The sequence below is a fragment of the Cheilinus undulatus genome, linkage group 14 (genome assembly GCF_018320785.1).
Source record: "Cheilinus undulatus linkage group 14, ASM1832078v1, whole genome shotgun sequence".
NCBI lineage: Eukaryota > Metazoa > Chordata > Actinopteri > Labriformes > Labridae > Cheilinus > Cheilinus undulatus.
In genome coordinates, this window is record NC_054878.1 from 9,933,183 (window position 1) to 9,994,954 (window position 61,772).

General features: G+C 38.8%; 3 protein-coding genes across 4 annotated transcripts; 1 reads left to right on the plus strand and 2 right to left on the minus strand.

Moving 5' to 3' along the window:
- Nucleotides 1-3,407: 3,407 nt before the first annotated feature.
- adgrf3b (adhesion G protein-coupled receptor F3b) lies at nt 3,408-34,472 on the plus strand. Of its 2 annotated transcripts, none has more exons than XM_041804640.1 (18): nt 3,408-3,533; nt 9,814-9,877; nt 12,558-12,570; nt 13,055-13,210; nt 16,341-16,493; nt 16,648-16,709; nt 16,805-16,863; nt 18,221-18,345; nt 20,438-20,668; nt 23,982-24,215; nt 24,391-24,528; nt 24,610-24,809; nt 27,202-27,399; nt 29,349-30,653; nt 31,941-31,982; nt 32,796-32,825; nt 32,911-32,987; nt 34,050-34,472. In XM_041804640.1, exons 1-17 carry the CDS (start codon nt 3,514-3,516, stop codon nt 32,977-32,979), a joined length of 3,099 nt encoding a protein of 1,032 aa, XP_041660574.1. In that variant the 5' UTR covers nt 3,408-3,513; the 3' UTR covers nt 32,980-32,987; nt 34,050-34,472. The 2 variants fall into 2 exon arrangements, with proteins under 2 accessions (XP_041660574.1, XP_041660575.1); XM_041804641.1 differs by lacking the exon at nt 34,050-34,472 and adding an exon at nt 33,846-33,902.
- A 132-nt stretch (nt 34,473-34,604) lies between these two features.
- mep1a.2 (meprin A, alpha (PABA peptide hydrolase), tandem duplicate 2) lies at nt 34,605-46,512 on the minus strand. The gene is made up of 14 exons (XM_041804643.1): nt 46,400-46,512; nt 46,291-46,315; nt 46,158-46,211; nt 46,033-46,070; nt 45,869-45,944; nt 45,673-45,790; nt 45,339-45,514; nt 43,988-44,209; nt 43,534-43,680; nt 42,116-42,331; nt 41,477-41,926; nt 37,932-38,105; nt 37,501-37,702; nt 34,605-35,728 (listed from the first exon to the last, which is right to left on the minus strand). The coding sequence occupies exons 1-14, from the start codon at nt 46,469-46,471 to the stop codon at nt 35,578-35,580; spliced, it is 2,121 nt and encodes a 706-aa protein (XP_041660577.1). The 5' UTR covers nt 46,472-46,512; the 3' UTR covers nt 34,605-35,577.
- Nucleotides 46,513-48,636: 2,124 nt separating this feature from the next.
- On the minus strand, nt 48,637-57,924 carry mep1a.1 (meprin A, alpha (PABA peptide hydrolase), tandem duplicate 1). The gene is made up of 14 exons (XM_041805823.1): nt 57,840-57,924; nt 57,725-57,749; nt 57,591-57,635; nt 57,409-57,449; nt 57,109-57,184; nt 56,081-56,198; nt 52,694-52,869; nt 52,350-52,571; nt 51,465-51,611; nt 51,141-51,356; nt 50,503-50,967; nt 49,084-49,257; nt 48,908-48,991; nt 48,637-48,823 (listed from the first exon to the last, which is right to left on the minus strand). The coding sequence occupies exons 1-13, from the start codon at nt 57,894-57,896 to the stop codon at nt 48,942-48,944; spliced, it is 1,812 nt and encodes a 603-aa protein (XP_041661757.1). The 5' UTR covers nt 57,897-57,924; the 3' UTR covers nt 48,637-48,823; nt 48,908-48,941.
- Between the last annotated feature and the right edge of the window lie 3,848 nt (nt 57,925-61,772).

Here is a 61,772-nt window from a genome sequence, read left to right on the forward strand (position 1 = left end):
AGAAACATTTCTATAAGGAATGAAAGAAAGTTCCGAAAGGACTAAATTAAACACTGTATTGAGAAAAAACAGCTCTATAATAAATAAACTATGGTCTGAATTACTCTGAATTTACTCTGGTAAATCTACTGTGTGGCAATAACAACCATGCCACATTCAAAGTCACTTAAATTCTGATGCTCGGTTTGAACTTCAGCAAGTTGTCATGACCACGTCTACATGCCTAAATGCATTGAGCTGCTGCCATGTGATTGGCTGATTAGCTGTTTGTGTTAACAAGTAATTGAACAGGTGTACCTAATAAAGAGCCCAGTGAATGTAATGTAATGTAATGGCACTATTCCATCCAGCAAAAAGGCGGAAGGATACGTGAGTCATGTCAAGTGATATAATGAGGAAAGACCTTGTTTATTTGTGCTCCAACATTAGTTATTCCGTCTGTCACGTGTTAAGTCTTGTTAATAAAATCATCTAAAGAAAGTCTCTGCCTCTTAATAAATCTATATAAAACTACAATAAGCACAGGATCTTATTCTAATAAGGAGGACTTACACAAGATCACCATTTCTGCTCTTTAATACAAAAGTGGTGATGGCAAAGTTGTGAAAATCAGTCAAAAACAGCCCCTCATGGAGAAATATGTCAAGAACAAAGCCACAGTAGGGAACATTTCCTCCTCCATATATATCCGTGTTCCTACATGCCTTTAAATGTAAGAACTATTAGGACCTGAAAGGAGACAATGCCTTTTTTGAATGGTGATCTGTTTACCAAATGTCAACTGATATAGAGCTTATGAGAATTTTTGGGTCATAAATGCCCAAATTTGATGATTTCTAGCACATTTAATGCCTCTGCTCTAACAGTATACAGTATACTGACATTTATCACAAAACATTTTTGTGCTGAGCTGTTTGTAAACAGTTTAGCTGTTAAAAAGCAGAATAATTCCTTTACAGGGAAGACCTGGTAAAATAAGAGTGGGCTGCAAGATTTTTTAAGTAGGCAACTTGACTAGTGTTTCACAACAGTACCAAGTTTATTTAATTACAGTGAGTCAGACAAAAGCAGAGAGGGGTCTGAGGTCCTCCTCCAGGAAATTTAGAAAACACAATATATTCCCTGAATTATGGAGAATTTTTATGCAACAATTTTTAGAGGTAGATGATTAAAATCGTGGAAGGTTGGCTAGAAAACAAAGATTGGATAAGGACATATCTCACTCACAGTGCCTGCTGAAATGTAAGACTTCTAACTGGTAAAAAAAAAAAAAAAAAAAAAAGACTTTGTAAGCCTTTTTATGGCCTTGAATTTCAAATGTGCAATTTAAAACACAAGCCTATTTATATCATCTTTGTTTTGTTTGCGGATGTTGTTGAAAATTTGAGCCTTGGTTGCTTGATAGGTAACAGCATCATGCAGGTATCTTGAGCTTCACTTGTTCTCTGGGGGTCTTAACCATACACTTTACTACAGTAGCTTTGTGTTAGCATGCTACCTTTGAAGGTGTTTGGAAAGATTTGATGCAAAGTCCATGACAGATAGAGAGTTATGTCTGACCTGAGCACAGTTTACTCTGCACTGTCACATTCTTGTGCAACAAATGCAAAGTAGTATTCATAGTCCCACACATCTATGTCCTTTTGTACTTTGCTGTTCCCTCCCCTTCCTCCATGGACCTATTCTTCATTCACCTGAATCAGTGAGTGTTGCATGAGTGCGCACCAAAAGGGGCGCTTTGTTTTCTCCATAACATGATGATTTGCACCACGTTCCACCCAACACTGTTGGCCATACTCCATGTCTGTCATCAGGCAGACCCATCTTGCAAAGTTTCAAGCTGAAACCTTTGTGCCCGATCAGAGAATAGACCAACCAATCAGCATAATTTAAGAACTTAGTTGTACTGAAAGCTGGTAAACACTGGCTGCTAGTGGAGCGATTAGCTTGGTTGCAACTATATGGGCTGTTTTATCAGAACTGGGCCACTTTTCTTATTAACAGCAGAGAAAAGAGCCACATAGTAGAGAATATGTCTTTGCTCTTCTCCCCACTCTGTTTAATTTACCAACTCTTAATTTATCCACTGGCTCCACTGATAGTTAACAATAATATTGGCTACCTGTCAGGTTCATGTTGAGATTTTCTCACCTCGACTAGAGTCCACCTGTGCTAAATTAAATTGATTAGACATGATTTGGGCCCTGTCCACACAGAGACAAAAACAATATATTGCTGTTTCGTTTGGAAAAAGTTTTCCGTAAAGATGGGATCATTTCAGGAAATATCCGCATAAGCATGGAACGACTAAAAACCACTGAAAACACTGTAGTGCATATGCCAAGCCTGTATGTGGCGCTGTATTGCTGCCATGGAAATACACCAAAAGAGAGAAGAAGATCACAGAAAACTGACACAAACTTTCTTCTAGTTGCCCTTCCAGTTGTTCTCTGCATTGGATTTAAGAACATATGGTGTGTGCGTTTCGTGTTGGTGGTAAAGGAGCATCAGATTTTGCTGTAAAAGCCATAAGAAGCTCAGAAGCTTCTGCAGCATGAACTCAACTGTGTAATCCGCCATGACTGTTTTGGCCAGACCTGCACAGGCGCTTTAAGGGAGCTACGCTGTGTGTGATGTAATCGTTTCAAGAGAGATGCAGATAGCCGTCCACACAGAGATGAAACGGTAGTCATTTATGGATTTATGCACTCTGGGACCTGTTTTCAAAAAGTTTTGTTTACAGTCACTCAAAATGCCGTTTCCATGTATACGACAAAAACTTCTGCGTATACGCCTGAATTTGTCTCTGTGTGGGCGGGGCCTTGGAAAGGCACACACACCTCTCTACAGAAGGCCTCACAGCTGACAATCATATCAGAGCAAAGACCAGCCATGAGGTCTGAGGCCTGGCCAGACTGGGCAATCAAGGGAGAAGGGCCTTAGTAAGAGAGGTGACCAAGAACTAAATAGTAAGCCGTCACTGCCGCCCTCAGTGTCTCCTCCGCTAACAGAGTAGATCTTCCTGATACTGATGTCAAACAGCTCCATCTGTGCACCTCTAATATAAACAGTGATTTAAATACATCAGGGTCAAAGCATTTTTCAATGACACTGAGTAAAGAACACAGAAAGGAGCACAGCAGGTTCTTCCCCAGCTCTATGACTCCTCTCTTGTATTCCTGAAGGAGAAAGCCTGATTTGGTAGACAAATGTCCATGGAAAGCTGGAAAGCTCTGTTTGTGTGCTGACAGTCCAGCTGGCTGGGAGACATGCCGTCCATGCAAATGGTCTTTCTGCACAAACTCAGAACAGTGGCACATCTCACAACCCCACCCCAGCCACGTACGCAGCAGCATAATCCTCAGTACTCCTACAGCGGCCAGCCTACTTCTGCTTCTTAATGATCTGCTCACCTGATCTAACAAATCCAGATATGACCTGACCGACGGTGGACTGTCAGGCTTCTGTGTGCAGACTGGAAGAAAGGTTATGGGTTAATAATCCGCCTTTCTAATGGCAAAAACAACCAAAAGGTAGGATTTATTAATTTGTTTTTATTTGTGAGAGAAGGAAAGCGACTTCTTCACAGCTTTAAACATCAAATGTCAGAATTATTATTTTGTGGTCGTAACTGTTTGTGACTGTTTGGGCCTAACGTTATTTTGGTTTTAGAGCATAAAGAAAAGAAAAATTATAAAAATCTTTAACTTGTATCATCTTCATCAGTGCTAATTGAGTATCAATGTTTGACTGTTTGCAATTACTAGATCACATTTAACATTGAAATTGTCATTTATTTTTTGGAATAAAGTTAAAATTTGTGGGGAAAAATTACCGTAATTTGTTGTCTGATGGTAAAATGTTTAAGCTCATGTAAGCAGTGATATCTCTGAAAATTTTTGTGGATGTGGGTAAGTAATGTATTGGGTAAGGGAGTACCCAGTGCATGACGATGTTTGTTTCTGAGGCTTGGTTTCCGTACGCCAGTGGTTGGGACCCAAACATAGGTCCCAGAGCAATTTTAACTCTTTAAAACATGTTTGGTTTGTCCTAAATCTGGGATTTGCCTCATGTTTTGTATTGTATAAAGTTGAAAATGTATGTTTTTGTTAAATAAATCTGATTGGTTGAAAATATCAGAAATTTGGGTTGCAATTTCTCATTCAGGAGCTAATGGTGGGTCCTGAGGCTCTGAAGTGGGTAAATCTGGCACAACTTCACCAACTTCCAAGGTGCATGGAGGATGAGGACAGTCTTGAAGAGAACAGTAGTTTAAGAGTCAACTTTATTTGACCTCAGAGTCCTGAGGCTCTCCCAGTTTAAAACCACTGCTGTGAGTGGTACCGTTGTTGAGGCTTTTGCACACTGAGTCAGTTTTTTGCATCTGAATTTTTCGTACGTGAATAAAGAAAATCAATTTAATGTTGTTCTAATCACGTTTGCACAGAAAATTTTGCATGTCGTTATTGTTTTTGAACATATTGAATCTTGTACAATTTTTTGCATCAGTCCAAGTAATTTCAGTTGGTTATTGATGATTCAGATCAGCGCTGCTGCTCCCTTCTTGCTCTGTTGCTCACCTCGGCGTGACCTGAACTCTCTTTCTCTCACGGAAACTAAAGTGGCAACCTCCGGTTCTGAAAACATTGAAGCCAATGCAGAATTGCAAAAAATTGCAATATGGCGAGTATCCACTTGAGGCTGGCTACAGAAGTCCCGTTTGAACACATGTTAAAAAGCCGTTTTTTTACACTAGAAATAAACTGGTTACAGCCTGGTTCAAAAAACCAAACGTGTCTCATTAGCTAATGTCTTAATGTCCTCTCACTGTACGGGAGGTGAATTTTTTTGTACCACAATTGTTTTGATTAATTGAGGAAAAACTTCACTGCCCACTGATTGGTGCGTCTCATTTGATTGGCAGATAGCTTGACAGGCAGATGCTACCTTTCTGTCAACCAGAAAGCTAGCTAGCTTAGCTGACAGGAAGTTGGTGGGTTCTTGTCTGCCGTTAGGTTGATCCAAAGTTCAGGTGAGACAGTGATTTCAACATGGGGGCTGCCATGGATTGGCTTCAAAAGCAGTCTATGCTGAAACCTCACTTTAAACACTGTGGTTTGCTGTTATGTGTGTTATGTGGATATGAACCAAGGAAATCTAACTGATAAAGGCACCTCCAAGGGAACCTAACAGACAGAATTAAAAGTTGCCCTCCATCTCCCCAACTTGGCACAGATGTGGCATATGAGCTGGTACCGTGGGAAGCTCTCTGTCAGGATGGATGGATGCAGAGATTTTCAGTGAGTGACAGATCCACAGGCTCATCCTTCCTGCTTATTTTCTTAGCTGTATGTAATATTTTGTCACTTTAAACAGGAACAAATAAAAGGCATCTACCTCGGTATGAAAGGTTCAAATGTGTTTGACCATTTATTTAATTACGGATAGAAAAAAAAAAAAAAACGCATCCAAAAATGTTGGACTCAGTGTGCAGAGTCCTTTAATGTCAGTATTGTCAGCTCCCTGCTCTTATTATTGTTGATCAGCTGTATTTCATGAATCAGTTCAGAATGATAAAAATGAATTAAAACTTGTTTAACTTTGAATATTCCCTCAGTTTGTGCCACTAGAGGGGCATTAATGGTGTTATATTGATTTTATATTACTGAACAACAGATTGGAGTGTGTGAAAACTCTTCAGTCATAATCACTTATTATTATAGGAACTAACTTATGTCTTGTTAGTTTTTATAGAAACCAAATTGGAAGTCACGTAATCGAACAGACATTTAAGGGGTTCCTTAAAAACTTTAGGGCTGTCAGCATTACTGCATTAATCCAGGTGTGATTAAGGCCCATCATTAGCATTTTTTTTTTTTTATCCCATTATTTGCATGCTTTCTTGCCTCTTCCAGCACATTTTGGTTAAGCCACGTCAGCCTCTCCCTGCAGTATTATGTAAAATAAGTCCACCACTGCTGTTTAAAGTACGATTTCTATTTAAAAAAGAAAAAGAAAACCTCACAGACAGCTCAGTGGGAAAGTCAAAGGTCATCTGACCCTATCTTATCAAACATCTACCCTTTTACTGGTCTCTTATCAGTGATGGGAATCGCAGCTCTTTTCAGCGATCCTGATCAATTGACTCGGCTCAGTAAGAAGAACCGGCTTGTTCAGATCCTAAAGGTCTTTTCATTTAGGTACCCTGCCAAATGTCAAGACATAGGATTGATATTTTTGCTGGAAATTTACTCCAACTATCCTAAATTTTCTCAAATTGATGAAAAAAAAATTAAATTATTTTTTTAAATATACTGTCTCCCCTAAACATCTTGCAAGTCAGATGAAATCTGCTGACTGGCTGGGCTGTATGACACACAATATTTATAAAAAATTAATGTTAATCCATCAAGCATGAGTCCTAATGCATGGTGTGCCCGTGGTTGAGTTGTGTTTAGAAAAGATCATCCCTACTAATCAATCTCAGAACATATAACATAAAACAATAATAGTGCTAGTAATTATGAAATTAAACTCTCAAACAGGATTCAGATCTTATTGTTGAGAGTCGTGACAGAGTCGGCTCTTTGAACCAGCTCGTTTATGAACGACCCATCACTATCCCTCATTTCCCTTTCAATCCACAGCATGTTCATTTACCCGCGTTGTTAGTGTCATAATCGTCCTTATTTTCTTTCAAAATAAAAGTCTGTATCTTACCAGAGAGACAGTTATCCTTTGGCTTATTACAGTACAAAAATTTCAAAATGGGCCAATGCTGATTAAAGATTTACCCAAAAGAGGTTGGTATGGGAATATTCATATAAAATAATTTTCAGAATGTTTTTGGAAGTGGGCTTTTTTTTTTGTCCTTAATTGTTTTTAAGGGTCGTCAATTTGTACACAGTTACACACCCATAAAAAATGAAAACAGATTTCAAAGTTTGGCAAGAAAAAAAGACAAAAGACAAAAATTCATCACATTTGCAGGAACAAAGGTTTTGGATTTGTTACAGTAGGTTCAGCAGATTCAGTGAATGAGGCTGATTTTGGCTGAAATGTACACAGCAAAAGTAAAAGCAAATATTAGCCTGTATTTGTGTAATTCAGTTCTTCCAAAATGTTGTAGCAGTGTGAGTTTGAACAACCATGTGTTCTTACTACAAATACACACTAGAAATACTATAAAAGATTCTTCTTGTACTGTTTTCTTCAAGTAAAATATAAAACCGGTTTGAACACCTCATAAGGTGAAGCATATGTTGAGATTGTGGGTCCCATGTTTAGCCCTTAATCCCTGGTCAGAGGTTAAATGTCCTCTAAGGTGCATCTTTTTATGAATCTGTGTGTCCTGCTGGTAGATTTGTTAGAAACAGTGCACCGTCACAGCTGGACCAGCATCATTTGGGCAAAGTATCCAGATGGGTTGAAGCTAATAGTAACTTTTGCATCAGTAGTTTCAGTGCAGATCATGCCCTGTGTGGACATAAGGATTCGCAAAGGACTGTGGGATATGTAGTTTCTACATCCTTTTAAAAAATATGCATACAATTTTGTGCTTTTCCTTTTTTCTCAGTTTTTGAACGCTAGGTTTGGTGGAATCAAATGTTTTACAGTCATGGGTGTTCGGGTGGCTGGCTGACTTGGTTAATGCATTTAAAATGTTGATCTAAGGGTTTTGAATAAAGTCAATCGAGGATTTGAATGGCAAATTCACTTACAGAACCAGAGCCGTCAAGAAAGTGGACGTACTTTGAAGCGCTATGGTTTTTGATGTGAAATGTGACAGTCTTCTCTTCCTAGAAATCTCTGACTTACTCCACAAATCTTTTAAAGGTCATGTTTCTTGACTCCTTCCACAAAAAGTTCTGAATTTATGAATATTTCTCTCAAAAATCTACACAGAATATGTCATAGAAATGGCCTAAAATTTAAGTGAAAAGTTTGTAAGTATATTTTCATTTCAAAGTCTAAGAATTCAAAAAAAGGACCCCAAAATTAATTCCAAATGTTTCTGTGAAATTTTGTCATAAAGCCTAAACATATTTATCAAAAATCCACAAAAGTATTCCAAACATCCAAACAGGCTTCTTTCCAGTACTTTATTTGTTTTCTTGGCACCCCTACCCAGTTTCCCCAAAAATAACAAATCATTTTCTCATGTTTCCATGAAAATATGTAAGAATTCCATAGCAAAACCCCCAAAGCTTCCTTATTAATTTGCATTCTCAGAAACACCATCAAAAATATCCAAACAGGTTTCCCGAAATTTCCATAATTATTTCAAAGGACATCCCTAGCCCAAATTTCCCCCAAATTTTCTCAAATTTCCATATAAATTCCTGAAAATTGTAAAGCAGATTCCCCCCAAATTTCTCATGGGATTACTCAAAATTTATTCAAATACTTTCTAAAAAAAAAAACACAAAACAAAACAAAAAGCAAATCCAAAAATGTACATGAAAACTTCCCAAACTTCCATGATAAAATCAGAACCCCCCCAAAATGTATTTATATAACACATTTTCCAAATTTCCATGAAACTGCCTGAAATTTTTAAACAGATTCCTTAAACATTCAAGTAAATTCCCAAATATTTCAAAGAAATATCCCAAAAATGTACTACATTCCCAAAATTCCATGACAATGACAAAAAGATCTTCCAATATCCGAAATTTCCTTGATGTTCAGTGGACATCCCCAAATTCCCCAAAATTCACAAAGAAGTTTTTCAAATCAAATGTTTTAACACAAATATTCCCCAAAAACTCAAATCCCCCGAAATTACACATTTTTCAAATATCCATGAAAATGCCTAAAAACATTGTCAGACAATTTACCCTTTTCAACAAGTTCCCAAAATTCCAGAAAAATGCCAGAAAATTCCTTCAAGCATGCCAGCTTTTAATTTAAACTTTCTCATTCAGCCCTAAAACCATTTCATCTTTGCATGTCTGTAAATAGACATCTAATATTTGCCCAGAATTTAGGTCTTTTTGTATTGTAGAGAGGGTTCTTGCTTGACTGAAAGTCCAGAGTCAAACAGCCACAATGTTATGATGGTGAAACAGCAGCGCTGCACTAACAGAACAGGGAAATTAGGTGGGCTTGATGTTCACCACATGATTCATCCTTAATGGGAGCTTGTTACCAAGAGATTTGGCTGGAAAAAACACGGCACTGTTACCAAAAGCAGAGAAAACCACAAACTTCATACTTGTCCACACAGACCAAATTCAAAGTTATGCAAATGAGTCAAACATGAGCTCTCAGATAATGACTGGAGCTAAAGCCACACAGTTAGCTGGAATCGGAAGTCTTCTCCAGTGTAAGTCTATTTATAGGAGATATTGTCCCCATGACAAATATAGATGTTATAGAAGGTTTGAAGGTATAATAACATTAGTTCTAATGTGTGGAGCAGTTTGATGTCATGGTTTCTATCTGTAAGGTCTGCTCTAAGAATCAGAAACATCTTACACTCTTGTTGAAGTCAGCGCACAGTGATGTTTCTGTTGCAGAAGTCAGCCTGGGCTGAAAGCAGACGTGTTCCTGAGAGTAGTTATGTTATTTGACAAGCTTGTCTGTGACTTTAGAAAGTCAAGGCTGAGAAAATGTTGGAGACCCGACAAACCTTAGACAATGGAAAATATATATATAACATTGCTGCCTCCATTCTGAGACAGTGCTGTCATTGTTTGACAGAAATTTAACGTGTAAAAAGTACAGAAAACTTTCTGCATTTGTGAGTTCATGCTTTTTTCTTCTGTGTCTGTTATTTCTTTAATATGTGTGTATTATTTTTCCCTACAGAGAAACAATGAATGCAAGAATGTATGTATTTTTTGTCATTGGAGCTTTGTGCATCTTCTATCAGGTAAACATGCTTAACTGTTAAAGGGACATTCCAGTATTTTTAAAACTGGGTTGTCAAAGGTATTTGGCAATAGAGGTGGCATTAGCCTCCAGTGATTTCAGTATGGTGCGGCTGGAGAAGCTAGTCCAGCAGGGTTAAATTGTTCTTTGGGATTTAGCAATTTGAGGGTTAAAAAATGGACCAAGTGTCTTATTTTTCACCCTGAAAGCTTCTGTGTTTGGTACTATTTTGCATTGCAACATTCGGCTATTTGTTCTTCAACCTCAGCAGTAAAACAGGTCTGTAAAACACCAGCAGTCAGTAAGGTAGGGGACTCTGGGTGGGGATTGATGCAGGCTGTAGACGTCTATGGGCCGCTGTCCTCTGATCAGAATTGTCTTGAAGAAGTGTTGATAAGTCCCACGCATGACAACAGTAGCTTTGTATGTCAGTGGACCCACAGTTTGCATACCTACATCACCAGGTAACCTGGGATCTCTCCTGCTAGCCAATCTCCTCTCAAGCTTCTCCCCTCTTTTTCTACCCACTTAGTCCCCATCTGCATGAGTCGTTCCTCTGTGTGATCACATAAAAGGATCCCTACATTTCCACATTAGTCGCTCATTGTAGTTTAGTTTGTTGTTGTCTCTTCTGAATCCCACAGACCCAAACGGCTGATCAGGAATTAGTAATATGCCACGGCGGAAGGACACATAGACAAATGTTGCATTGCAAAATAGTGCCAAACACAGAGGCTTTCTGGGTGAAAAATAAATGCTTCAGAAATTTTCAATAGAGCGTACCTTTGAGCCAACTTTTTTGCCTATTTTTACCTAAAATTCCATAGAGGAATGCAGAGAAATCAGTAGAATCAGTTACACTGCATAGCCTAATTTCCCTGGCAGTTTGACCTGCGAGTTATGTTTTTTAAAGGTGCAATGCTCACTAAAATCTCGAAGGGCAAATTCTACTCCTGTTTCCAGGTATCTTTAACAACCCAACTTCTAAAATAGCAAAATATGCCTTTACTTTTATTACATTGTATGTGTATATAGATTCTATTTCAGGACATGCAAATATTTTTTGAGCCTGTCCTTCTGTAGTTGATAAAAGAAGAAATGAGTTACAGTGGCGTAGAAAGTCTACACACCCTTGTTAAAATGGCAAATCTTTATGATGCTAAAAAAATGAGGCCAATGTGCATAACTTCAGAATTTTTCCACCTTTAATGTGACATAACATGCACAATTCAATACAAAACAACCAAAATACTCTAGGAGTAGTTTATAATAAATAAAAAACAAGAAAAACACAGCTGCATAAATATGCACAGCCATAAACACCTTTAAAAGTGTTTATAAATATATTTAAACTTCACTTTTAAGTGTTAAATATTCGACTCTGTGACAGAGCTGTTGTACCTCTTGAAAATCTGTGGTAAGGTGGTTCTCTTGTGCAAAGAACAGAGTGCCAATCTCAAAGCAAGGCAATGCATACTGATGAAGAATATCCACTATGTGGTCTTTAGGAGCACCTAGAGTTGCAGGTGTGAATTCTGACTCGGTGGATAACTTCACTCATGGTGACAATGTGTCTCACATCAAAAATAACAACTATCCACCAGAAACAATAGCAAAAGAACCCCCACAGTGATAATTGTACAACAGACAACACCCAAACACAACTAAACACTCTTAAACACTCTGCCCAAGGGCATGATGGAAAACTACCCCCACATTTCCCCTTAGATTTAAACCAACTGTCAAATAATTCCAACACTGAAGACCATTTCACTCCAAATGGAGTGAAAAATTACACTTTGGGAGAAAAATATCCCCTCTGAAATACTCAACCCTGAGATGTCAGCACTCCAGAGTTTGGTGTTTTGGATGTGCTATGGAATCGTTCTCTCACATATGTACAACTCTGTGGTCAACAGTGGTGGAAAAAGCACAAGAGTATTGGTTAAAACTTACTTTAGTAGACGTTAAAGTACAGATTTCAAAATGTACTCAACAAAGTACAAGTATCCAAAAATACTCAGTTACAGTAATTTGAGTAAATGTAATAAGTGACTTTTCACCCCTGGGGGTTCACATCTGTCTAAGCAACAGCCCATAGTTTATGTTTATCAAGCAGGAACAGCACACATTCCTGCTATTCATGGGCCTACAAGGAAAACCTGAGGCAGGGAGGGAAGCAGCAAAACCCCAGAGCAAAGCATCAATGAGAGCAGAATGGCATTTATTAAGTCAGATATAGCATAGAGGAGGAGCTGGGGTGGAGGAGGGTTACAAAAGCAGCTTACAAGGGGAGCAGCAAAGCATAGCCAGGCTAAAGCAGTTTAAATATAGCGTGCTTAGAGTGAATCAGCTGGCTGTCAGCTAATGAAGGCCTGTGTGCGATCAGCTGATCTGTAATATAACACAGCGCATGATTCCGTGGCCTGCCTGAAATAACGCTATACGCTTGATTTTAGGAATGTATATATTCATACACTTTTAAATCAACTCTCCTGAAAAGCTTTTGGTTGTTTATTAATTCAATATTATTCGTTATATTCAATTTAGGTGGAAAAAAACTGAAATGATGTGTCATAATGTCTCATTTCTTTACAACAGGGGTGTTTAGTGTTTTTATTGTAGCTCTGATGCTAGAGGGACTATTTCAATCATCTGATGTCTTTTTGCTCTTTTTGCAGGCTTCAGCGACAGGTGAGTTCACTACATACATGTCATATGAACAGACTGGCTCTGACTCAGGCACAGTCTTTTTGTTTTGTAGTTTAGGCACAGATAAATGCCTGTAGCAATTACAGGGAAACGGAATTCCAGCCCACAAAGAAGCCAGCCTTCATTGCTTGTGCAGATGTTTAAAGCTGATCTGGAATATAACAATCCTGTGCGAAGTGTTTTCAGTTTAGGTCACCATCGATGTTAGCTGGGGAAAAAGGATGGATTTGTTTGACACTTTAAAAGCTGCCTTCAAAAAGGGGCGGCCTATGATCGGACACTTTTACTTATTATTTTTCAGGAAAACCTAAAACAGCCTTGACTTTGACTTGCTGCAGCCCTCTCAGGCTTGAGGCTTGACTTGGACTTGTGACCTAATAAGCTGAGATGTCATTTGAGCTTTCAAAAACAGTTACATGTGCCTATTTCTAAAGTCTGTCCCTCACAGAGATGTCTTTTCTTACAGATAATATCTACATCGCTGAGCTGATGGTGGAGAGTAATGTCACACTGGAGGCTCAGGCTGTGGTGACGTCTTTGGGTAGTGTAGGTGGAATTGAAGTGAAAGATGAGGATGGAGCCCTCTACACAGTGACCCTGACACAAAATGAGCTGACAGCAGGTATTCTGTTCAAAGCCTTTCTAAACAGGCTGTCATTATAAAGTTTGGTTCAAACTCAGTGTGGTGATGTAGTTATAGTGGTGGGTGTCAAACCACCATAATGTTTATTGTTATTCAGCATGTCTCTCATGCCTAATTCTGTAAAGTTAATAGTGAAATTAAACATGCAGGTTTGGATATTTAAGTTAACCTGTAGAGCAGGGATGTCAGACTCAATCACAGCAGGGGCCGAATTCTGAATTTGGGTCTAACCCGAGGGCCTAGCGGGGTCAAAATTTCCCATAAACTGTCAACTTCATCTTCACCGTAACGAATTATAGTGAAAAACGTAACATTGATGATATATGATCTTGACTTAAAAAATAAAAAGTTAAAATCATGATTTTTAACAGTTACTAAATACAATTCAAAATCATGATTTTAAAATGTCAAAATATGACATAAAATTCGAAACCTTGGGTTTAAAAGGTAAAAATATGAGATAAAATTTTAAAATTTGAATTAAAAAGGTCAATATTTGGGATTAAAAGCTATATTAAGGAGTTGAAAATTTCAAGTTATGAGAAAAAAAATCTAAACCAAAGGATGAGAAATAAAAAACTTTGGGTTAAAGTTAAAAATAAAGGTTTTAAAGGTCAAAATATAAAATAAAAATCTAAATCATGAGTTTTTAATGTCAAAAAATAAGACAAAATTTAGAATATTGAATTTTATTATGTCCAAAGATGAGATCAAAATGTAAGATTTTAAATCAAAAAGATTAGAATTCAAAGTTAGGGGTTTCAGATTTCAAAAGGTAAGATTAAATTCAAATTAAAGTATTTAAAGTGTCAAAATATGACTTTTAAATGAAAAGGGTGAATTTAATGGTCAAAATTATGATTTTAAAAGGTTAAAATTTGATGTTAAATGTCAAAACCATAACTTTAGGTCATAATTGTGAGATGCAAATTAGAAAATATATATGAAAACAAAAATTTCTTTTACAACATTCCTCACTTTTTATCAAATTATTTTCACTCTTTACTCTTTTAATTCTTATAACTTAACAGGGATATTTTTAATCATCATGGTTAAGTTTACATTGTTATACTAGAGGAAATCTGCAGACCTCTTACTGGTGGGCCAGGTGTAATAAAAATATGATATGATCTTGTAGCGTGGGTATAACTGTGCCACAGGCTGGAATTGGCCCCCGGGCCTTGAGTTTGACACCCCTGCTGAAGAGGTTTTTGAGCTAGAGCTTACCAGGCCATAAAACCTCCAGCCTGACCCTGGGCAGCCAAATTCATCCTGTCCTGCTAACTGTATTTACAGTGCAAGGAAAAGCATTTTCTCCCTTCCTGATTTCATATTTTTTTGCATTTCTACGACACTTAGATATTTAAGATCATCAAAATAATTTTAATATTAGACCAAAATAACCTGAGGAAATTCAAAATGATGATTTCATTTATTAGGGGGAAAAAACATCCATACCTACCTGTCCCTGTGTGAAAAAGAACCTGTCTGACAAAGGGAAGTAGCCTCAAAGATCTCAAAAACCAACTCATCATGACGCCATCTAAAGAAGTTCAAGAACAGATGAGAAACAAAGTCATAGACATCTAAAGGGTTAAAAAGACATTTCTAAGGATGGCACTCTAGTGAGGCATAGTGAGAACCATTATCCACAAATGGGGAAAACTTGGAACAATGGTGAACCTTCCCAGGAGTGGTCTGGCTACAAAAGTGCATCAACAAATTATCCAGGAGGTCACAAAAGAACTCAGAAATGATTTAACAACAAGAAAGAGACTGGGCAAATATGGCATCCATGGGAGAGTTCCAAAGCCAAAACCACTGTTGACCAAAAAGAAAGAAGACTGTAGTCTCTGTTAATATACTCCAGACACCTCTGTGTGTTCAGTGTGCATGCACGTCTGCTCCTCATCCTCACTGCTCTGTTTATAATAAACAATAAATAGTCACCCTACAGTATGCTTCATGTTGTACTCGTTTAAATTTCATCCTTGAGCTGTAGTTTAACATGGCAGCTAATGTATTATACATATAAATCAGGTTAATCACCCCCTTGGATGTTTTACCCTTTAATTATTTCATAAATTAATAATAGTCAATAAAATTAGTTGTTTTGTTTTAAAGACAACAAACCTCTTTAATATCAAAACAGATTTCTACAAAGTAATGTCAAGTAAACAAAATTATGTCAGCTAACAGAGGTCCAGTGAATTGATGGTTCACACTGTTGAAAAAGCGTTTACAAAATCTTGACTAGAGTTCACAAAAAAGCATGTGGGAGACTCCATGGTCAGGTGCAAGAGAGTTCTTTGGTCTGATGAGACCAAAATGGTGATTTTTGCCTATCAGTCCAGACGCTGCACAGCACCACAAACACACCATCACCACAATGAAGCAGAGTGGTGGCAGCATCATGCTGTGGGGATGCTTCTCAGTAGCCGGCCCTGGAATTCTTGTAAAAGTAGATGGTAAAATGAATGCGCTAATTTTGGGAAAATCTTATTCAATTTGCAAGAGAACTACGCCTTGGGAAAAAAAAACATTCTCCAGCAAGACAATGACCTGAAGCATACAGTGAAAGACACACAGAAGTAGTTTAAAGAAAACAAGGTGAATGTTCTGGAGTGGCCGAGTCAAAGCCCAGACCTCAATCCAAAAGAGAATTTGTGGACAGAGCTTGAGCAGTTTTGCAAAGAAGAATGGAGTAAAACTAGAGTGTCCAGATGTGCAAGGCTGATTGAGATCTGGCCACACAGACTCAGTGCTGTGATTGCAACCAAATGTGACTCTACTAAATACTGACTTGAAGGGGGTGAATTTTTATGCAATCACTTATTTTATATATATTTATTCAATTGAAATTGCTTTTTCAATCTGAGTTCATTGTGACATCAAAGGGGTTCATTTGTAGTTTTTTAGTCAAAACAGCTAAATCATATTGACCATGTTAGATTTATACACATAAAAAAGGATACTTTTTATTGGCACCTTAATTGGACAGGCCAGGCCGGGTTCATGAGCGCATGCACACGCTCAGGTAGCGTTTGGCTGGATGCTTTTGTGATGTCTCATATCAGGACATGAACATGTTTTACCCTTCTACCTTCAGAATGCCTCATCTTTGGGGACGACTCATCCTGCAACTGCTCTACTGGTTACACTTGGAGCAATGAAATTTGCTACTCTCACGAATGCTGCCGTGACATGACTTGCAACAAAAACGTCTCTCACATCACCCCACTGTGTGTCACCAAACAGACAGGTAACTGTCCTGACATACTGTCATTCCTTTTTATGGTGAAGAAATTGTATTCATGTAATCATTGTTTCTGGTGTATTAGTTTCTGCTAAATTTTTATGTTTACAAACATACTTGTTGATAACTGAAATAAAGCAAAAATAATCAATCAACACAGTGCGCATCAATGGATCAGTTACACTGAGTGGTACCACCTGGGAAGCTGGTAAAACTACGCAGGTAAATCTTTGTCTTTCCGTTTTCTGTTTTCAAATCTTGCAGTTTGTTTCCCAAAGATATCTGCTGATGTTACCTCTCACACATTTCTTTTCAAGCTTACAATGGAATTTGAAAAGCTGAATGCCTTTGATTCTCTGAATATTACCGGTCAGAGGTAAGGTACTTTTTATTTCACATTTAATTTTATATTTCATGTCATGTTTTTATATATAATTAAAAATACTTGGTTTTGTTCTTCCAAAAAGTCTTGAGACACCCATCACTTTTGTTAATTTTGTTATGTTTCAGCCAGGTGCTACAGTCATTTAAATTCACTTTTCCTCTCATTAGTCTACACTCAAAACGAATTTTAGATATTTTTGCAAACTGATTTAAAAGAAAGGACTGGTTGTGTGCTTAGGTACAGGAACTGGTTTTCTTTCAGGCTATCTCCTTACTTTTCTCCATTCAGCTTTCCCTCAGTCCCTGCTTGCTGGAAAAACACCCCCACAGCATGATGCTGCTACCAGCATGCTTCACTCTTGTGATTGTCCTGGGCAGGTGATGAGCAGTGCTTGGTTTCATAACATTTATCACTGAGGCCAGACAGATTACTCTTTGGTTTCATGAGAGCAGAGAATCCTATCTCCTACAGTCTGGTAGTCCTTCAGGGGCTTTTTTCAGACTCCAAGTATTCTTTTATGTGCTTTGCACTGTGGGGAGGCTTCTGTCTAACCACTCTGCCATAAAGCCCAGATCAGTGGAGGTCTGCAGTGATGGTTGTCCTTCTGGGACTTTGTCCCATCTCCACACAGGATCTCTTGAGCTCAGATCAGTGTGACCATCGGGTTCTTGGTCACCTCTCTTACTAAGGCCCTGCTTCCCCGATTGCTCAGTTTTGCCAGGCGATTAGATCTTGGAAGAGTCCTTGTTGTGCCAAACTTCTTCCATTTGAGAATTATGGAAATCACTGTGCTTCAGTGCAGCAGAAATATTTTTGTAGCCTTCTCTAGATCTGTCCCTTGTAGCAATCCTGTTTCTGAGATCTGTAGGCAGTTTCTTGGACCTCATGGCTTGGTTTTCGCTCTGATATGCATTGTCAGACATAAGGCCTTCTATAGAGTGGTGAGTGCATTTCCAAAAATGTCCAATTAATTTAATTTACCACAGGTGGACTCCAGTCATCTCAGCAATGATCAAGAGAAATGGGAGGAGCCTGAGCTAAATTTCAGGTGTTTTTGTAAAGGGTCTAAGTATTTATGTCAATGTGACATTTCAGTGTTTTTTTTTTTTTTTTTTTAATTTCAACAGATTTGCAAAAAATTACAAAATAATGTTTTCACTTTGTTATGATGAGGTACTGAGTGTAGAGTAATGAGAATAAAAATGAATTTCAATAACTGTAGCACCAGAGAGCAAGCTTAAATACTGCAGTTATATCTTGATTACAAATATTTTAGTTCTTTCTAAAAACTCTAAAAACTACTGTCATCCGTCACACGTAACATGATATTCTCCATCTGGTCCTAAAGGCAAGACAACAGCATCGCTGATTTTGAGGCCGCTGTAAATGTCCAAGTCAACACCTCCAAACTTCAAGAAGTAGTGACTTCACTGGAAGGCACGCTTAATGCTGTTATTTTGGTCGACACTGAAGGTCAGTGAGAAAATATGTCGCTGTTTATTGTCATGAAATTCCATTAAAAGACATTCTTTGTCTTCATCCTTACAGTGCAAAAAAATATCAGACTGTATTCCAGATACAATAAAAACTGGTGCATAACAAAATGACTGAAAGAGAAGAATGTTTCAGTCATAAATATTGATCTTTTTTGCAAACCCTCACAGGGGTTAAATGTCAATCAATCTTTCTGTCTTTATTTGTATGATGTACATATACACATATATATACACAAATATAAACTTAAAAAGTAAGACAATTTGTGTTTGGTACATTATCTCTTTGTTGTAACAATGCTTCTTGGTAATAAATCTTATACTGTTGGAAAGCCTGTTTATTACCCTTTTAAATGATGCCACATTTATAAGGATCATGCATTTATGGGATGAGCAGCAGAGCTGAGTATGTGGGTTGCACCCATGAACAATGTGCCAAATCTTCTCTGCCAATGCTAAACAGCTTATTTTGCTGTTGCTATTGACTTTTGTTTTGAGCTTCTGGTACCCCCAGGTGAGCATGGGCCCTGCTAAAGTGGTCAGTTGATGTCTGCTTCAAGAATCGGCATGCCAGGTTTGACTGATCTGGATAGGGCCCGTCAGTTGGGCAACTTCAAGCTTGTGCTCCGCAAAACCAAGTTGCAGCATTATTTGGAGTTTATATACAAACATGTACAGATTATAGATATAAATATTAGTTATTGCACAATTACTTGGAGCAGTTTCTGTTATGGAGGGCCTCTCCATTTTGCTGTGATAACTTGCATTTTCTTTCTCTTTTGAGATCTTTACTTACTTATCTTCTTATTTTTTGGTAACAGAGTTGCTTTTGAAAGATAGTGTGATAATTTTCTTGTGAACAAGGAGCTAAGGGATATGGGGAGCAAGGGTAACCATGGATGAGACAGACGTTTATAAGAAGCATTTATGGTGGTGTTAATCTGTCAGAGTATCAACTAAAAAAAACATACATACATTTTTTTATACCACTTATTCCATTACAGGTTGCGGGGGGCTGGAGCCTATCCCAGCTGTCGTCGTGCAAGAGGCAGGGTACACCCTTGACTGGTCACCAGTCAATCGCAGGGTTGACATATAGAGAAAGACAACCAGGCACGCTCACATTCACACTTATGGGCAATTTAGAGTCACCAATTAACCTAATGAGCATGTTTCTAGTGGTGGGAGCAAGTGGAGTAGCTGGAGAGAACCCACACATGCACGGGGGGCACATGCAAACTCCACACAGAAAAGCCCTGGCCCTGACCGGGGAAGCGAACCAGTGACCTTCTTGCTGCGAGGCAACAGCGCTAACCCCTGCGCCGCCGTGCCACCCTAAAAATAACAGTTTATTAACTAGAAAAGCACTCAGAGAGCGCAGACCTCCGCCATTAGCCCTATCTCCCAATAGTGAAGAATCCTTTAAAAACATCCCTGGATCCAGATGGTGATCTGGATCACTCCCAAAATCTAATTTGTCGATTACTCCCTCCCCAGTGGAGTGGAGACACGGTGAGTCAAAGCATTGGCTTCGCTATGTGTGAAAGTCATGGCAGATGGTGAATATTCCTCTATTCCTCCCAGCATTGTGAGTATTCTCGCTACAATTTGCTGTCTTTCTCTCTGTTACGCTCCAACTCCTCTCCTCGATGGGGTCGGTGTCTTTCAAACTCTATACACTCCAAAACTTTGGATAAGTTACTCATGTCCGCCATCTCCTGGTGTACAGTGGTAACAGCGCAGACCGATCTCTCAATAGTACAGAATCCTTTAAAAAATTCCTGGATCCAGACAGTGATCCGGATCATTCCCAAAATCTAATCAGTTCTTCCTCATGCCATTTCTGACATTTACTGAAAATTTCACAAAAATCCGTCCTTGACTTTTTGAGTTATGTTGCTAGCAAACAAACAAACAAACGAACAAATAAACAAACTAACTAACAAACAAACCCACCCGATCACATAACCTCCTTGGCAGAGGTAATTATCAGCCTGTTTGTGACTGAAAGGTCGTAACTCTCTGACAAATCAAAATGAGAGTATTTACAGTGTATTGGCTTCTCCACACAGGAATGGTCACCATAGAGTCCCCATCATCCCCAGTGTGCTACAAGTCCTCACCAGTCCTTCAATGCGTGCTTGAGGAGGAGACGGAGAGTTCTGGCTGGAACATAACCAGGGAGCAGGAGCGCTTGGAGCTCTTTGAGGGCAGTGTGGTCAAACTGGACACCAGCTGTGTCACGGAGGATTACAAGTCTTGTACTCAAGTTACACTCGAGGAAATCACAAGCATCTGGGAAGGTAAGAAAAAACTTTTCACAGAGATTGAAGCTTCAATTTAAATCTGTTTTTCTAGACCCTGAAGGAATAAATGGTTGGGTAAGTTCTTAACAACCCAGGAAGCCTTTACTGTAAGTCAAGAGACAATGTTGGCTTGAGCTAGAATGAACAACAGCCCAAATAGTTTCAGGGGTTTCTTAACCAGTTTATCATTCCATGTTAATTCTCATTGCTGCAAATGCAAGTGTTTAAGTTTTTACAATAAATGAAGTATGTTTAGTGAGATTTGCTGTCAAGGTTCAATGATGCATGCAACATATTCCAAAAAAGTTGGGACAGGAGCATGTTTACATCTGTTACACCACCTTTTAATATCTTAGGCTGGCCTTACACCAGAGGACTATGCTAAAACTCTTAAAAGACTCTAAAAAGACTGACATCTAAGACCCTCTCACATGTCAAGAGAATTTGTTATCAACTCCCTGAGTTTTTAGTCTCAGAATAAGATTTTGCATCAACAATTTTTTGGCAGAAGGAGAAGATGAAGAAGACTTAGGATATTATCGTAACATCAAGACTGAAGAAATACTGCCTTAAAACGGCTCAAATCAAGTCTTATGACGAGACAACGGGAGCGAGCTGTGACTTTAGCAAGACTCCCATGATTTTACTCATGTCAGCGACTTTGAAATCGAAGAAAAAAATTGTTAGGTGTAAGGCCGCATTAAGCCTCTGTGGATTGAAGACATTAATTGTTTAAGTATTGAAAGAAAGAGAAATATGATCCTCTCAAATAAAAAACAAAAACCAATGCTTCCGATCAGAGCTCAGCTGCCTGGCTCTGTGACAGAGTAGAGAGACAGAAGTTGGGGATTATTTTGACTGTTTTCTGGCACAAATCTCCCTTTTATGATACTTCAAATGACCCGTAGTCCACTTTGGCTGATAGATTTGGGAAATTTACCTCAAAATGAATAAAAACACAGCATGTAGCTGGATGTTAACTTCAATGAAGGCAGAGACAGACTGTACTGAGATGATATATCATTGTAGCATTAAGGGGGTGGGGTAATTCTCCATGTCACAGGCATTTCTCCTGCTCAAATAAAACCAAGCCAGGAAAGATGTGAACAACTTTCTGACAGTCTAAATCAGAAATTCAGTCAAACATAGATCCCAGTGTTGTCACACGTTACATATGTTGGAATAAGTCCAACATATTTAGTGTGTTGAGAGACAAAAAGTTTGAATTTCACTTTAAAGGGACATCAGGTTGTTCAGTTGTTTATTCATCTTAAGGTGCAATGATGTACTGTGTTAACTGACAATGGTTTTCTGTAGTTTTCCTGAGCCCACGTTGTAATATTTGTCACAGAAAGATGATGATTTTTAATGTTGTGGCACCTGAGGGACCAAAGGTCACAGGCATTCAGTGTTTGTTTTCATTCTTCCTGCTTACATGTGGAGATTTCTCCAGGTTCCTTCAATCTTTGATGATATTATGGACTGCAGATGGTGAAATCTAAATCTAAATTTCTTGCAAATTTGTTGAGTAGCGTTGTTGTTGTTGTTGGATTGTAAGCAGAAACTCACTCTATCGTTGAATGTGAATTACTGAGCCTTTCAGTAGTGTTTCTTTTATACCCAGTCACGGTGTTATTGCCTTTGGAAATTAAACTTCTCACCTGTGGAATGTTCCAGGTGTTTATTTGGAGCATTCCACAACTTTCTCAGTCTTTTCTCTCTCCTGTCCCAGTTTTTTGGGACCACATCATCAGCATCAATTCTGGAAAGTGTGTTTAATTTTAAAGGGAACTAGAGAATGCAATTTCTGAAGAAACTGCTAAACAGCTGCGCCAAACTGCTAATGCTTGGTGGGAACAATCCAAGAAAGAGGCTACATTAGCTATGTTTGTTATGCAAGCTATGGAGATGATGTAGCTAAATATAATAATAACCAAGCTATGTTAGCTACGCTATTTATGTAAGCTATATAGGTAATGTAACTACATCTAAAACTGACCAACTCATGTTAGCAATTTTAGTTTTGTTAGCTATGTAGGTAATGTAACTACATCTAAAACTGACCAACTTATGTTAGCAATGTTAGTTTTGTTAGCTATATAGGTAATGTAACTACATCTAAAACTGACCAACTTATGTTAGCAATGTTAGTTTTGTTAGCTATATAGGTAATGTAACTACATCTAAAACTGACCAACTTATGTTAGCGATGTTAGTTTTGTTAGCTATGTAGGTAATGTAACTACATCTAAAACTGACCAACTTATGTTAGCGATGTTAGTTTTGTTAGCTATATAGGTAATGTAACTACATCTAAAACTGACCAACTAGTGTTAGCGATGTTAGTTTTGTTAGCTATATAGGTAATGTAACTACATCTAAAACTGACCAACTCATGTTAGCGATGTTAGTTTTGTCAGCTATATAGGTAATGTAACTACATCTAAAACTGACCAACTTATGTTAGCAATGTTAGTTTTGTTAGCTACATAGGTAATGTAACTACATCTAAAACTGACCAACTTATGTTAGCGATGTTAGTTTTGTTAGCTATATAGGTAATGTAACTACATCTAAAACTGACCAACTTATGTTAGCGATGTTAGTTTTGTCAGCTATGTAGGTAATGTAGCTAAAGCTAAAATTAACCAAAGCTATGTTAGCTACATAAGCCAAATAGGTGATGTAGCTTAGTAGCTTAATCTAAAGCTAATGGAGCTACATTGGCTAGGTCCAATATTTAGGTAGCATAGCTACATAACTAACGTAGCTAAAGCTAAAGCAAACAAAGCCACATTAGATAAATTAGATTATGCAATGTTTGCTAAAGCTAGAACCATTGTAGAAGTAGTTACATTAACGGTGGCCTACTTTAGCTTGGTTAGCATTAACTAAAGCTTATGAAGCTACATTGGCTTTTAAAGTAACAGTATCCATATCCATGGGAAGTATGTACTGTTAGCTAAAGCTTATGAAGCTAAAGCCAGCCACTGCTCATTAAATTTCTTCTAAAATGTGTCTATGCGTAATTCAATCCTGGATTAGAACTCAGACTTTTTTCTCAGTTTTATTTTTAATATTCTTCTTTGTCTGCAATGTTTGCGATGTGGTTGTTTCATGAATGTAACTTTATGAATAAAGTTGAATTTGTAAAACTTATAAAACACTGTACTGACAAATTACAGCCAGGTCATAATTGGCAGTGTTCATCCATTAAAGCCATTGTAAAAATCAAATGAGTGTTTTCAATTCTCAGACAATCGGTTGTATCTTTAAAGTGAGTAACCTGATGTTGAAATGTTTCCTGCAGGCATGTATGAGTGTGGATTCACCAGTGGGTCAATCAGGCACACAGCCAAGAGCAAACTTGATGTGGCGTCGCTTCCAGATGAAATCATTTTGTCAACAAACCCTCTCACTACAGACTGCTCAAAGAAACAGAAGGTTGAACCAGTGGTAATCATGGCCACTATTCCAAAGAGCACAGAAAACTTCAGAGTTGTGTGTAAATACACGTATGGGTGTACAATTCAGTCAAACACAAGTAAGACAAACTTACATCATCTTTCAAATATTAACTGTGCACTTTTGTGTTTTCTGTCACACATACTGTTTCTATAATATATAGTAATATATATAATACTATAATATGATAATACTATTACCATTTATCCTAGAGACATTTATATTCAGGTAACCTAACTTACCTATCTTTACAGCTGATGGAGACCACCAGATCTATAAATTTGAGGCTCAAATCAACTGTGAAAAACAGGAACCACATTTTGCCAATATCACCTTTAAAAACTCCAAAGATCAAGAAAAGAGCGCAAAAGTGGATATCCCAGTGATTTATGGTAACTGAAGATTAATATTCTTAAATTGTCCAAACGACTTTATATATTTCCTCTAACTTATGAATTCATTTTAATTTTCAGAGGGTTCACCATTTTGCGAAGAAGAAGTGCTTAACGGAGAGTTTTGGCCAAGGACCCCAAGTGGAGACACAGCCATTAACCGATCGTGTACCGAGGGCAGAACAGGCTACAAGTCACGGACGTGTAAAGACAGAACCTGGGAGCCCGTGTTTTTCTACTGCGTTAACCAGGAGTTAAACAATGTGGAGCGGGATGCAGATGTGAGTGGATCATTACAGTATTGGTGTTCTATCTACAATCACAATTCCAAAAAAGCTGGGGCGCTATGTAAAATGTAAATCAACAAAATGCAATTATTTGTAAACCTCATAATCACATTTGTTATTCATAATAGAACATTAACAACATATCAGATGCTGAAACAGACATTTTAGAACATCGTGAAAAATATTAGCCCATTTTGAATTTGATGGCAGCAGCACATCTCAAAAAAGTAGGGACAGGGCAACAAAAGGCTGGAAAAGCAAGTGGTACAGGAGGAGCATTTTGCTACTTATTAGGTAAATTAGCAACAGGTCAGTAACATGACAGGGTATAAAAGGGGCATTTTAGAGAGGCAGAGTCTACACTGTGAATATTGTGTACAAATTTCCTATTCTGAGGGACCATTAGCCCTTTGATGCCTGTTAACTCAAATAATAGCAAGAAAATTCAAATTTTTTGAGATTTATGTTTATTTAACCTTCTACCAAAATCCAAAAAATGAAAATTGCCATAAAATTTAGCATATATTTTTTTGTATCACATTTGATGCATTAGGCATACTGGCAACTGATAATTCACTGGAGGGCTTTTTTTCATTTATCAGATTGTACTTAAAATGTTTTTAAGTAATTAATAGATCATGTTAATCAGATAGAAGTCTCATGAAAGTGTGTATCGAATATGATACAGTAGGCATTAAGGGGTTAAGGAGAAAATGACAATTTACCAAAAAATGCTCAGAAATATAAAACATGATGATCTATCAATTTTTAGGGTAATATATTTTAATTAACTCAAGTCCTAATCAAATAATGCAGGTGTTTTAACCCTTTACATGCCAGTTTTATTACAGTGCGTTAAAAAGTACTTACTCCTTGGATGTTTTAGCTTTATTTGATTTTGTAAATCAGTCATGGTCAATATATTTTGGCTTTTTTGACAAAAAATAAAATAAAATACAAAAAACCCTCTTTAATGTCAAAGTGGAAAAAAAGATTTCTACAGGGTAATATCAATTTTAAAAAACATGTAAGGTAAAATAAGTGAATACAGAAATATTTTTCCCCTTAAAGTGACTGACCTGATTCAGCAGAGGTCCAGCCAGCTGGTGCTAGTAGTCTCAGAATTAGTGAAATGGGGATCACCTTTGACTGCTTGATGCATGGGGATAGGCTTGCACGTTTGTACACTGCATTTTTATTCCATTATTCTTTGCAGAACTTCTCACGCTCTGTCAGGTTGAACAGGGATCTGGCGTGAACAGCCTGTTTTGAGTCCATCCGCAAATTCTCTTTTGGGGCGAGGTCTGGGCTTTGGCGCGGCCACTCCAGAGCATTTACCTTTTATCGTCTCCTAAGCCATGGTTCTCTTGTAAACTGAATGAGATCATCCTCCTTTTGCTGCATTCATTTGACCCTCTACCTTTACAGGCCTTCCAGGGCCAGAAGCATCCCCACAGTATGATGCTTCCACTACCATGCTTCACAGGGGGATGGTGTGTTTGTGGTGGGGTGCAAAGTTTGGTGTTTGCCAAACATAGCGTTTTGTATGTTGCTGTATGCAGAGTCTCTCCTATCTCATCTGCTGAAGCTTGTAACTCCTTCAGAGTAGTCATAGGTGTCTTGGTGGCCTCTCTCACGAGTCTCCTTCTTGCACGCCCTCTCAGTTTGTGAGGTTGGCCTGATCTAGGCAAATTTACACATGTGCCGTATTCCTTTCATTTCTTGAGGATGGATTTAACTGAAATTTTTGTTTCCATCTTCTGACTTGTACTTCTTAAAAACCTTTACTCTGAGTTGCTTGGAGGTTTCTTTTGTCTTCATGGTGAAATGGTAGCCAGGAGACTGATTGACCAGTGACTGGACCTTCCAGACACAGGTGCCTTCATATTACAGTCACTTCAGACACATTCACTGCACTCAGGTGAATATTCATACGGTCACTCATCTTACATATTTTTTGTTTACTTTACATTAATTTGTAGAGATTTATTTTCACTCTAACATTAATAAGGTTATTTTGTAATTTTTGTAGCAGAATTATATTGACCATGATTGATTTATAAAATCAATGAAAAGGTAAGGTATCCAAGGGGGGGAATACTTTTTATAGGCACTGTACCATTTAACATCTTCAAGAATCACAGTACCACAGAAAACACCACTTTATTTCCTCTTTACTCACAAATGTTCTTTCACTTCCTGGCCATCAGACCCCTCTCAGAGGCATGAAACCACCAGACAGTAGTTCTAGTTCAACTCTGTTTACTCTACTGTGATGTAAAAACTCTGTGTGTCTAAATGGTTGATATGGTAGTGTAATGTGTGCTAATGTGACATACAGAATCTTTTTCTCATTCATTCATCATTTTCATTTATTCTTTTCTAGAACTTCATGAAGGGTCTAGGTGCTACTGAAGAGGTGGCCTTTAATATATTTGAACGCCTAAAGAACTTCTCAGTCACATTTGTCACTGACACCAGCAGCATCAGCGACACCACAGCTGACGTCAACGCTTCCATCAACGTTCTCAGTTTGATGGCCAGAGCCTCAGAAACTATCGAGTTACACGAAGAAGTCTTTGATGTAAGTTACTGTGGACTACTGTATTATCACCTTTCTGGTATTATATGTGATGTTTTCAGCCAAGAAGTCATGAAGAACAACGTCAGATTTTATACATATATGCGTTTTATTCCAACTGAATCACATTGCAAGATGTTATTTTACAGTAGTTGTGAAACAAAGCTCATCAGATGCAAAAGAGAGAAAGAATAGGAAGATGAAGAAAGAGAGAACAGAGTGATGTAGAAGGAGGAAGGAGATGTAGGAAAAGAGAGTAGAATAGCAAGAAAGAAAGAAGAGGGGGGATGCAGAAAATGAGAAGAGGTCAATGCAGAGACAGAGAAAATCAAGACAGAGAAGAAGGAGAAACAGAAGAGTTAAATGCAGAAAGACAAAAAGGGGATGAAAAAAGAGAGGAGGAAGTTGCAGAAAGAGAAAGAAGCATGGTGCAAAAATAAAGAATAGGAAGAAGCAGGACAAGAGAAGAGAGACACAAAAGAAGAGAATGGGAAGTTGCAGAAATAGAAGAGGGAGATGCAAAAAGAAAAAAGTATAATGCAGAAAAAGAAGATGAGAGAGGGAGGATGGTGCTGCAAAAAAAATAAGGGAAATCTAGAGATCTAGAGAGAGAGGGAAGTGGGTGATGCAGAAAGAGAAAAGAGAAACACAGAAGGAGAAGAATAAGATGCTGAAATAGAGAGAAGTGGGGGGTGCAGAAGGAGAGCAGGGAGTTTCAGAAAGAGGGAGGAGGATGCAGAAATAAAGAAAAGATAGATGCAGAAAAGGAAGATGCAAAGAGAGGGAAGATGGTGCAAAAAAGAAAGAAGGGAAATGCAGAAAATGAGGAAATTAAGATGTGGAAATAGAGAAGAGGTAGATTCAGAAAAAAATAAGTGGTAGATGCAGAGAGAGAAAACAAGTAGATGAAGAAAGACAGAGGAGGGAGTTCAGATAAAGGGAAGAAGGTAATGCAGAAATAGAGGAAGGAGTTGCAGATAAAGGGAAGAAGGTGATGCAGAAAGAGAGAAAACTTTAGAGCATAGCAATGTAAAAGATAAAGTTTGCTTTCCAGGTGATCTTAAACTCATTTTCTGAGATGAGTCTCTAACATCAGCAATGACAGTAACAAGTTCAATCAGGACAGACTTAGTATGAGTTTAACAATAATTTCTTTACAAATTCAATGAAAGAATTATGCAAAGTCCTTGGTGATTAGACTCCAACATGATCATTTCATGTATTTAAAGGGGTAGTGAAGCAAATGGCAGGAATAGGATACCCCCTATGGAGTCCAAACACTGGTGGTGGTTTTGAGAGTGGATCAGATGAGGAGCAGACTTCTGAGAAGCTGCCCAGGAACCAATGAGGAGGGATGACGGATGAGACTGGGCTATGCAGAATGAGCAGGAGACCTGTGAGGATCTGGACTAGATGCTGATTCACTGAATAGTGGTGGCTGGGGTGGAGGAGGGTTGCAGCAGAATGAATGGCAGACTATGAAAGAGAGAATGACAGATTTAAAATCTGACAGGTGCATGATGATTGGTCAAACGAGGTTGTGGCAGAATCCGATTAGCCAAGTACTTAGGAGAGTGAACGCCCATAATCAGCTGATCGTTAGAGTAGGAGAAGAGAAAGAATGGAAAAGGGAGAGATTTGAATGAGTGGTGACTGAAGAATGAGCAGAAACAGTCTTCCTACTGGAACTTTCACTGAGCTCTATTTGTGAAGAATTGGCAGTAGTAACAATGTTTGATAGAAAACTGAACATGTTAGTATTAGCATTACTAGTGAAGATGATCATGACATGGAGAGGACTGATATTTCTAATTGGAGCAGCTGAAGTAAAGCTGCTCATAGATTCACTGTCACACTTCTGATAATGATAATAGAAAGTGTTAGTAAAGAAACCATTCCAAGCTTATTTTCTTTATTGTCAGCAAATAATTTCTCTTATTTCTCTGTTACAGGATTTTATCCTCGCAGCAAGCAACATGCTGAATACAAGCTGGAGTGGGGTCAATGAGTCTGTTGTCCACGACATGTCATCGAGTTATCTCGAGTCTGTGGAGAATCTGGTTCAGAATATCAAAGTCAATCAGAGCACTGGCGTCCAAAGTCCCAACTTAGACCTCAATTTCTGCTCCAGGCCAGACTGTAATGTGACCGTGTTTGACATCAGAGTGACAATGAACATAACATACGGAATAATGAAAACGCTCGGCATTAAAAATCTTATGGATAGAATGACAAACAACTTCAAAGCACCTGGGAATGTCAGCCTCATTCTATCCGCCACTCTAGAGAACAACAACGACACATCTTTACAAATCCGAATGGACTTCCCCACTGAACAGCAAGAGTTTGGTAAGCGTGACTGCGTCTTCTGGAACACGACGGATAGAGAGTGGTCCAAGGTAGGATGCACCGCTAAAAAAAGTCATGGTAACCGAACAGTCTGCGCGTGCACCCACCTCACCTCGTTCTCTGTCCTCATGGCAAAGGGCAAAATAAAAGACGAAGTTCTAGATCTCATCACTCTAGTAGGCCTCGGTGTGTCCGTCTGCTCGTTGCTGATCTTTCTCATCGTCGAGTCTTTAGTGTGGTCGGCTGTTGTGAAGACCAACCTTTCACATTTTCGCCACACAGCCCTGGTGAACATCGCTGTCTTCCTCTTGCTTGCTAACTGCTGTTTTCTGGCTTCAACTTCTCCTGAGGACCTCAGTGAAAGCTGGTGCTTTGCTCTGACCGTAGGTAAACACCTGTTTTACATGGCCATGTTCAGCTGGATGCTCTGTATGAGTGTCATGCTAGTCCACCAGCTCATCTTCGTCTTCAGCCCACTGAGGAAAAGAGTCTTCATGTTCCTCTCCAGCATCGTAGGCTACATTTGCCCAATACTTATTGTGGGATCCAGCTATGTCTACTGCAGATACACAGGGAGGGACTACTTCAAAAAAGACACATGCTGGCTGGTTTATGTCAGACTGTTGGAGGGCTCCATACATGCTTTCCTCCTTCCCGTGGGAACTATTATTTTGACAAATCTCTTTTCCATGGTGGTCGTCATCGTTACATTGGTGAAGTCTTCAGCCCCTGAGGGCAGCAAGGCAGAGGACAAGGAAACAATCAAAAGCATTCTTAAAGTAGTCGTGTTTCTAACGCCTGTCTTTGGAGTGGCGTGGATTATCGGCTTTGCACAGCTCATGCTGAATGATGAAAGTCCCTTACACCGTGTTGCCCTTTACAGCTTCACCATCCTCAACTCCTTTCAGGTATGTTTAATTTAGTTCTTGAAAATTAAAGATTAGAGGGAGGGGTTGAATTTCTTATTTTTCCTTTTAGCTGATCAGATCACTTTTTTCAGTCGGGTCTACAGAGCATATGATATAAGACAGCCCCCACCCCCCCCACAACCATCCACCCCAGCAGGAACAGCATGTTACTCACTGGGTGCAAGTCCCAGATAAATACTTTTGTCCACAAATTCCTACAGTAATCTTTGTAATGGACATTTTGTACAAAGAAAGCTTTGAAAACTTAAAATACCTGCAAAAAATGACCCGAATTCCAAAAAAGTTGGGGCACCATGTAAAATGTAAAGAAGAACAGAATGGATTGTTCTGCAAATCTCATAAACCCATATTTATTCACAACAAAACATAAACAACATATCAGATGTTGAAACTAAGACATTTCATTTCATGAAAATTATTTGTTCATTTTAATGGCTGCAACACATCTCAAAAAAGTCAGGGTGGGGCAATAAAAGGCTGGAAAAGTAAGTGGTGCTAATGAAAAGCAGTTGGAGAAGCATTTTGCACTTACTTAGGTTAACTGGCAACAGGTTAGTAACATGACTGGGTGTAAAAGGAGCATTTCAGAGAGGCAAATTTCTGTTTGAAGTAAAGATGGGCAGAGGTTCAACAAGAATTGTGGAACACTGCACCTGCAGAATTGTGGAACAATTTCAGGAAAATGTCCTTCAACATAAAATTGACTGTCAATATCCCACCATCTGTAGTCTATAATATCATTCAAAGATTCTGGCTAATGTGGACAAATCTCTCTGTGTAAGAGATGAGGCACAAAGGTAGATACTTGATGCTCTTGATCTTCAGGCCTTCAGACGGCACGACATTAAAAACAGGCATGATCCTGTCCTGGGCATTAACAGTTAGCTGTATCATCCACAAATACAAGTTAAAGCTGTATCATTCAAAGAAGAAGCCCTATTTTGATGCAATTCAGAAACCTGTCAGTCTTCTCTGGATCACAGCTCATTTAAAATAGGATGAGGCAAAATGGAAAACTGTTCCGTGGTCAGATGAATCAAACTTTGAAATTCTTTTTGGAAACCATTGATGTTGTGTCCTGTGGACTAAAGAGAACCATCCAGCTTGTTATGTTATCACTTCAAAGTCTGCATCTCTCATGGTGTGGGGTTGCATTAGTGTCTATGGTGTGAGCAGCTTACACATTTGGAAAGGAACTATCGATGCTGAGAAGTATATAGAAAAGGATTATAACTACTAATGATGACATTTCTCTGTTTTCTGCAGGGCCTGTTCCTTTTGATAACAGGATGTTTTGCAGAGCAGAAGGTGTGTTTGATATTTCAAGTTAATACTTAAAGACAGATCAAAAAAACAGCAGCAATGATGACATGTGCAGAATTCCTTCAGTCTGATTGGGAATTCAAAATGCATGGATTTTATAAACAGTTTATAAACCATTTATTCAGCATCAATGTATGGAGTATAGTAACTGTTTATAAACTGTTTATAAACTGTTCATAAACTGTTCATAAACAGCTCTTTTAGCATGCATGCATGGAGTTTATAAACAGTTCATAAACGGTTTATTCAGCATCAGTGTATAAAATATAGTGAATGTTTAAAAAAGGTTTATAAACGGTTTATAAACAGCTTATTGAGCATCCATGCATGGAGTTGATAACCGTTTATAAAACTGGCTGTTTATAAACTGTTTTAAAATCATTTATAATCAGTTTATTTAGCATCCGTGCATAGAGATTATAAACGGTTTAAATTTGTTTATAATCAGTTTATTTAGCATCCATGCATAGAGATTATAAACCATTTCTAAACAGTTTATAAATGGTTTATTTAGCATCCATGCATGGAGTTTATAAACCATTTCTAAACAGTTTATAAATGGTTTATTTAGCATCCATGCATGGATGCTAAATAAAGTGATTTAATTACCCTACCCTTTGATGCCTTTAATTGCAAGTGATTTCTGTTTTTATTGTCTATCTTTGCCTTTTATCCCCTGTTGATTACTTTGGCCCTTTATTGTTGCTGCATTTGTAAGGTGTCCATAAATGTTATGTATTTCTTATCATTTCTAACTTGGAATTAATCTCACCAAGCTTTTTCTGTCATTTTGAACAGGTCAGAGAGGAGTTGTTTAAGCTCGTAATGGTAAGTCAAACAACACATCTGAAGCAGATTTACACCATAAAATGATGAAAATGTGGAATGTTACTCTGTCTGCTTCCTCCATCAGGCAAAGTCAAAAGGAAAAAGCGAGAGCATGAAAAACCTGACTTCCACCACATACACAAAAGACAAATGAAGACAAAGGTCAGTATTATTTCATTAGCCTTATGTTCATTTCTACTGGTCCTGTACTACAGAGAAGACCTGACCTGCTGATGTAAATTATATAGATATTCTTTCTAATGTCCAGTTTGATACAAGGGTGAAGCAATGTGAACAAGCTTAGTCAGGGTTAGTTATAGCGCTACAGATGAGTACACTTTCTCCACATGATTTAGCTTTACTTAAAAATGGCATTTTATTTTTCACTCAGAAAGCATCTGTGGTTGCCACTGTTTTGCAATGCAGCCTTTGGCTGTGTTCCCTTCTGTTCCCTGCCTTACTGAGCACTGATTCGCCCACATTCTTCAACTTTCTGGAGATAAATTGGAAAAACTGACCCTGACCCTGTGAGAGCTAAAGTCCTAGGGTCCTCAAACGCAGAAGTGATTTAGCACTTTAGCACTTCTGGTACCTCGTCTGAATTTTTGACTGGGTTTTCAGTTAAATGCCCGAAATAAGGTCTGTCATGAACACAGAGATTTTAAGGTTTTATCCCACAAAATAAAATACATCTGAAACATGCCACACCTTTTAACTTTTCACATCTTTATAAAGGTGGTTGCTGAAGGACAGCTAACAAGGTCTACAGTTATTGATGGGACCACATACGTCATCACCCAAAGCGTGGCGACTAAGCCGTTCACTCTTATCCATGGGTGATGACAGAAAATTCAGTTGGCCGTGTTGTAGTTTAATATAGCATGACGTTAGCTTTTTACTTTTGTCAGTTAGATTAACGAACCACCAATGATGCTTATATTATCAATTTATGAGGATTATCTTTATGATAAAAAAAGGGCAAGTTTCCTAAACTTTAATGGACACAGATTTTGTTTTCAGCAATGATCCAGAAACCCACTGAAAAATGCCATAGGCTCGTTGCTGAGTGAACCCATGTGATGCTACCTTCAGTTTTTTTCCTACAAAATGGCGTCATGACTGCACCACTCTATCGAACAGAAGAAAAGTGAATCAGTAAAGCTGATTTTTTTTTGCTTCTGTAACAACTCAAAAGTGTTTAACACTTTGTCATGTCCTTTTTAGGTTTTGGGGAGACAAACAGCGTTTGACCAGCACAGCTTCACTTTTTGTTTGCAGCTAGATGATAGAGTAGTTTCTATGTGGATTACACGATAAAGATAGTTGTGTTTAAACTAGCTGAACTGTTGATTACAACTGAACTGGTACATCTATGTTTAGATCATGTTTATTTGATAGTGACCTTTATTGTAATTAATAGTTGTAGCAGTCACAATGATGTGTGTCTTTAAATCAAATACTGCTCTGAGGAGATGTGACGAAGGTTCATGCAAACTTTAAGTCCATACCTGTCTTATAGTGAAGCAGGTTTCTCATCCACACAGAATCAAACTGTTTTCTGTTTGCTGTGCATTTAATGTAGTCAGACTGTAAACAAAATTTTTTGTTTTTTCATAAGTTTTCCTTGGTGTGAATATTTTTGTTTAAAGGAAGGAGACATGAACCTAACCTGTACTCTATGTGTGGCTTTGTATCTCAGAAATAATTTTCATGATGCATATATGTAATCAAATAAAAGATGATAACATAATAGCTTTTATTGTTTATAAAGCTGCATACTTGAATTTACATCAGACTTTACTTTTCTAAACAAGAATTAATGAAGCAAGAACATTAAGATTTACTTAAATATATAGATTAAAAACAAGCACATTAAACACTAATAAACTGATGCAAAAGGTTCAGTGTTTGGCACCAGTTAAGCCTTTTTTTTTTACTGCATTTAAAGACCCTGTAAGGTGAAAATACATCTGTATTTCAGTTTGTTGTAAGACAGGTCACTGTGTTATGAACCCCTAAATCAAATTTCAGTCAAAATATCTTTTGGTTTACAAAATTAAGCTTCAAAATCATGAAAAATAAAGCAGTAAAATCTGCTCCCTTCAGGATGGTGCCTGGTGGTCTGAATGTCAACATTATTAGCAGAGTACAGCTGCCTGGCTCTGTGCCAGAGAAGAGACAAAGTCCTTTTTCTGGCTCAAATCTCTGTAATGATGCTTTAAATGATCCATGGATCACTGTAGCTGATTGATTTGGCAAATTTATCTCACAATGAACCAAAAAACACTTTCAATAAAGGCAGTGACATCAGCTAACAACAGACTGTACTGAGATGAACTGCTCTGTGATATTATATTGTAGTGTTAGAGGGGCGGGGTCATTCCTCACTGTGGGCTGATGACATCACCTGTCCACATATTTGCCCCGCCCACATTAAACCCAGCCAGGAAAGAGGTGACATGTAGACCTCAGTGTTCTCATGTTTACAGCAACCATATTCAAACATATCGAGTGTGCTACGAGACAAAGTTTGTATTTCACTTTACAGGGTCTTAAGGGTTAAAAGCAGCACTCATGCATCCCACCCAAATGTTCATCATGAAAAGGGCAGTGAAGGAGCCTTGTCTTCAACCAGTAGTACCTCATGGGTGTATGTGGGGTATTTTAGTTGTAATTATTTAAAACATCCTGTATATTATGTCAAAAATCATAAACAAAGACACCTAAAGGCGTCATTCCTCTGAATTTAGCTTCACTGAGCTCTCCTGATGACGGTGAAGATAGCGAGGGTCAGCAAAACGGTCCCCGCTACTCCACCAATCAGAGCTCCCAAAATGTTTCCATGTATGTTCACTTCCTCGCAGCTTTTACCGGTGTAGTAGGTGGTCTGTGTCGATGCACACCTTAGAAGCAGAGAACAGAAGTTTTAGTATAATAAAATAACAAATAAATGTACCAGTCGCTCTGTGTAAAAGCCTGAGATATCTGTACGCCTGTGCCAGGTCTGAGAAAGACCAGACCATCCGGTGTCATTTGAGGAGTATGAGGCAGTAGCTACAGGTGTGTTTATGTTGTACTGCAAGCACGTGAACTATGGCGACCAGTGAAGCAATAAGCTTGGATGCAGGACATTTCTTTATGAAAAGCAAAGAACCACACTGAATGATTTTCTTGTAGGAAAATGTGTCTTTTCTGGGCCTAACAGCAGCACGCATTGATGGAGGAGATAGAAAATACCATTAACACATAATAACAGTATTGGCCTGAAGAAGTCCTTAAAATGACTCCCCCATCTCTCTCTCAATGACTGACACTAATTCTGACTAACTGAGACCCCATCAACTGACCGACACTCAGCCAAAACATCCGCTCTAAAACGGATCCAGGTCTGCATTTTCAGCAGAAACAGGACCTTCAGGAGATTAGTGGACATCATTACACCTCTCAGTCTCATTGTCAGGTCTGACTTATTCCAAATAAGTGGGAGAAATTAAAATTGCATTCCAAACAAAAGCCCAGATATCAGGATCTTGAAGATAACATGATGCCTAATGAGTATTTAATGTAAAATCATCTGTGAAAATTGGCCATAATATTCCAAATCCTCTACACCACTGATCTTCAACTGGCGGCCTGGGGGCCATATCAGGCCCCCCAAAGCTTCCTGTCCGGCCCCCAGGGATCATTAAATCCAGAAAAGGAGGAAAAGAAGATTCGGTGGTTTTAAGAGCAACATTTGGCTTTAAATGTCTACAGCTGTTAAATCCATCCAACAAACAATTAATATTAAAATAGTTATAGAATGACTTAACATTTGATCTGTTTTCTGATATTTTAAAAAGGGTGAAGGTTGGCAGAAGTTTCGCAAAAATTGGTAGAAAAAGTGGTGAAAAGAGGCAAAAATGTGGCAAAAATTGGTAAAGCAGGAAAAAATGGAACAAAAGTATCAAATATTGGTTACAAAGAAAAAATTGTTCAAAAAAGCAATGAAAATGGGCTTAAAATGGCAAAAATAGAATAAAAAAGTGGCAGAAATGGATAAAAGAGTAGCACAAAAGGGATAAAGCATGCAAAAATGTATCCAAAAAATATCAAAAATGGGTTAAAAATGACAAAAATTGGATTTAAAGTTGAAAAATGTTGAAAAAATGTAATAAAAAGGGGTTAAAATGTGGCAAAAATTAAATGAAAAGTGGAAAAAATGGACGAGTGGCACACAGGGGATAAAACATGCAGGAAAAGTGGTTTCAAAAGTGGTTAAAATCTTGCAAAAATTGGGTTCAAGGGGCTAAAAGGGTTTAAAAGGATCAAAACTGGGTTAATACTGGTGCTAAATTACAATAGCAGGGTGCCCCTTCTCTGGGATTTTCATGGGTCCAGCCAATTCTGTTGTCAGGCCTGTCTCCCTTTGGCCTGCTGCATTATAGATAATACTGGTAATGCCTAAAATGTCCTGCGTTTTGAAAGAAAATTCAAAAACTATTACAATAGTATTACAATCAGACCAAACTATTTATTTAATGTTTATTATGTGAAAGTACGGCCCCCAGAGTTTCTGTCGAGACTCAATCTGGCCCTTGTGCAAATGTACTTGATGACCCCTGCTCTACCCTGTAGTTTCAGTTCGCATATTTTAAACCAGAACTCATGTAGTCCTAGAAACTCAGACACATACCTGCATGAAGCTGCTCCTCCAGTCTCCACACACAGGCCTCCGTTAAAACAAGGATTGGGGTGACAGGGGTTGACAGACCGGGCTTCTCTGTGTTTGGGAAGTTCTGGTTTTATTTCCACCTCCACAGCTGGCTCCTCCACTTTAGTGTGCTTCAGTGGAACTGGTGTGACAGGAACCTCAGATTTTATCAGGTGGGTCAAATCTGACAAAATAACAGGTCAGTGAAATATTAAAATATATTCAATAACTGGGTAATACTTTTTTATTTAAGCAAAAAACATGGAGATTACGGAAGCAGAGGAGAAATGGATCTGACATTTGTGTGAGAGGTTTCTAATTGTAGGTTTGTGGTGGTGTAATGAGAGGTTTTTTTGTTAAATGACAGATGTATGGTTTGTTTAGGTCAGGTAGGAAGAGCTGATGTTTCTCACCATTGAAGTCAGCAGTGATAATCAGGTCGGCGTTCTTCAGGAAGCTCCTCTTCTGTAGCTGCTGGTGAGAAATGAACGTACTCCAGCCATAGTCCTTACCGCGATAACAATTACAGCTTTCATCAAACACTGCTCCTGAAGTGGCTGTCGGTTTGTTCCAGTGGACACCACCGTCTGAGGAGAATCATCAAAACACATTTAATTTATCAACAAATTCACATTATTGCTGTCTACACCAGTGGCTCTCAATGTGGGGTCATGAGGCACTGGGAGGGGTTGCCAGATGCCAGATCACACATTTTTATGAAAATATCTGCATGAAATTAGTTAAATGTAAAATGAAAACATGTTAATTTGGTGAGATTTATGCTGAAATCAAAGAAATGTTTAAAAAAGCTGTAAAAAGTTATTTTGCACACGGGCCTGCCAAAAGAATTGGACACGTTTGTTGGAACTCAAAGTGTGTCAGACTGTTATTAAATTTTAACGGTGAAAGTATTTGATTGTGCCACTTTTTAGAAACATTTCCCAACCAATTATGCCACTTTTCATCGATTTTGCCAAAGTAAGACCCAATTTTGCCTTTTTTTAACCCACTTTTGCTGCTTTACACCAATTTTTGCCATTTTTAACACATTTTTGGCACATTTTGTAAATTCTAAACCCCTTTACACTACTTTTTTGCCTGTTTTTGCCACTTCGAAATCAATCATTGCCTCTTTCCACTCATTGTTGCCTCTTTTGACTCATTTTCGCCACTATTAACCCCTCTTTACCACTTTTTCCACTCATTTTTGCCAATTTAACGCATTTCTGCCTATTTTTTGCATCACTTTATCCATTTTAGGCAGTTTTAACAAATTTTCTCTGCTTTTAGATCCCTTTTCACCAAATTTTCCATCCATTCTGCCACTGTAAACCCATTTCTGCCACATATTAAATCCTTTTTACCACTCTTTATTCCTGTTTCTTTCACTTTAACCAATCTTTGCCACTTGTATTTACATTTTGCCACATCTTACCCATTTATGCTATTTTCAAAATCCCATTCCACCACCATTTCCACCACTTTACACAATTTTTAATCTTTTTTAGCAATTTCTAAACAGTTTTAATTCTGTTTTTAGGAAAAGGGACTTAGATTTTTAAGGAGGTCATATACTGCATTAGAGGTATTGTACTGATGAACCTTTGGCAGCTTTAAGCCAAACAGTTTTGTCTCTGTGTTGACACAAGTCACAGCTAAACATTTCAAACACAGATATGATTATTAATAATGTATGAACTCTGCCCATCTTTACTGCAGAGACTCTGCTTCTCTAAAATGCTCCTCCAGCTTTTTGTCATTACTTTTCCTACCCCCCCCCCATCCCTACTTTTTTTTAGATATGTTGCTGAATCAAATTCAAAATAAACTAATATTTTTCTCAGTTTCAACATCTGATATGTTGTTTATGTTCTACAGCAAATAACAAACAGGGTTCGGAGATTTTGGAAATTATTGCATTTTGCTGTTATTTACACTGTAAAAGCACCCCAAATTTTTTGGAATTAAGGTTGTACATCACTGTGTCCTTGAAAAGCATGTTTATGACAATATGAGGGAGAAAAGCTGTTAAAAGGCCATGCTAACCTCTTAGCTCGTAGCTAATTCACCCCTACTCAGTCTCAATGTCAGCATGGCATGAAGGAATACTAAGCCACAGTAAAGGAGCCATGGAGAGGATGTACGGGTTGTTTGCACAAGAGATAGGCAAATGAGCTCTGACATCAGGCCGTCACTGAAGTCACGTTGTTAATGCATACAATGAACACAAGTCACTTTGTATCTGAATACCCAAATTGTATCATCTATGCAAAATACAAACAGAGTGTAAACACTACGTTTGATTATTTTGGTTCTGTCACATCTAAAGTCCCTGTGCTTGTTTCAGCTGTTTTCATTAATTTGGTTAGGAAAGAAACAAATTAAAGTTTGTCAAAATATGAAGCAGTTAGTAACTAAGGCCTGAATACCTATTTGTAAAAACATGAACATTTTTATTATATTTTTTGCCAAAGAAGCCAAGAGTCTCCAGATATAAATTCCAACTGATTCATAACTGTGAGTTAAAGATACTGAAGGCTGCTATATGAATCATGTTGGTATTCAAAACTGTAGAAAGAGCCCTCAACACAACACTGACATTAAGGTTTAGTGATTAACTATCAGACAGTGAACAGGAAGAGAAATCTGCATGCATGAAGTCTTGTCTCACTTAAATAAGTTCATGACAGCGCAAAAATTTACACAGTCATCTTATAATCCAACCTTACTTCATAAAGAGTTCACATACTGATTTCAGCCTTGTAAAGCCACATTATGTAATAATGCCACATTATGTAATAACCCTAACCATAGGACTTACTGTGGACTCCAAGGTATGGCCTACCCAACTACCTTGCCCTAACTCTATCCGCTTAGCGACTTATGCCTAGACCTAACCCCCCTTCAGGGCTCTAGAATAAACACCTACCCTACTACCTTGCCCTAAGCCTAACCGCTTAGTGGCTTAGAAAATGTGGCGTTATTACATGATGGATGGAAAATGTATTACATTATTACATAATGCGGTGCTACAAGCCTTGATAATTCATGACATTAGAGATTACTGATAGAAATGGTAAGTGTACAGAGCTGCAAAAAAAGTATTTTTCCCTTCCTGATTTCTTATTCTTTTGCATTTTTATCACACTTAAATGTTTCTGATCATCAAACAAGTTTAAATATCAGACAAAGATAACCAGAGTAAGTACAAAGTTGTTGTTTTTTAAATTGTTTTCATTTATTTAGGTAAAAAAAAAAAAGCCATCCTGGCCCTATGTGAAAAAGTAATGGCTCTAAAGCTAATAACTGGTTGTTCCATTTTTGGCAGCAACAACTGCAATCAAGAGTTTGTGATAGCTGCTAATGAATCTTTCACATCACTGTGGGAGGAATTTTGGTCCTCTCTTCTTGCAGAATTGTTTTAATTCATCTACATTGGAGGGTTTTTGAGCATGAATGGCCTGTTGAAGGCATTTCAATCAGATTTAAGCCTGCACTTTGATACTCCTACTTCAAAACCTTCACTTTTTATGGCATCCAGAGGTGGGCTTGCTGGTGTGCTTCAGACCATTGCCTTGCTGATAACCCCCTTGAGTTTGATGTCATGAATTGTTGGCTGGACATTCTCCTTCAGGATTTCCTGGTAGAGAGCTGAATTCATGGTTCTTTCAATGAAGGCAAGTTGTCCAGGTTAAAGCAAAGCGAAGCAACCCCAGACCATTGCACTGCCACCACCATGTTTGACTGTTGGTATGATGGTCTTTTGATGAAACGCTGTGTTAGTTTTACTCCAGATGTAATAGGATGAATGCAAAAACTTGTGTTTTTTCAGTCCACAGAAAAAAGACCCCCAAAAAATCTTACAGAATCTTACAGAAAACCAAACATCCACTTGTCTCTGTACCTAAAACTGCCTCCTTAGCTAATAATCTAGTGAGTAAAAAGTTAGCCTTCCTACCTTTTGTTGTAAAGCTTCTTGTTGACGACATCCTTAGTTTAGCGTCTGGGTCCTGGTCCATGACTACGAGGGTTCCCTGCCTATTAATGGCAGGCCACTCCATTACTGCGTCATCTTCCCCACTGCAGAGGTGCAGAGTAACGCCAACATAGTCTGGGTACTCGGCGTCTCTACCGTTTGGATAAACCGTGATACCGAATGAGTAGCCTTCAGGGCTGTTGAAACACTCGCTGTTTATCTTACTGCCAGCAGGAGTGCTGGCTAGGATGTTGGTGAAGTTGGGAATTTGCCAGACAGCACTGGGGCAAACGGTTTCTGTGAGAGTGATGTCATCAATGAGGATGGCGCCAGAAGAGCCAGCCGCCGCTCTGATGCCCTGGAAGAAGTAACGGAACTTCTCCGTCATCTTGAGAGTCACATGGGCAATTTTCCAGGAGTCATCTCCATCACCTGGAAGACAAAATATCGTGTGATTTAGACATTATAGCATTAGGACGATATCTTCGTCAATACTAAAATACTTGTCTCTTTTACAGTTGCATCAAATGGACAGGGTCAGAATGATTATTTTCTTATCTGCTCCTCAGTCGACTCTATAATGGTCCAAAGATGAAGCACATGAACAGAAACATCAAATACCTATGATGGTGTGGATCTTCTTGACACTCCGTACGGTCCCTGTCCCATCATCAGTCTTGACCCATATCACAAGTTTGTCTGAAGCGGTCCCGGTCATTCTGTAGAAGAACTGCAGGCACTGCTCGTCCCTGTTTGGGTAGAGGATACGGGACTCCAGAGAGGCACTGCTTCCAACTTCACCAGTGGATTTGTCAAACTTCATGAAGTAGCCAGAGTCTAAAATCCAGGCAACAATAGATGGACAGTTTTGAGAATGACATTAAATGATAGCTTGGATCATTAGATCATCTAAGGCTTTTTAGGTGTGCTGAACCAACCCTATTTTATCCCTGAACCCCTAAAAAATAATGAGGCCACTGCCCAATCAGACTTTTGAAACCAGATGGAAATTATGCACAACACTATTCCAAAAAGTTATGATGCTGTGTTAACTGTTAATATAAACAGAATGCAAAAATTTGTAAATCTCTTAAACCCACATTTTATTCACAATAGAAAACAAACAACATATCAGATGTTGGAATGGAGACATTTTACCATTACATTCAAACTTTAGCAGCAAATTTTTTGATTTTCTCTGTTTCAAATGTTGATTCATGTGACCACAGAACAGTTTTCCATTTTTACTCAGTCTATTTTAAAGCTTTGGCCCTGGGAAGACAGCAGCATTTCTGGATCGTGTTCATATATGGCTTCCTCCTTGCCTGATTCAGCTTTAACTTGCAAACTGTGTTAACAGACAATGATTTCTGGAAGTGTTCCTGAGCCGATGCAGTGATTTCCAGTACAGAATAATGCCTGTTTTCAATGCAGTGCTACTTTAGGGCCCAAAGATCATGAGCATCCAATATTGACTCACAGCCTTATCCCCTCTGCTCAGAGATCTCTCCAGATTCTCTGAATCTTATAACTATAATAAACACTGTAGCTGGGGGGATATTCAAAGTCATGACAATATGTATAGGAACATTTTTTCTAAAATTTCCCCCTAATTTTTAGGCGCATTGTTTGCAGATTGGTGAACCTCTGCTCATCTTTATTTCTGAGAGACTCTGCCTCTCTAAAATGCTCCTTTTATACCCAGTCATGTTACTGGCATTTTACCAGTTAACTTAAAAAGCTGCAAAATGCGCTTTTATTTGTACCACTGGTTTTCCAGCCTTTAGTTGCCCCATTCCTTTTTTTACATGAGCCGCCATCACATTCAAACTGAGCTAATGTTTTTAGTGAAATGGTAAAATGTCTCTGTTTCAACATCAGATATGTAGTTTTGGTTCTATTGTAAATAAAATATGGTTTTATAGCTTTGATAAACCCTGCATTCTGTTTTTATTTACAGTTTACATGACAGGAAGCAATAGCCTCGAATGTGAGAACACCTTTAGAGATTTTTCTTTTATAAACCTCAGCCTCAGTACCTCTGCAGCGTCCTGCCAGGGTGTGGTCTACATCAGTTGGGCTGCTGAGAGTCTGGACCCAGTCTGCGTTGTCGTTCTCATTCTGGATCATTCCACAGATGTTGATCAGCTCAAAGGAGCACTGGTCCAGGAGAGTGTGTGTATTGGCTGAGAAATGACATCCAGAATTAAACACATCAGGTAAGGCAGAGATGAGCACATGGTTTATTTAATTTGGAGGATTTCAAGAACAGAAGTAAAGTTTTATATTTCATGTTAATATATTGTTAGTGTGTCACTTTAGGTCAATAACAGGAAAAACAAGATTAAGACAACACCGAGGAATTATGACCTTATAGGACTAACTTGTAAAACACATCCGGCAGACACTGGCCATCATTTAATGATATGATTCTGAGCACCCATGGTAAGCAGATGTTTAAACTTTAATGTAGGTATTAAAGGACCCACTCACCACAGTCGTACATGCGGTTGAGCCTGGTGATGTCTACAGCGCTGAAGTCCAGACGCTGGCCAATCACGTCATTAAAATACGGTATGGTGGTGGTGATTGTTGGTATGCTGTCGTTAATGTTGAAGGAGAGAGGTCTGTAGTGCATGATGGACTCGTAATCATAGGGCGTGTTCAAATCAGTGATGAAGTCATCCTCGTATTTATTGAAGTTGTGCTCCTTCCCTGTGAAAAGATGAACGAACTTTAAAAGACACATCATTATAAACCAGCTTCTTCTACTACTACGTGCAGCTCAGTGGATAACATGGGCTTGCTGTGCAGACACAGTGGTTTTTGAGGTGACAGGAGACTTTTATTGCCTTTAAATCTCATCTCACTGACTCCAACTTGTGTTCATCTGTAAGGAGAGTCATAACAGGCCGTTTGATCACTTGAATTTGATGATTTCTGCCTTTTATTGAGGAAAAATGTGAACAAACTGCCCCGCCATGGAAAGAGTTAGTTTTTATGATGACGTCATATAGCTAATACGACACTCCGGACTTTGGGCTCAAGTGGTATCAGGCCCCTAGTGTGTAAGCCACATAAGTGTTCCCAAGAAAGTTCTCTGTTTATGAAATAAACCTGTGGGGAAAATACTTTCATCCTTATGCTATGGTTTCATGAGGGCTCTGGTGGGAACCAGAAGCTTCTCAGGTTTTCTGAAGTTTGTGAAAAGCTACAAAAACATACCTGCCACTGCAGCTACTTTTTGTTTACCAGTAACTGTTGTAGCTGGAGAGGAATGTGGCAGACATGCTCAAGCCGTGGATCACAAATAGCTAGATAATAAGGGTGTGACGAGACACTTAGCTCACGAGACGAGATTTAGGCTCACGAGAGTGAGAAGAGACAAGAGTTTCCACTATTTTAACTTTGATAATAGGATGTATGACTGGGAAAAGTTGTCTTTTATTCAGCTGAAAGCAATGATTTGAATGGTTCATTGAGGAACGAACAACAAACAAACTATTTGAAAGTGTGAGGGGAAATTGTGTGGGCAATCTCCAGTTCAGTCAGACTACTGATGGGAACTGCTTTTTTATCTGCAACCTGTTATCTTGCAAGGCATTTTTCTTCTCTTTATATTTCAGCGCAAAGGCATCTGATGACACTCACTGCCTTCAGTTCTAATTAGCTGTCTAACACTAATGTTAGCTAGCTTCCTAGCCTACAGGCAAATACTGCAAATGTAGAAAATACTTAGAGTGTCATGTTGTGGTTGGAGCAGGGTTTTGACAGGCCAAATTGGTCTGGGGTATACTGAAGTTTGGGAAGAGCTGGAATAAAATATAAATTAACTGTGACCAACCTTCTTCAATCTGGTCCCACCAGATTTTGACGTAATCGTCTCTGTCAGAGCGAGACTGCTCATGGTAAAAGCCCAGAGCGTGGAGGAGCTCATGCTCCACAACAGCTTTAGTGTCACATCCAGCTCCTATGGACACATTCTGGCCAACTTTATCATCCCCAACATACGACCAGCATCTGATTTAATGAGAAAGACAATAAATATGGTTAAACAACAAACCTATGGCGGTGTAAGTGTACTCATAGCAGTATTAAATCACATCAGAATCTTCTGTCTCCGGTTCTTGAGGCAACCTTTCTGATGGAACGATGACAGTATGCATAGAGCAGCTCACCCTGAGAGCTTGGTGAAGGAGATGTAGCTGCTCTCACCCTCATAGGGCTTAAAGTCCACACAGGATCTCAGACGGTATTCCTCAAAAGCCTGGAGGATCACACCTTTAGCATTCAGGTCTGGAGAAATGGAGAAAACCTCCAAATAAGCACACTGAAGCACTGAAAGGAGGTAGAAATGTACTCTTTAGTGCATACCTAAAGAGTCAGTTAAGATATAAGGGATTGGAAACGTCCATCTTCTTGTTTCATCAAGGATTGCATTCCTGCTCGGCTGTAAAACGCAGACGAAGCATTAATAGGAGAGGATATCTTTCAGTTCTTCATGATCGTATTGCCTTGCTTCCTCTCTGTGTACTTACATTCCCAGCAATGTCTCCCTCAAAAAGGTGATTCAACCCTAAAAATGTTAATACATATAGTTAACTCACTTAAAAGTCAGCTGATAAACACAGATCATGGTGCAAGAAAGTGCTTACAAGCATACCTCTATTGATCTCTAGTATGTCATCCCTCAGCTCACCAGCATCTGCATCATCACCTGGAAAACAAATTCACTCTCAGAGCAGATAACTAACACATTTAAGATATTTTAGGATAGACAAGTTTAAAAGACAAACCAGAGCCTGTCGGAGCAGCCTGGACCTACAGGAAGAGAAAACTTTAATTTAAACCGACTCAATAGACAAATTTTTTTCAGTAACATATTCAATACACACTGTTTCCTACCTCAGTAAACAAAAAGAGTCCAATCAACGCAGCAATCTTCACCAAAATGTTCCTAGACGTCATGCTGTCCATCTGAGAGAGAATTATTTCACCTCTACATGTGTAAACATGCTCATAAGACAGCAGAGAGGAACTTTGATCAGGATTATAGTGTTTAACCATTAACAGGTAGTCACACGTGTACTGGTTTACCACTGAGGCTACATGTTGACAGCTGTGTTGGTAGGTACATGTGATGAGAGCAGGCTGCAGAGTCAGCTGATCCACCAAAGATTGATATCCTGAAGTCCAATAAAACCAGCAATTATGACGTTAATGGGTTTGACCTCTGCAGATCTGTAGGTGCTGATAGTGCCATTAGTTCAAGTAATGTCAGCTGGCTGTGAAGAAACAGAACTCTCTATATCAGGGGTGTCCAAACTTTTTACACTGAAGGAACATACAGGACAACAAATAGAGCGACAGCCTGGTGGTTAAATGCTTTCACAAGACTTTTACCTTTGACTCATGGCCACCAGAATCTAGTCACTTCATCCCTGAATAAGACTGAACAAATATGCAATGTTTGATGAAAATCCCTCACTGCATTCTTGAGGTATTGCATTCACAACCAAAGGATGCACATGAGGTCAGTTGGCCTTGGCATTTGTATCATGTGTTTTGAACAAAGGAGAGACTTCAGTTTAGCCACTCTGCCATACATGCAGATCACTGGAGCGCTGCAGTGATAGCTGTCTTTCTACATCTTTGTCCCATCTCCACACAGGATCTCTGGAGCTCAGTCAGGGGGACAATCAGGTTCTTGGTCTCCTCTCTTACTAAGACCCTTCTCCCCTGATTGTTCTGTTTGGCCAGGCGACAAGCTCTTGGAAGAGTCCTGGTTGTGCCAAACTTCTTTGAGTTGAGAATAAAGGAGGCCACTGTGCACTTGCGAAACTTCAGTGCAGCAGAAATATTCAGATCTGTGCCATTTACGTTGTTGTTTCAATTTTGTCAAAAAACAAACAAACAAACAAAAAACTTTGGCCATTTTTTCTGGTCAAAATGTTTGTTTACACATTGACAACAGCTGCACTTTCTTGTGCTGAAACTAAGAAACGTAATAGACTCAGGCACAAGCTTCATGTTCCAGTACAGGCCACATTTCATGATGTCTTTGGAATTAACGGATGCTGATTGAATGTTAATGTTTTAGCCAATAATGCAGTTTGATGAAATGTCCACAAGGTGTAGCCAAACGTCTGTAGAAAGAGTCTGATTATCTCCCAGTAGGGGGAAAGACAGGATGGGGGTGAGGAAGAGGATAGAGGGAAAAGAAGGGAACAAATGGAGCTGGTTGTCCAACAGTGTTGATAAAACTCTGCTATTCTTGTGTTTTTCTCGTGTGTCAGTGTTAAAGTTAGCCTAGAGAGAGCTGCCCCCCAAAAGACTTTAACTTGAATCAAGTGATCTTGGCCCGTATCATATGGCTTTATTTACATGAATCAGACCTTGTTTTAGTAACAGTTCATCAGTTCATGTGCTGTTATTCCTTTTAAGAGTGAAACATAATATGGGGGGAAAAAACCTTTGAATGAAATGTTTGTGAGCATAAATCAAATATATGCATTCATGTCCTTGCAGGACTGCTGTAATTATGCACCTTTAAATGTTTATCTTGTCTTAGATTGTCAGTCATGTTTTTGTTCCTTAAGGTGCGCTCACACTTGGCGGCTCATACTTCCAAGCACACTTGCACCTCAACGTTTAGTTTGACTCTTGTGAGTGCTCTCTGCCTTTCCTTGGCCTTTGCACAGATAGAAAAGGTGTGCTTTAGCACAGTTCAATTGTACATCCAAGCACAAGAGCACAGTGCATATCATTGTGACATATTAATATAACCATTATCCTCTAGCATACTTTTAAATAGCAGTGGAGTGCCAGAGGGCTGTACCTGACAAAGACAATTCAAAATAAGCAGCAAAGTCAGTAAAGTTACCATCATGTTGTCTGTGTTTCTTCATTGCTTCTTGTTTTCAGTGTCATATAATAATGCGTCCCAACAGATGGGGCTGGAAGAGTATGAGTGCAGGCCAGCAAGGTACAGGTTTGCTCTATCATTTTTTAACAAATAATAATAAAAAAAGGTGTCTGTTTAAGAGTTTATATGAAGAAAAAACACAATGCAAACTTGTTCTGTGATAGCTTTTAATAGGGCATCTCAATCAGAAATAACAGTCATATAAATGTTACGCAAGTCTTACAAAGATTTTTGTCAACTGAATGTTGTGCAAACAATTTAAGACATTTGTCTTATAATGCATGTATCTCTGTCAGTTGTACCTAAACTAGGTGTTTAGTTTTAGTTGATGTTTTGTAAAAGCAGTGTCATTTCATCCATTCTTCACCATCAGATGATTCTTTTCTTCCAGCTGTATCTTTATTCTGTAAATGAAAAAAAAAAGAATTTCACTGGATTACATACAAATTCGATGCATTTTCCAGAAGGAAATGTGTCTAATATCTTACCTCAAGCAAAATTACAAAAAATTCCAGACTGATCTTAAACATTTGGTTCAACTGGGACTTCAGTGTTGATCAGAGATGTTATATCTGTGGACAAAAATATCATTATTCACTCTGCATACCACAAAACTCCACGGTAAAGAGACGTGAAACTGCCTTTTAAAAAAGGTTTTACTCACCGTCAAAGTCAACAAAGATGATAAGGTCATCGTTCTTCAGGTAGTCCCGCCGTTTCAGGTCAAAGTGCTTCACAAAGTTTCTCCAGCCCCATGATCCTCCTCGGTAGCAATTACAGGAGGGATCGAACGTCCCCACCTTGGAGGGATTGTCCCAGTAGAAGTCTCCATCTGGTGCTAGAGGACGCAAAAAGAAAGTGGAACCATGTGAGGTGAGATTTTTACTCAGTGTTATGAAATTTGGTGGATTCAGCTTTGGGAGATCTACCAAAAAGTCTCTTGGAGCAAAACCCTGACTCCCACAGGAAATCTGCCATTCTGAATAAATTACCAAAATATTAGGTGTATTCGGCCTGTTCTGGGGCTGTACTTGATTTAATTCACCCTTTCATCTGATAGACTTGTACTTTGGCACAGAGCTAGAAGAGACCTTGATGATGAAAATTTATTGAAAACTTTGTCATTCGTCAAGGGGCAGAGCCATGCCTAGCCCTCTATGTGCATTTTTAAAACAAAACAGGAAGTTGTTCATAACTCAGCTGTGCATCGTCCAATCTGGGTCAAACTTCCTTTGTTTCTGAAGGGTTACAGCCTGCACACATTCATATGGTCAAACGCATCATACATCACTGAGCTTCCTAGTGGTGACAACAGATGTCAAGGTACACTGCACCACTGTACCATGTCAAATTTGTGTCAGGAAGGCCTTATGAAGTTGATTCAGCAGTGTGCAAAACTCTGTGACTTTTCGTCAGAGTATGTGGCCTCGATAGGGCGTCAAACAAAAACATTGTCATACCTCACCCTAAATTTGGTGTCATTATTGTATCTGAACCAAATTTCATGTCCGTGGTAACAGTCTGGGCCAAAACACATTTCTGCCTGACGTTTTGAAAAAAGCACCACTCTCTGACAAAAGGAAGTTACTGCCTCAGAGTTTTAACCTCACAGATTCTAGTTGGTTGGCCAAATCATGCTGACATTTGCCCAGGCAGTTCCCAAGGCTTGACCATACACACTTTTCAAGGTGAAAAGTCTACTTGAATACATGTGGCGATGGCAATCTTTAGTTCACCATGAAACAGGAAGTAGAATTATCTGGGTCTTATAACACAAGTGGAGCCATGAAACGTGGCACAAAAATTTTCAGTTGCATGCTGAGATGATTTATTTAAGTTTTGTAAGTGGCCTATTGGTTCAGTGGCGCTCACTAAATGATTCAAAAGTGCAGCCCCCTAGGATTCTGAACATTTGTGGGCATGCGAGTCATGTCAGCATGTACGAAAAAGCTTCTTTGACTCAAATCAAACAGGAAGTCCACAAGCCAACTTCTGTCCATGTTTAAAGATATTTAAAGCATTTTTAGAGACTGTGCATGTCTTGTCTGTTGCTCTATGGATATAAAGGATAAGGAGAACTTACTCATCCTCTTATCTGTCGTGAGGCTCCGAGCTGTCGACATCCTCAGCTTAATATCTGGGTTCTGGTCCATCACCACCAGCGTTGCCTGTCTGTTCACTGCCGGCCACTGCATCACTGCATCGTTGTCCCCACTCGCCAAATGGAAGTAAAGCCCAACGTAGTTACCCGTGTAATCAGAATAACTTGTCAAAGGGTAGACACTGATACCATAGCCATAACCTTCAGGGCTGTAGAAGCGAGGGCTCTCAATGACTGTGCTAAGGTCGGCTGTTTCCATGATCTTAGAGAAGTTCTGGATCCTCCACACTGCATTAGGGCAACGTGTTTCACTCAAGCTGATGTCGTCGATGTAGATACCGCCTGATGATGCAGAGGGATTACCACGCACTGCCTGGAAAGCATACCGGAATTTAACCCCGACTTCCATTTGAACATGGCCGATCTTCCAGGAGTGGTCTGAATCAGCTGGGTAGAGGGACAAGAGGACAGATCTTAAATACTTTAAATCTCGCATATGGTTGGTTTTGAAGTGCCTCAGAAGATTTTAAGATTTTAAACTGGCTGTGGCATGTGTAAGTTGGAGAAATGCTCTGCTATGACTGATGTATCCAATAGAAACATGCGCGCTTGATAAATACCATAAAAGGTTTGAATTTTCTTCATTCTACGGACGGTTCCTGTGCCATCATCTATCTTAACCCAGATCACCAGTCTGTCATTATGGTTTCCTGTCATCTTGTAGAAGAACTGCAGACACTGAAGCTTCCTCTTGGGGTACAGGGTTCGAGATTCCAGCAGAGCCGACTCCTGAGGCTTCCCAGTCATGGTGTTGAAATGCATGAAGTACCCCGCATCTGCAAAATAAGAAATTATATCACAACATGGCTTTCATCAATCTCTGTTTGAACTGAGAATAATGACTTCAGATACAGATTTCCAAAGAGATTACTTTGAACTCTGACCTCTGCATCTTCCCAACACTGTGTGATCCTCTGAACCCACGGTGCCCTGGGTATGAACCCAGTCAGCGTCATCGTTGGAGGCCTGGATCATACCGCAGATACTGGCATATTCAAAAGCACACTGGTCCAGGAGGGTGAGAGGACCAGCTGAGGGAGGATTCAAAGAGCTATGTTAGAGGTTTTGAACCCATTTTTGTCACCACAACTCTAACTACCTGCTTTGTAAAAGAACAGCATGGAAATCTGGGATCAAAGTCATCTGCAATTAATCTAAAGGTATCTGATAACACAGGTAAAGAAAAAAATAGATTCAGCTTTTGTAGGAAAACCAGTAAGAGCTGAGGAAAGTTTGGGACAACAAGCTCATTGGAAAAAACTTGGAAATACTTGTGCAAGATCAATTTAGAAACTGTTCTGGTTCTGAAACATTGCAAACATTTGTTTTGCAACAAACTCACTGCTTGGTTGATTAACAGTCATGCCTTCTTTTTAACACATTAAAGATAGGTACAAAGAAGTTTGTTGGTTGAGTTTAAGGAGAGGCAGACAAGTTTTCTTTTTTATTATTCGTTATTGTTCCCTTAATTTTGAAGCGCGTGTTAAGAACTGAAATCTGTTACTTTGTTAATCCTCAAACTGTGAAGTTTAAAGACTGAAGTTTTAAGTCTGAATTATATTTAAATATCAGTAACGATATCAGGTCAGGTCAGGTATCAGAGCATATGCCCGTTCGGCGCTTTGCCACATCAGCAAGTTGACTTTACAAGGAATTTATTCCAGATAGACCAAACATCTGATAATGCTCTTGCTATTTGGATTCTTCAGAAAAAAGGAATATTTGTTAAATGTTCAGCTTTGAGAATGACTCTTGCAGCAGATACATACAGCAGTTGTACATGCGGTTGAGCCTGAGGGTGTCCATCATACTGAAGTCCAGGTATTGACCAATGATGTTGTAGAACTCAGGGATCTTTGTGGTGATGGTGGGGATGGATTCATTCTTATTAAAGGAGAACGGCCGGTAATGCATGATGGACTCGTAGTCATACGCTGTGTTCTGATCAGTGATGTAGTTGTCGCTGTATTTGTTGAAGTTGTGCTCTAATCCTGTGGAAGATTTCATGGTGTCAAAATACATTAACATCATTAGAATTTAAGGCGGTTCCTCTAATCAATAACTGATGGCATTAAATGACTTAAGAGAGAATTTAAAGACTTAAAACACCTACCTGGTGTGACCTGATCCAGCCAGATGTCAACGTAGTCATCTCTGTCCGTACGGGACTGTTCGTGGTAAAATCCCAGAGCGTGGAGGAGTTCATGTTCGATTACGGCCTTGTGGTCACAGCCTGACCCCAAAGACAGAATCTGACCATCCTGCTGGTCACCAACGCTGGAGAAACACCTGAGACAGTGAGGACAGAACATTAAGGTGGTGAACAAAAAAATTAAAGCAAAGAGACTTGGGACAGTGATTTAAACGCACTGTATGTAAATTCTGCCACAAAGGAGCTCTCAATTAAAACAACAACAAAAGATGACGAGAAGAGACTAGGGTCCGTATTTATATAGAAAATTGATGTATCTAGGCTAAAAGTGTATGTGCAACCAAACCCTGGAAATGGAAGGCACCAAATGTAATTTAGGTTCACAAAACGGCACCCATGCACATTTAACACGATGTATAAATAAATCATGATCACCCTTTAATTGTGTGTACGAAGATTAGATCCTTTTCTGCCTGTAAAATTAAGAGTACTGATAAAGCTTCTTAAATAAAAGTAAAAATAATTTAACTGAGTAGCTACTGAACAGTTAAATATAGAGTAAAATACCATCTTTCCTAATTGACAATAACAACAAGACAACAGATCTCCAACCAGGTTGTTCAGATAAAGTCACACCTCTATAATAGAGTAAAAATTCACATTTAACTCATATCAAATTTAACTCTTTAGAAATGTCTATAATGGTCCACCCTACATTTAGTTAAACTACACTTTTGAAAGTGTTAAACATTTGACAGTATAGCAGAGCTGCAGTGGCTCTTGAAAAACTGTAATAAGGTGGGTCTCCTCAAATAAACAAAGTAGAGAGACAATCTCATAACAAGGCAATGCGTACTTATGAAGAATACTCTCTGTAAGTCCTGTGGGAGCAGCTAAAGTAGCGGGTTTGAACTACAACTCAGTGGGTAAATTCAGTCATGGTGCAAATGTGTCACAAATCAAACCAACAATAAACCAGACCTGAAGGACCCCAGCAGGGATCACTGCACAACAGACGGACATATCCAAACACACCCTAACACATATAAACATGTCTAAACACTCTGCCCAAGAGCATGATGGGAACCAATGCCTACACATCCCCCCAGATATGAAATCCCAGTGGGCAGAGCTTAGATCAGTAAAATCTTTACAGAGTTGAACTAACACTGTTGGAATAAGACTGTCAAATACTCCAACACTGAAAACCATATCACTCAGGGTGGAGTTGAAATTACACTGTAGGCGTTAAAATCAACCCTGTAATGTTTAACACTGAGACATCAAAACTCATTCTGTCGCTATGTGCTACTGTGGAGTCAACAGAGGTGGAAAAAATACAAGAGTAGTATTCTCAAGTAAGAGTACACTTTAAAAAGTTAGAATTTACTTAAGTAGAAGTGAAAGTTTTGATTTCAAAATGCACTCTAAAGAGTACAAGAGTCCAAAAACACTCACATACAGTAATTTGAGTGAATGTAATTTGTTACTTTCTACTCCTGACCAAAAACTAAGAAGCTTCTGAATGATAGAGTGGGTAGACAACACTCATTGTTAGTTTGCTACAGCAGAAACAGTCACAAACACTGGAAAAACAGACTGAGACCACATTACTGCTCTTATAGTGCCAAAAAACCCACTATTCATCATTACACACAAGTTTCACTGCATTTTTATTTGATTTCTTTACATAATGTCAGATCTCATGTCAGATGTCAGAGGAATCTGCCGTGTCTCTGTTTACTCCGAGCGCCTTACAGCAAAGTGAAATTTATTCAAACTAAAAACCACAATCTGTGAAAACAAAGACAACATTTGAATAATTTCAGGCACTGTGGTCGCTGTTGTTTCACTCTTTTTTGGTGTTTGGATTTCTACAGCAAACAAAGTTACGGTTTGTCCACCTGCACTCAGGCTGAATGAAGGTGAGACTCTGATAACGAAACGAATGGCAGATTTAGGTATAAATACTACACACTTTCCTATTAGAAGTAGAATTTGGCTCACAAGGCACTCGTTAAAAATCAAACTTCTAATAATGATGTGAAATAAAGTTTTCTATTTGGTCAGTTTGTGTTATTTCAGATGCATTAATACATACGTTTTCTTTAATTCTCCATCTCGCTGTGTTTGCACCAATTTCCCTCAGCCTCTAAAACATTCATGCACATAGACTAGAGTGTTCTCACAGTTTAGGAGCACACATTTTCCATTTGTTTTTTAAATAGACATACACATAGACATTCTTGAGTGGGATGTGGCGTTCGCTAGTTTCAGGCCTTTTTTTTTGCATACACAGTGTTTATGACTCCAGGCGTTGTTCACTGTTAAACTTTGTTTTCTACAGACAACTGTTAAATGAAACAGCTCTCCTTTAGGAGTAGACATACAAGCAGGGGCGTAGCTGGGTATTCTTGACCCCCAGAAAGAATATTACACAGCTGCCCCCCCTGCTGGCTAGCCAAGCAACAAATGTTGCATTTTTTTTTTTTTTTGTACAAATACATATGCTTTTTAAATGTATTTTTGAAGCCTGATTTCTCCATTTATGAGCAATATTTTTACTATTGTTAAATTGACTTTACTTACATTATTTTGCACCACTGGACTACACCATTTGGGCATTTTTAAGGGAGGAGCTGAAGCCCCCCAGTATTTGTTTTACTCTATTTGATGCAAATTTTGGTCTGTAGACCCCTTCATTTTGTTGCTTTTGATTCAATAATGACACTAATTACTAAGAAAAAATAGATAAAAACACACTTTTAATTGTAGGCTCTTCAAGGGCCCCTCCCTATTGTGGGCCCAGGTAATCAGTACCCTTTTTTCTCCCCTGTGCTACGCCCCTGCTTACAAGTAAACCACTGTTTTTGTTTTGTGGATGGATTTCACCTAATGAGGGGGAAAAGCTGTTAAATCACCCTACCTGCCCAGAATGCTTTGAAAGCTGCTGCGAGCTGCTTGAAAAACATTCTGGCATTTCTTGCAGCAAAACCCTAAACCCATAAATTTCAGATGGGTTAACAGCGTCAGGGGGAATAGCGAGTCTAATCATGGTCAATCACAGGTCAGCAGCACTAAACATGAATGAGATACAGCAACAGAACAGCAGCTCCTACTAGCAGTAGCAGCTGTCATGACATGAAATGTGAAGTAACAACTTCAAAAATTCCTGATTTGCCTTTGACATGTAAAACCGTCAGTCTGGCATGGTTATATTCATCCCACAGAGCATTAAAATGTTTTTTTGCAACTTAGGTTTTTCTGAATCCCTACCTAAGGAGGACAGACAACTGTAACTTTGCAAGCAGATTTTGTGAAACATGTGAAAACAAACTGGAGTCTTACCCTCCCCTCTTCTCAAACTTGATGTACGTCTTCTCTCCTTCATAGGGTTTGAAGTCGACACAAGACTTCAGCCGGAACATCTCAAAAGCCTGATAGACACATCCTTTAGCATTGAGATCTGAAGAAAGAAACAAATATTCAGTATACTGAACAGGTAAATGCTGATGATTCTGTAAAACAGACAGAAAAAACCTCCCATGATGCTCAACAACTGTGTGAACTTTCCTACAGATTCATCATCAGCTGGATGGGATAAGAGACACGACACCCTCAGTCCTTTATTTTTTGTATATATTACACATTGCTCTTGTTTTGAATTGTGTTATAACTTGTATTTTTATCTGTATTATCTTGTCTTTAGCATAAGAATGACTATAAAGTATCTTATTTTAACTTTAAACTACAGATGTTAATGCCACATGGAAAAGGAAATCTTGCCAAGCAGTGAAATGAAGTCAGCTGTGAGAATTTCTATATAGAGGTGTTTGCCTTTAAAAATCATGTCCAGTTGGTTTATTTTACCACAGCTGGACTCCAGTAAAGGTGTAGAAACATCTCAGAAACAAACCAAAGATGGGAGGAACCTGAGCTAAGTTTTAAGTGTTTTTGCAAAGGGTCTTAATACTTACAGTATATCAATGTGACATGTCTTTTTTTTCATAAATGTGAAAAATGTCTAAAATTCTGTGTTCTCTTTGCTATTATCGGGTACTCAGTGTAGATGATAATGAGAGAAAAATTAATTTTCTCAACTTATCTGCTTCCAACATGCTTACACCGACTGCTTAGGTTAAGAAAATCTGAATCACAGTAAGCATTGTTGGCCGGCCTGATTTGAGCTGTGACTGCAGCTGTACCCTGTGACGTTCTTACACCGTGACTCTTTGGCCTGAACTGGGTTTGATGCCAACCTCTGAAAAAAAATAACTTCTGTTCACAGAGTTATAAAGCAATTATCAGACAATTACAGATGATGATTGCTGATGGGTCAAGAGATTGTCTCTGTACTGAATATTAATGCAACTTACCCAAATCATCGCCCAGTATGTAAGGGATTGGAAATTTCCATCTGTAAGTTTTGTCAATCAGAGCGTTCCTTCCTTTCTGAAACATGAGAAAGTGTCTTTTATTAACTTTTCAAGCCTCATAAGCTGTAACCTGTTATCCTCTCAAAACTATAAAAGTATGCACACCTCAGCAGCTATCTGGTCTGAGATAAGTCCTGCTCATGGTTACTCAAGATAATGACAATCAAAGGATGCAACAGTCAAACGTGCACTGATTTAGCCAACAAGTTCTAAATAACTAATAACAATTAAAGAGCTTACCGGGAGTAAAATATCTCCTTCGAGCAGGTTGTCTTCTGAACCTGTGGCACATTGAGCAAAATTAATAGGAAAAAAGCAGTAGAAAAAATAGTATTACAAAGTTTTCTCTCTCTTTAAGGAAATATTAAAGATGCTGTGTTAATGTTTTTTCCAGCAAGAGTAGCTGGCATGTGGTCGCTCACCCAGGTTTAGGATGGGGTTCTCATCCTCACCGTTCTCATACACCTCTGCAACACAGAAACATTTCTCAGAGAACATTCACAGCATCTAAATGTCAAGTTTTCTTTCACAGAAAGTCATTACCATGTATACATACCATGCACCTCATAGGAAAGAGGTATCTGAATGAAAATAAAGCAGAGTAAGCCTTCCCACAGTAACAAATCTGCATCACATAGAGCTTATTAAATATTAACAGTAGAAATACTTACAGCATATGAAGTGGCCAGGGCCACTAGTGCAAACAAGAAGACTTCTCTCTTCATCATCCAGCTGAGAGACACCAGCTCTGCCTGCTTTGTTTATGTGCTAATAAAAAGACCTTCAAGCTTATGATATTTATGCTGCTGGAACTGAAGGACTTTGCCTCCAGAGGGTTACTGATTGGTCATGAAGGTGCTTGTCCATGTGACACCAAAGTACAAGTTTTCTGGCACAGCTTCACGGATTTCAAGAGTCATGAAGTGGATTTCGGCCCCTGGCCCTGGCCCATCCTTACTTTTGCATTTTGATCAGGATAAGTTCTGGGCTTGACAGGTTATGTGTTTGCGGTGTGATCATACAGTCTAGAGTTCAGTGAGCAACCTGCAGGATTTCGTTCTAACCTTGTATAGTACAAGCAGCATCGATGGGGTCCTAATGTTTGGAAAAAATACAGCAGAACAGAAACTGGGATGGCATCGTATTCAAAAACATGGAATTTAATTTGGAGTTGGCCCCCTTTAGTAGCTATATAAGCTTCTACTCTTCTCTGAAGGCTTCCCACAACATTTTGGAGTGTTTCTGTTAGAATTTGTGCCCATTTATTCTGTAGAGCATCTATGAGGTCAGGCGCTGATGCTGGGTGGGACAGCCTGGCTCACAATCTCTGTTCCAGTTCATCCCTAAGGTGCTCACTGTGGTTAAGGTCAGGGCCCTGTGTGGGCTGGTCAAGTTTTTCTACACATAACTCATCAAACCATGTCTTTATAGTGCTTGTCAGTCATGTTGGAATAGAAAAGGCCCAAACTGTTGCCACAAAGTTGGAAGCAAAGCATTGTCTAAAATATTGGTATGCTGAAGCATTAAAGATAAGGGGCCTAGCTCGAACCCTGAAGAACAGCCCCATACAATTATCCCTCCGCCAACAAACTTCACGTTTGGCACAATGCAGCCAGGCAAGCCCACTAGAAAGCAAGCATAACGGCTACAAAGATGTGGATAGCTTCATTAGAACAGCACAGCGGAGGGTTTCCAGAGGAAAACAAGTGGCTACGATTTAACTTTTCTAACATGTGTCTCTTCTTGTGGTATATGATAATGTTGATTCTAGATTTTTAAATTTTTTATCACTTTGAAGATCTTTTGCCACTCTTAGCTAGAGAGATTCGCCAATGAAGAATGGGCTGGGATTCCTCAGAGGATGTGTTTGAGTCTTGTTGAAAACTACAACAAACGACTGCAGGCTGTTATCCAGTGAAAAGGACACATCATTGACTATTAGCACCAGGGGGGCTAATAATTTTGACCCTGGTAGTTTTTGGTTTTTGTGGAATGTTTTTATTTCTGTGTGCAAAATAAAATAATTTCAGTATCCAAAATTAAACTAGGATGTTTGAGAAAGCTGTGTTGAAAACTCAGCTTTGTTTAACAGCATTTGAGAAATACATTTAAATCAATGAAATTTTTAGAGGGGGCTAATAATTTTGTCCTCATGTGTAACTGGATGTGAACTTTCAATAAAGGCAGTGACACCAGCTAACAACAGAGATGAACTGCTCTGTGATTTTATATCATAGCGTTGGGGGGGGCGGGGTCATTAGTGACATGACCAGTCCACATATTTGCCCCGCCCAAATTAAACCCAGCCAGGAAAGAGGTGTAAAACTTTATAATAGTCTAAGTCCAAAATTCAGTCACATGTAGGTCTCAGTGTTTTCACATGTTTACAGCAACATTATTCCAACATATCTAGTCTGTTAAGATGCACATTTTGGATTTCACTTTACAAGGTCTTTAAAAACATTAAAGTCTGTAAGTAGTTTTTTATAACATGAAATTAATAATTGGCCTATTGGTAATTGATTTGAAATAAATTTAAAATAAAGTCTGATTAAAGTCATTAAATAATGTTACTTTACTGAATCAAACTCGTATACTGGTTTATCAACACAGAGTTCTTGTGTTGATTGAACATATAAAGTTTGTGTTGATTTAATAAAATACCTTACATTTCTGCCAAAGCAAAAACCTTGTGTGCAACCGATGTCAGCTACTGAATTAAGTCAGAGACTCTGAGCAAATGTGAAGAGGAAGATGAGAGACCAGACAAGCCAAAGGCTGCTATCAGAACAGCCTGGGCTTCATAACACCCCAGCAGTGCCACAGACTGATCGGTTCCATGCTGACGCATAGATGCAGCAGTTTGCAGCAACAGCTCCAAATGATTACTGAGGGCATACATGAGAAGTATTTTCCAGAAGGTCAGCGTTTCTGTATTGTAAATCTTGTTTTGGACTGACATGTCAGGATATTCTAATGTTTGAGAGAGTGTTTTTTGTGAGCTGTAAGCCGTAATCATCAACATAAAAAAGGTTTTGATATATTTCACTTTTTTAGGGATAAATCTAGTATATACAGTTGAAACCAGAAGTTTACATACACTATATAAAAAGGCACATAAACTTTTTTTTCTCACTATCTAACATTAAATCAGATTAAACTTTTCCTGTTTTTGGTCAATTAGGATTACCAAAATTATTTCTATTTGCTAAATGCCAGAATAATGAGAGGGATCATTTTTTTAGACATTTTTTTATTATTTTCTTGAGAGTTAGAAGTTTACATACATTTCATTAGTATTTGGTAGCATTGCCTTTAAACTGTATGACTTGGGTCAAGCATTTTGGATATGCTTCCACAAGCTTCTCACAATAGTTTGCAGGAATTTTGGCCCCTTCCTCCTGGCAGAACTGGTGTAACTGAGCCAAGTTTGTAGGCCGCCTTGCTCGCACATGCCTTTTCAGCTCTGCCCATAAATTTTCAATGGGATTGAGATCAGGGCTTTGTGATGGCCACTCCAAAACATTGACTTTGTTATCCTTAAGCCACTTTGTAACCAGTTTGGCAGTATGCTTAGGGTCATTGTCCATTTGGAAAACCCATTTGCGCCCAAGCTTTAACTTCCTGGCTGATGTCTTGAGATGTTGCTTCAGTGTTTCCACATAATGTTCTTTCGTCATGATGCCATCTATTTTGTGAAGTGCACCAGTCCCTCCTGCAGCAAAACAACCCCACAACATGATGCTGCCACCCCCATGTTTCACAGTTGGGATGGTGTTCTCAGGCTTGCAAGCTTCCCCCTTTTTTCTCCAAATGTAACGATGGTCATTATGGCCAAAAAGTTCAATTTTAGTTTCGTCAGACCACAGAACATGTCTCCAAAAATTAAGGTCTTTGTCCCTGTGTGCATTTGCAAACTGTAATCTGGCTTTTTTATGTTTCTTTTGGAGTAATGGCTTCTTCCTGGGAGAGTGGCCTTTCAGCCCATGTCGGTACAGGACTCGTTTGACTGTTGATAATGACACACTCTTACCAGCTTCAGCCAGCATCTTCACAAGGTCTTTTGCTTTTGTTCTTGGGTTGAGATGCACTTTTTGGACCAAAGCACGTTCATCTCTGGGACACAGAACCCGTCTCCTTCCTGAGCGGTATGATGGCTGGACATTCCCATGGTGTTTATACTTGCGTATAATTGTTTGAACAGATGAACGTGGCACCTTCAGGCATCTGGAAATTGCACCCAAGGATGAACCAGACTTGTGCAAGTCCACAATTCTCTTCCTGATATCTTGGCTGATTTCTTTTGATTTTCCCATGATGTTACACAAAGAAGCAGTGTGTTTCAGGTGTGCCTTAAAATACATCCACAGGTGTGCCTCTAATTAACTCAAATGTTGTCAATAAACCTATCAGAGGCTTCCAAAGACATGACATCATCATCTGGGCTTTCCCAAATTGTTTAAAGGCATAGTAATCTTAGTGTATGTAAACTTCTGACTTTGAAGAAAGTAATAAAAATTGTCTAAAAAAAATCTTTTTCTCATTATTCTGGCATTTAGCAAATCGAAATAATTTTGGTAATCCTAAAGTTTATGTGCCTTTTT

Excerpts from the sequence above, each read along its gene's own strand:
- adgrf3b (XM_041804640.1), top strand. The coding sequence starts at position 3,514 with ATGGCAAAAACAACCAAAAG. Across the intron at positions 20,669-23,981 it reads AATCACAAGCATCTGGGAAG|GCATGTATGAGTGTGGATTC; the intron begins GTAAGAAAAAAC and ends TGTTTCCTGCAG. Across the intron at positions 32,826-32,910 it reads AGTTGTTTAAGCTCGTAATG|GCAAAGTCAAAAGGAAAAAG; the intron begins GTAAGTCAAACA and ends TTCCTCCATCAG.
- mep1a.2 (XM_041804643.1), bottom strand. The coding sequence starts at position 46,471 with ATGGACAGCATGACGTCTAGGAACATTTTGGTGAAGATTGCTGCGTTG. Across the intron at positions 46,316-46,399 it reads GACTCTTTTTGTTTACTGAG|GTCCAGGCTGCTCCGACAGG; the intron begins GTAGGAAACAGT and ends CTCTTCCTGTAG. Across the intron at positions 42,332-43,533 it reads CCTGGCAGGACGCTGCAGAG|ACTCTGGCTACTTCATGAAG; the intron begins GTACTGAGGCTG and ends CCTGGATTTTAG.
- mep1a.1 (XM_041805823.1), bottom strand. The coding sequence starts at position 57,896 with ATGATGAAGAGAGAAGTCTTCTTGTTTGCACTAGTGGCCCTGGCCACT. Across the intron at positions 52,870-56,080 it reads AAGTTTGAGAAGAGGGGAGG|GTGTTTCTCCAGCGTTGGTG; the intron begins GTAAGACTCCAG and ends TCACTGTCTCAG. Across the intron at positions 50,968-51,140 it reads GAAAATTCAAACCTTTTATG|CTGATTCAGACCACTCCTGG; the intron begins GTATTTATCAAG and ends CCCTCTACCCAG.